At 40.8% G+C, this 72089-nt stretch overlaps 3 protein-coding genes and 1 pseudogene across 3 annotated transcripts; 2 read left to right on the forward strand and 2 right to left on the reverse strand.

Annotated features, from left to right (window-relative positions):
- Positions 1–18216: 18216 nt before the first annotated feature.
- Positions 18217–20210, reverse strand: LOC149288175 (WD repeat-containing protein 53-like). The gene is made up of 2 exons (XM_089492091.1): positions 19734–20210; positions 18217–18819 (listed from the first exon to the last, which is right to left on the reverse strand). Exons 1-2 carry the CDS (start codon positions 20208–20210, stop codon positions 18217–18219), a joined length of 1080 nt encoding a protein of 359 aa, XP_089348217.1.
- A 1543-nt stretch (positions 20211–21753) lies between these two features.
- On the forward strand, positions 21754–24078 carry LOC149288176 (F-box/SPRY domain-containing protein 1-like). The gene is made up of 3 exons (XM_089492103.1): positions 21754–22038; positions 22828–23184; positions 23893–24078. The coding sequence occupies exons 1-3, from the start codon at positions 21754–21756 to the stop codon at positions 24076–24078; spliced, it is 828 nt and encodes a 275-aa protein (XP_089348229.1).
- An 11231-nt stretch (positions 24079–35309) lies between these two features.
- On the forward strand, positions 35310–39248 carry LOC149288177 (transforming growth factor beta activator LRRC33 pseudogene; annotated as a pseudogene).
- Positions 39249–48607: 9359 nt separating this feature from the next.
- On the reverse strand, positions 48608–52084 carry LOC149288178 (centrosomal protein of 19 kDa-like). The gene is made up of 2 exons (XM_089492106.1): positions 51955–52084; positions 48608–48969 (listed from the first exon to the last, which is right to left on the reverse strand). Exons 1-2 carry the CDS (start codon positions 52082–52084, stop codon positions 48608–48610), a joined length of 492 nt encoding a protein of 163 aa, XP_089348232.1.
- Between the last annotated feature and the right edge of the window lie 20005 nt (positions 52085–72089).

Consider the following 72089-nt stretch of genomic DNA (forward strand, 5'->3'; position numbering starts at 1 on the left):
GTACCATTGGATGCTGTTATAAGGGTTACAGGGTCAGAAAACTAGATGTAAGGAACTTTTACTTTACTGAGAGGGTGCTAGATACCCCTTTTCAACTTAAATGAAGAGACAACACAGTAACTCAAAGTTTAACATTTATTATAGTCAGGTATGGATAATTTTGTCCACGGTGCATTCAAACGTGTATCTCCGCACCGTGACACTCAACATGTCACACGACTAAATGTAAACAAAGTGTAAACAGCTGTATGCAAATGATATGCAAATTGGATTAAACATATTAAAATATATCAACACATTGCACTTTTACAAACAATACCACCAATATGAAGATGATCAAGTTAAACGTAATAACACCACAGACTGGCATAAATGTGCCAACTATATTCCTGTCGTGACTACCGGTGTCCCATGCACGGCAGCCTGTATCCACCAACCAGAATCACAAGGACACCAACCCCAAAAGTGTTCTGCTCTGAAGCCAGAGGCTTGTGCACCATGAGTCAAACCACTTTTATGGGTGGTTAACCCTTGCACCATGCCAGCATAACCAAACTGCCACAGGTATAGGAAACATAACCCAAAAATGGGGAGGGAGGGCGGTTTTGTTGTCACATGCAGCCAACAACACAATGGGGAAGTTCCCTGAGACGGTCCCTTCATATACCTCTCTAGTCCCCCTGTACTGTCCCAAAGGGCCACCCACCAACCACAATCTGGCCCCATCCTACCCATCCGCATAATCAACCAACCATTCGCCCCCAACCAAAGTTTATACGTTTCTGAAAGCCCCCCATTAACATCAAATTTTTCTCCCGGTCTGGATATTTATTTAGCCATAGGAGCATCATCCCCAGCAGCGTTGGAATCTCCCCTCTTTGAACCAATGGCCAGGAAATGGGAGCTGTTACAGCCCGAAAACACTCGGCAGATTGCACCCCACCTGCACAACCACTTATTAAAATCTCACAATGGATTACCTGACAGCATGCTGCCACTTTTTTAACTACTGTACATAGATGATAAATGCAGCATGCAGCAATATTTCGGCTGTCTGCAAAAAGTGAGGGATTGAATTTTACTTTTTTCTTGGTGTAGCTGCAAAGTGGTCTCTGACCGATCAGCAGCATTATCTTTTCTGCAGAGGAAGCGTTGGTGGTTAACTGTAAAGACAAGGTTTTCCTTGTGCAATCCTAATGATTTTTTTCTTTACAAAAAAAAAACAATAATAAAAAAACAACACACATGCCACATGATAAGAAGAAGTTTTAAAAATTAAATAAAAAAATGGAATAATGAGTTTTGGACTTCTATGCTACACTGATGTATATAGTTGCAGGCATAGGATAAAATAAAGGGGTGCAAGATTTTATGAGAAATAGTTTTTAATTACTGTTGGGGTAAATACCATGTATATATATATATATATATTTGTAAGTAATATGTGCTTAAGTTTATGTGTGTATGTATGTATGTATGATAGCTGCAAGCCACTTAGGGGGGAAGTCAATAAAGTCACAGAATGGGGCCTTGGGCAGAACATGGATAACAGGAAAGACAGCTGTAAGATAATATCACACCTACATGCTATTTAGGCATCACCTGGAGATAGGCTTGGGAAACACAGCAAGTCAATAACATCACACGGTGGGGTCTGGGGAACACATGAATGTAAGTAGTGTCCAGTTTCGGTACCTCTTACAAATAAGACAAGAGACACTTCTTTATTTCAAAACTTTATTAATCGTCAGATATGGAATTTATTTGTCCGCGGTGCGGACTACAAATGACTGCAGCACCGCGACACTCAACCTTTATTAATGTTTTACAAAGTGTCAACCATTATTAACACAACACATTTTGACACAGTATATCAATATTTATCGTCAAAATGAAAGCAAACTTATAACCAATTGTAACCAATTAATAACCAAATAAGTAACCTGCTGGTACGGGCGTAACCACCTGTATCCCTGCTGGAACTGCCGGCGTCCCCTAGCGCGGCAGTCACATGACCCTACGATTCACAGGGGCGAATGCCCCTGGAGTGTCCTGCACTTACACCTCTGTGCACCACAAATAACCACACCTAGATGGTTAACTCCTGCACCGTACCAGCTTAAAAAACCTGAGTACCCAGAAAATGCCGAAAATTAGGGGAGGGATGGGCAGGAAAATGCACTTACCCCCCTCCCATCTGACCCTGCACGTGCCACTAATACACACTTAGCAGCAGATATTAGATAGATGGGATGTTTGTGATTGGTATGAACGATTGTCATCTGGATATCACTGTAAGGCTAGGTTTCCACTTGGTTTTTTTTAGCTAAAAACGCCCATAAAAACGCCAATAGCGCCACCTGGCGTTTTTTTAGTGAAAAAACGCAGCAGCCAGATGTTAGCTGTTCTTCAATAGGAAATTGCAGAATGCCATATCCAATTGGCGTTTTTTTGTTTGGCGTTTTTTCAGTCCTCTTTGGCGTTTTTCTGCTTTTTTGGGCTCTGTGGCAGTTTTTCAAAATCGCAGCATGTTGACACTCTGGCGTTTTTTGCAAGGAAATCTTGGCGTTTTTCTCCAATAGAAGTCTATGGGAGAGAAAAAACGCCATGAAAAAGCCATGTGGGTTTATTGCCTTGGCGTTTTTTATGGCGTTTTTTCCACAGTTACAATGCAGAGGATGGACCCAGTATCTGTGTGTCCTACGAGAAATAGGCTGGAAACAAACAGTTTCACACAAAACAAAGTTCATATTGAATTCTACACCATTTGGAACAAACATGCCATTACAAACAAACATACGCGACGCATCAACTGGATCCTGCGTGCCAAAAGCAACAGCAAACAATTTGCACCATCATTTGGGGCCAATCTTCCTAGAGGAGCAGACATTCGGAATAAAGCAGGCCTTACAAACCACAGAAAAGTGACAAAAGGGTCCGCCGGGGCGTAGAACTCTACCAAGTAAATGACATCAGGGGGCAGATACTTGCCATTTATCCTAATCCCTTTTAGCTGGGTGAAACCTCTAACTTGTAAAGGCTGGAAAAACTGCCTAAGGTAAAAAAAAGCAATTTCCACAGAAAGGCTAAAACGCCAGAAAAAACTCCAGAAAAAAACGCCAAAAAATGCAGTGGCAGTTTTCTTGGCGTTTTTCATCAAGAAAAAAAACGCAGGACAAAAACCCAAGTGGAAACCTAGCCTAACTCTGGTTTTGTCTTTGCTGTAACATTAATCTGGGCAGATTCTAATTAAAGCTCCCGCTCTGGTAAGAATCTTGGGTTGGCTGTTTTATTGTAATGTCAGGTAGAAAACCTTAGTAGAACTAGACATATATATTATCTGGAAAACGGGATGTTAGTTCTTGGAGGAGGTAACAAGGGTATTACATTTATCACTAATACACAATGCAGAACGAATTATTCTCCACACATATCAATTGGCGGTATTGGTTTGAGAGAGGAGAAGTATATACAATAATTACTTTTACTAGGTTTGGCATATTTAGGGAAATAATTATATCACTTGAAATGAGTAATTATATCACTTGAAACAATGCACATGTTGATATATATATGTATATATATATATATAACTTAATCTGCCTTAAAAAAGTTTTTTTCCTAGATAAAGTGTATGCTGTTGTCACCTAAATATAATTATAGCATAACAATGGAAATTGGACCAACCTCTCACAGCTCACAATGTGTCTTGACCTCTGGATTTAACAAATTAAAGAAGGAACAACTCAAGCTTTAGCTCTTTTGTGCCATTACAGATGACTGTCATTGTGGCAGGATCCGACGGATACGTTGATGGAAATTTTCCTCTGTAATGGCACAAGAGAGCGTAAGAGGCTACTGAGTGGAGATGCACCATGGGACAGGCTATGAAGCAGCTGTCCTCTGTGAGTTTATCTCACGCTTATTTTGTATGGCATTTCCCCCCTTGAGGACCTCTTGAAGCCCACCTCAAGTGAAAAAGATGAGTCCAAACATGGGCCTCATGCTCTCTTGTGCCTAGAGATATACCAACTGGACCCTACTGATGAGGCCCATGAAACCTATGGCTGGGGTTGTTGGTTTTCTCATGTAGAGGAAATGTACCCCTTTTTGGTTCTGGACTACCCTTGCATCGGGCTTGTGATTCAAAATCAGTGTACTGTGAGTGTAATATATTTGGGTCTATGTGTGTTAGAATTTTTAGAACTTTTTGTGGGCCTGGAAATACTGACAGAAAAGTATCAATTTATTGCAAGCTATATTAAAAGCCCAGCAAGCTAAGCCTTTCTAATGTCCCAAATTCATTGATCCAGATGAAAACCTAACTGTACGTAACTGTACTAATCTCAGATGTATGTTATGCTCTTTATATATTTATACAGGTGCAATTGGGAACTACCAGCTAATACATTGCCTTATAATTCATAAAATAACTTGCAAAATCCTCCATCTCATGGACATTCATATCCCTTACAGTTAAAGTACAATGTGCTGTTGTGTTTGTAGTAAAAATTTCATAATAGGACAATCATTAACAGGTATTGATCTCTGCCAGAGAGGTTGAGGGACAGTTAAACACTCATATTCCTGTAAATTTGCAGGACTTGGGCAATATAAAAAAAAATAACTCCCAAATAAACATTTTAAAGCAGAACAATTAGGAAGACTATATATGACAAATGGTTACATGTCTCCAGATTATTTTCTATGCAAAAGGAACACTAAGGGTCATTTATTAACTTTAAATTAAGTACTTACATAATAATGAAATCTATTTATATATTATAAGTCAAACGTAATACACCCAATGAAACTAAAATTAAAGGTACACCCCAACCATTGTATGCACTTTAATGTATATGACAGCTGTGTGGCCCTATTTAATATTCGTGGTGTGCCCCTGGCAAATGGATATGTTATAGGTAAGGGCTGTTTGGGGCAAATATTGCACAGGGAGGCTTTTTGAGGACAAAGATTGCATGGGGAGACTGGGGACAAAAATGGCAAGTCCTCTGCATCAAATCTGGCTGCTGGCCCGGTCCTGTGGATTAAATCTGGGTGCTGGGGCAAGTCTTATGTGTGCAATCTGGGTACCAGGGGTGGCCTTTCGGGTTTGTGGCCTGTGATCTCTGTCTGCAATTTAGGGATTCCATGCATTATTTACTTGATCTATACCTTCAATGCTGAGTTTGCTTTTGATTTTTCAGTTAATCTATACCTGCAAGGTTGGGGTTGTGTTCTATTTATTTGCTTTGTACCTGAAATGCTATGTTTCATGTGTTATTTATTAATTTATTAATACCTGCAAATACAGGGATTGTATGTCTCATTCAGTTGATCTATACCTCAAATTCCGTGTTTCCATGTGTTGTTTATTTGATCCCTACCTGAACTACATGAGGGAGGAAAAGAGAGATGTGGTACAGTGGAGGGGACAAAGGGACTCAGGGGGTGATGACTGGGGAGGGGGCACCACGGAGGCCTGAACACCTAAAGCCGGACCTGATCACGACTCGCACTCCATTTTTAGGCCACTCGTCGGACCCACACCAGTCATCCAGTCAACAGTCAGTTACGCATTTACTTTGTTTTTTTGGTGTTGGAGTGGAGGGGGTGATAGTATGCCAGGGAGTATGGGGTGGGGGGCTCAAGCAAATACTTTCCCAGGGTCCAATAAATATTAAAGGCGGCCCTGGATTCAGTATAACCATACGCCTGTCACATGCATGTTTAAATTCCTCCAAAAATAATTACTCTCAAGTCCCTCTCTTCTGTTGTCACTGACAGAACAGCTTCCCCAATGCTATATTCTGCCTTTGGGATTTTTACAACCCAAGTGTATTATTGTACATTTAGCATCATTAAATTGCAACTAATATACAGTCAACATTCTTCTAATTTACTTAAATCACTTGCCATTTGACTTGTTTCACCAGGAATGTCTACCCTGTTGCAGACCTTTGTAACAAGAAGTTGTTGTTGCAGAACTTTTATAATAAGAATGGTAAAAAGTACCGGTCCCAATACTGATCCTCGAGGTACCCTAATAACAAGACCTTCCTTTGAATATACATCATTAATTACTACCTTATTTCTCTTGTAACTCATCCATTGCCTTATTCATTCAGCCAACCTTATCCATTTTAACCAAAATCAAACAGCATTTTTTAACCAATAAAGAGTGTTGAATTCCTTACTGAAACCCAGATAGGTTATATCAACTGCTCCTCATTGGTCTATTATTTTATTTGCCCAGTGGAAAAAAAATGTTAGTTTGATCTCCCTGCAGTAAACCTGTGTTGCTTCTGATCTTGCAAACTACTTACATCCAGATATTCCCTGCTACCTTTTTTGTGAAGTATACAGTAAAGTCTTTGGGATCCTAATACAGTCTTTGTGGATCATGAGCCCCGATGAAGCTGCGTTTTACCTGGAGACCCAGCACCCCACCTACCATACAGGTGCGTCATTAATGGTATCCAGAAAAGGCTTTAAATTGCATGAGAGTCTCAATGGGTTAAATTGCAGTGGAGTCCCACTGATTCAGCTCCTTGATAAGGAACATAACCATGTAAAATTAGATAGGACTCACCTAAATTGGGGTACTTTGACATAATTGAGGGGTAAGCAATAAATGGCCAAATAGTGTTACGGAATCCCAACTATTATGCCTCAGATTGGTGCTTTGAAATAGTAGTTACTGAGTGTGCACTGATCTCTGGCTCTGTTGTGTTTACATGTTGATCATTTCAGTAGCACCCTGGGATCTGATATTGATATTGCCTGATTTTGAGTTTGGATACCTCTTCAGATCCAGGTCAGAGTTCCCATGTCTGGATTTTGCTTGTATTGTATCTATCAACAAGCAACCAGCATGTTACCAGGGGTAGAAATCCATTTAAATATTATTAAATAAATGAATGGGGCATATTTTTTTCTCCTGCAATTTAAGAGCTTATATCTTATAATTAATTAACAATAAAGTCTTAATATTACCACTAAGAAAAACTCCAATATGAGGTATGTAATGCAGAGGTAAAATTCAGACACTCATATAGGTAAAAAACTCATCACATGTAGTCAAGTACCACGCTTAATAATGAATACTTCCAAAACAAAGCACACTTTGTTGTCATACCTGGGTCACCAACCAAAAAATCTACAAATAATTGGCATTTGCAAAGACCCTCCAAGATAATTCCAATAAAAGAAAAGCATATGTTTTATATATTTTTTTTTTTTTTAAAATACAGTCCTGTATATTAATACTAAAAGTAAACATTATATACCATGTCACAATACAGGAAAGTCCAGCTCTGAATAAACTTTTCAGCTTGATTTTGTCATTATATTTTATCAGCAAAGCACATCACGGATGCAAATGTCTAATAAAGTTTTTAATATGTTTTATTTGTATGCATTATTTCAGGCTTGCCTTGGATTCTTTTAAATATTGCATGATGATTGGAAAAGATAGGAAAGGGTGAACACTTGACGACTGTAACCGGCACAGGGAACATTGCTGCTTCTTGCAATGTTTCATTCTTATTGTGAAAGTTTATCTGATTATCACGGTTATCCTGTGGCCAAGTAGGGGGAAAAAATCCCACCATTTAAAGAAAGAGCTCTTTATCTGAGGTTGTTTTTCCCGTCAGTTCTGAAAAGGGGAAATCCCAAACTAGGTCAGTCGTGTGGTCAATAGGAGGAGCTGGAAAAGACAAACAAACCTTCTGCACAGTAAATGGAATGTAACCCAGTTTTAATGTAACTTCTAAAATTAAGAAGTAAAACAATTCCACTTGTTGACAAAAGTCTAATAACATTTTTATAGAGACAAGGGATGCCACTGACATATTAAGCTGGGACACCTGGCCACAACCTGAGGTCTATCACTGTGAGCCTACTTGAAGAACATGATGGGTTTGTGCAAGGAGATATGTGCATAACCCATGACACTTGCCACCAATGGCCTAATAGAGTAAGTATGCACTGGGCTATGACATCATATTACAATGTGTTGTTTTCCTTAAGGTCTTACATTTTAAGGGCAAACTCTAAAGAAGTGATCAAAAGTTTGCATACCCTTGGAGAATTGGTGATAAATGTACCATTTTTAAAGAAGAGTAAGCAGACAAAGTATATTAATTTGATTAATGTGACTTATGGGATTCATATTCAATTGTAGGCGCGTACCTAGAGTATTTGGCACCCGGGGCGAATCCTGTATGTGGCACCCCCTCCACAAAAAAAATGTTGGCAAGAATATTTATTTCACAAAGTTGTAAACTGTATGTCAACTGGAAAAAAAATCTGGAAAAAGAAATTATTAATTTATAAATAAATTAAATAAGTTTAAATAAGTAACATTTATTGATATAGTACAGCATTACTCCCATTACTATATACTGAGCCAGACATTGACGGCAGTGCAGCATAATCCCTATCACTAGAGGGTAAGCCAGACTTTGTCGTGGTAGGCCGCTGCCCCTAAAACAGCCTCCCCATGCCACCTCTGCCCCTAAAAAAGCCTGCCTATGCCACATCTGCCCCAAAACAGCCTGTCTGTGCCAACTCTGCCCCTGAAGAAGCCTGCCTGTGCCACCTATGCCCCTCTAAATAGCCTGCCTGTCCCATTTCTGCCCCTAAACACTTACTTCATTTATTCATTCACTCTCCCGCACCTGGTCAGGGGGCCGGCCGATTATTACTGGGGCTTACTTATCTTTAACTGCTGACACCGAAGCCATTAGTCTCCCCAGGCCAAGATGCTCCAAGGTGTACCTTGCCCTGGTGCCCTGGCTTGCGTTTCCTCTCTGATATTCATCTGAACTGCTAGATTCTTCCAGTGCAGTCATGTTAGGGCAGATCTGGTATCTAACTGAAAATCGTGGCAGGAGTGCTTGAAATAAATGTATCCCTGCAGGCTGTGAATGGTGTTCAGAAATCCTGATCGGAGAAGGAGACGTAGCAGGCATATATACTGACCTATGGTGTTCGCATGACATCTAAATCACATAATGTTGTATTTCACAAAAACTATTGTGGATGTTGAGCGACACATAGCTGAATATGTTTAATTTAATAGGCATATTAGAGTCTGTAACTCTTTTTACTACTCTCCAGTAGTGCCATGTGCCACTGACCATGCAAAATTTGTGTGGCATAGCACAGTATAATGTGCCACAGTTCCAATATATTCTTGGGGGATTGGGGGGGCAAAATATTAGCTCTGTCCAATGGGTGGGGCATAGGCAGGATAATTCCAGTGGGTTATGGTATCATCAGAATATAATGGAGCATTGGCTCTACCAATGTTGTTGATCATCAGGGTTCATGCTGTAGTAACCTCAACTTACAGTACACAGAGAGACACACTTGTCTATTTTATTTATTATTCCTGCCCAGGCTACCCATGCTTGGAAATCCAGCACTGATCCTTGGTGATCTCCTGGAGAAGGACATGCGCTGCTACGCAGTGCGTCTGCACAATGATGTCACGTCAAGGCACATGCTGTGGCTCCTCTGTGATATTCAGCCGAACTGCTAGATTCTTCCGGTGCAGTCATGTTAGGCCAGACCTGGTATCTAACATAAATTGGAGTGCTTGCAATAAATGTATCCCTGCTGTTGTGCAGGCTGCTGTGATTGAATTATTCTAAATGCTTCTGTCTTTTTCAATCGATGGAGATGCCAATGAATTCATTAGCATCCCTTTGCCATTGTCAACACGGTGAGTCTGTCAGTTAATGGTTAAGGTGTGGAAATTTGGAAAAAAAAAACCTTTTGAATTACTTTGTACATGTACTTGTAAGATAAGAACGGACATGGAATCATAGAAATGGAATTCCATAGAACATGGAATCTGACAGCACATCTAGTCCGCTCCTTTGTTGCTCGCAGTAAAGACTAAACCTTAGTCATTTCTTGCTTATCCCATGAATGTTTCAATTCCCTTATTGTATTAACCTGCTGGGACACAGGCTACATTCATACAAAGAATCTGTACTTTCTAGCCAGAAATATTTGTGATGTCTTACTGGAACTGCACTGATGTAAACAATCTCTGGCACTGGAAGCTCATGCAAGGTCTTCTAAAACACAGCAGGTACAGTCGAGGAAGCTGGGTACACTGATGGCAGTTGTTAGCTGAGGCAGGTACCAGACCCAATGGTGGAGATCAGAGATCACCCTACAGCTGGCTCACAAAGCAGCAGTGTGCAGGGTCTGTGTCAATAAAGCAGCACTTTCTAGGATGATGTCATACCCTAGTGCTCAGCTTAACTACATCTATTATTATATTATTATACTTTATTTATAAAGTGCCTACAGATTCCGTTGCACTGTACAGAGATGAAAATATTACAGATAACGACAAGTACAATACAGCAATTGACATACAGATACAGGAGGAATGGCGGGCCCTGTTCCCGCAGGAACTTACAATCTAGGTGGATAAGGGGTGAGAAACAGGAGGTGAGGACTGCGTGGTAGTGAATGATGTTAATGTAGGGCGAGATAAGGGCTGTAAGTGGGTGAGAGAGAAGTTTTGATGTTTATGTCAGTGGTAGGCTTCTGTGAAGAGAAAAGTGTTTTAGAGAGCGTTTGAAGGAGGGTAGAGTTGGTGAGAGTCGGACAGAACGGGGAAGAGAGTTAATAGATATATTCCAGTGGCATACATACTGAAAATAATGGAAAAAATAAAATGACATCTATACATTCGCTAGGAGTAGTTTAGATGAAGTTCAGCCTTTGTTGAAATGTGTTCCCCTTTATTTCCTTTACAAATGGAAGGTTGGTATTCCTTTGATAGAATAATAGATTTGGTAATTCATGCTTGATACAGCATATTGTATGTGGGTATTTATTTAATAACTTAAGGTATATTGCTTAAGGTATATTGATTTTCTGTATTATAAGCTATACGTTCTTATTTACATGAACAAAATAAATTTACATAAAAAAGGGAAACTACTTGACCATAAGATTTATTTGTTTTACATTTAAAGGTATTACCATCATGCATGGATGGGGTGTGCATTGAAATAGGTTGCCGCACTGATATTATTTTGTATAATCTGGATTGAAAGTACATTTTAATTTTTAATGTAAATGCTGTATTCTTAAAACACTTGACAAACCTTTTAAATATAATTTGTCTCTTCAAATAGAAGTTATTCATTTTAGTCATTCTGTAATGGATTACTATATCTAGACAATGAAGAAAAAGTGAATTATGCTCTATAGAACTTGTCTGGTCATGTCAAAGAGTTCCATCATCGGATTTTGGATTTGCGAGGAGATTGTAGAACACTTATTCCATTGTTCCTTTATCTACACTATTCAATTAAACCAGTTGCACATGGTGTAACAATATCCTTTAAGGCTGTGGTTATACAGTAGCATTCAAACTAGTTAACAAATGAAGGATTATGCCTTTTATCTGGACCTAATAATCCAATATAGGGTTACCTGCTGTGTGGCACCAGTACGTGCTCTTGAATTCTGCTATGGAAGAGCCTGGGGTACAAGCTCTCCAATGGAGCTACCTAGCCGCTCTAGAGTTCTTATCCCAAACAATAATATGCAGGAGACATGTTGTACATGATAAGGTTTAAGAAAGTACGTTTATTTCTCCTACAATAAGAAGTAAAGGGTAAGGAGTGATACGTGGTGGCAGAGGGAGTATCTCATTTTCTGAAATGTAACAAGATCAACCCTTTGGAAATGTATTTTGTAGCTGCAGGTTTTAAGAGTGGAAACTGCATGGCCGTCTGCTTCTAAGGAACAGGCAAGGCTTGTGTATCCCACAGGCTGCAGTCACAGGAGCAGAGACAGTCTGCGCAGGTAGAGCCTTGCATCGGTGTGTATGGAAATTAGTGTGTGTGTTACATTTATTTGGGGATATGTGTGTACATCTACATGTGGGAGTGCATTCGGTGCCTGCTTATCTGTATTTATCTGTGAGCATGTACCTGCGCAACATGAGAACTTTAGCTTACAATAGCTGGGGTGGTAAAGAATAGCCCCAATTGCCCAGTCTACAATTCGTATGGTGTTCTGGCAGTAGTGGCTGACTGTAAATAATGGGAGCTGCAATTAACAAAAAATTAGGTTGGAGTGTAGGCCACCATAACCCAGGTCTACAATCAACTACAATTCCCAAGAAGTTCAGCTAGCAATACGGCCGGCTGAATATTATTGTAGATGCAGTCAACAAAAGTTAGTGTTTGTACTGTAGACTTAGTGTAGACCTCCCCAAAGCCAATGGCTTGCTCAGCATCATTGGGGTTGCAGTAAAAAAAGGTTAATGTTGTGTAGTGTAGCTGTGTGATGGATAGCAAACATTCTGAGGTGTTACAAAAAAGAGGGTAGTAAAAAGGACGTAACGGCTTTATACCTAAATAGGACACTTGGTAGTTTTGCAGCAGTTGTGGCTAATATTTGGTACTCAAAGTGCTGTTATATAGAGAAATGGACGGCTGAGAATCTCGAGATGTGTACTCCACAGCAGCTGAAGTACCACTCCATAATGATATAAAAGCTTCCCTTTGGCACTCCAATTGTTGAGTACTCACTTTGACTGGCTGAGATCCATGGAAAATGTAGCATTGACAGCTGGAGTATTAACTAACTCTACCTTCAATACATGTTTGAAATAAACTACCTTGTGTTTGCAGCTTGCAAACTGTGTCTCTGCAGAGGGGGGTACTCTGTGACTGTGAAGGAGAAGCTGCCAGAGTGAGGGGGGGGGCAGCTAGATGAAGAGGAAGACAATATACTAAACCACTCTCACAGGGGGTGTGCAGAATTAAATAAAAGCTTTTTTGCTGCTCTCCTCTGGCTATGAGGTGTTTTTCTGCTCTCTAAACCTAGGTAACCTACTCTAAACAGCCTACTGTTTCTCCCGCCATTGCTGCTGCTCCACCAGGCTTTGAATTTCCAGGGGGCAAGTTCTTGGCCTCTTGTCCCATGGATACTAGGATCTACTTCCATTTAGCTGTTCTTTCATGTAGTTTTGTCAGAACTAAAACTTTGTGGTCACCTTAAATTTGATTATTGGTGATTAAACTGACTAAGGTTTTCTAGTACTGAGCTAAATTTTGCTGTGTCCATCTCTAGTGTAAATAATAATTTGTAGAAAGGAATCTGAATTTAGTTATCCTACTGAACAGCAAATGGGTAATTATTATCATTTATTGATTTAGCATCATCATACAGCGCTGTATAAAAGGGTAAATAGGACATAACAAGTAGCGCATCACATTACAATTTAAACTTACAGCCACCTCTATAATACATATAGCAGAGATGGTGATGGATCGCTTGGAGATGGATAGCTTTTCATATGGAGCTGAAAGGCAGTAAATTTAGGCGATGTGTCAGAAGGAAACACTTTAAATGCAACAAAATATACATGTATACAGTATATTAATTGCGTGGTTATGGAGGGCATGAGTAAATTCAAGTTATCATTTTCCTTTTCCTTCTATTTCTACATACATTACATTATGTTTGTTTATTTACATAGCAGGTAATTCCCCAGCTGTCACAATAGAGAACAATGAAAATAATGACCAAAAAGAGTTTAAAATCACAACAACATTAACACACGTCAATACTAGAAACAGGAAAAAGTGCGCCCTGCTCTTGCGAGCTCACAATCTGGTGGTTGAGGGGGGAAGTGAGACAGTAGCAGAGGACTACTCGGTAGAGAATGAGCGAGGGCAATATGGAGAACTTTGTGTCGATTTTGCGGGTGGGCACGGCAGACGGCTTCTTTAGGATACTGGTTTAGGGTATTAGGAGAGAAGGTTGTATGCTTGGAATAGGAGGGTTTTCAGTGCCTGTTTAAATTAGGGTAGCTTCATGTCTGTAACATTGTATAGATGCCAATACATTGTTGACTGATGTTACATTTACCGGCACGTAGTTATCTAACCTACTCGTATGCAGAGGCTGCAATAGAACAGCCTTGAGTCCTGTATTTGCTCAGGCTTTGTTTAAACAGCAGGTCGCTGGCTGGGTTCCTGGGAAGGGGTCTGAGTTGGACGTGTATTCTCAGGTGTGTGGGAAAACAGTGATCAACCTGAACTTCAGATTGACCTCAACTCTTTCAACTTGACCTAAAAGTGAAGTTAACAATATTGTAATTTGTAGGGGGGAAAAAGTAATGCTTTACCTACATCCTTGGCTTCTTTTTTGGTTTAGCTCTTGTGAGAAATCAGATATTTTTTAATGAAATTGAAATTTGACCCGCTCTGTAATCATGTATTGCAACAAAAGTAAATAACCTTTGTTCTATATATCAGCGAAAAAAACATTTTGAACTATTCTGAATTATAATCAAATGATTTGTTCTTGTTTGAGAAATGGTCCGGTTTAGGTTATTTTCCAATTGGCTGCCATGGTTTAGCAAATCTGCCAGTTGATTCAATTGTACCGGTAATTGTTTAAGGAAAATCAGAGAAAGCATAATTGTGCTCTTCTTCCTTGGTCTATAAAGAGTTGCCCAGCGATATAGTCATTGTCATAAAACTGGGCTCTTTCTAATCCCTCCATCTAACTCTATTCCCCTTTCTGACCATTTTATCACTGTCGACGGTACCACTGCCTCGGAGTGACCCTAGACTCAAACCTGTCTTTTATCCCTCACATGAAATCACTCTCTAAATCCTGCCACAACCAACTACGCAACATTTCCAAAATTCGGCCATTCCTGACTGCCAGCACCGCAAAACAACTAATCCAATCCTTTGTAATCTCCCATCTAGACTACTGCAACAACCTACTTACCGGCCTCCCTCTCTCCCGACTAATCTATCTCACCCGACGCTCTGTATCTGCCGCACCTCTCTGGCTCCCTATCCATAGCAGAACTAAATTCAAAATACTAACTCTATGCTACAAAGCTCTCACTAACGCCGCTCCCCTCTACCATCAAAACTTCTCTCTCACCCACTCAGACCCTTAAACCACCTTACATTAACATCATCCACTACCACGCAGTCCTCACCTCCTGTTTCTCACCCTTATCAACCTAGATTGTAAGTTCCTAAGGGAACAGGGTCCTTTATACCTCTTGTATCTGTAAAATGTTCATCTTGTACGGCGCTGTGGAATCTGTCGGTGCTTTATAAATAAAGTATAATAATAATAGTAATAAAATTGTTAATGGCTGTTTATCACAAATTATTGTAACGTTTAATGTAGGAACAGGCAGTCTCTATGCTCCCCAGTGGTGTGAGCAGTAAACCCCCTTGACTTTTATAGAGGCATTGAACTGAACATCATAAAGCCTTATATAAATGGGGTCCAACCAAATCTATGTCCCCCCCAATTAATCCCACTGATCCCATGTATGATCCACCAACATCCTTATACAATTCTTAGTTCCAAAACACAAATCGTATGTAAACTGTAGCTTACTTTTATGTTTGTGCTGGTCTCCGTCCTTAAATATTTCCTTATCTTTTCTCTTGTTTGTGTTGTGCAACTTAGGAAACAACCTACATCAGAACTGTATCCAGATCTTCCAGTATATATACTTAAAAATAAGTATTTCTGGTGCAGTCCCAGTTTGTAGTTTTAGAATCATTGAGTAGTGTGAAGAGTACCCTGTTTACCATAAGGAAACTAGTCAGTTTTAAGTAGGTGGAACAGGTGAGTTTAAATTGCATTATAGGTTTTACTGACGTTAATTCTGTATTTTTAAGTCATTATATAGTCTTCATTTAGAATAGTGCCATCTAGCGGGAGTGAATATATTGCACAATCCAGGACCAGGCTTCAGATATTTGGCTTGTCTTGGAGAAATGAAACCAATGTTTAGAGAACCCAGGTGTCTATATCTACTAAGCATCACAGGCTGAAGCCCCAGATTTGAAGGGCCACTGGCCACTAAGTATACTAGATTGCCCTCACCAGAAACAGCTTACTCCTAATACAATGACCCCTTAAAAGAGTAGTGCGCATTCATTGCATACCATTTGTGATTTTGCCTAGGGTTTCACCTACAGGATAGGCGGCACTGCTGGGGGGAAAATCAGATGTATAAATGAATGTGTTTAAGAATAAAATAAGTACACAATGCACTGCCTTCATTCTTCGTGGCCTTCTATCTACAAGGTGCTGGAAGCATTTCTCATAGATTTTGGTCCATGTGGACACGATGGCTTCACACAGTTGCAGCAGATCTGTTGGTTGCACATCCATGATACGAATCTCCGGTTCCACCGCATCCCAAAGGTGCTCTATTAGATTGAGATCTGGTGACTGTGGAGGCCATTGGAGTACAGTGAACAGGAGTGGCACCCGGTGTGGTCTTCTGCTGCTTTAGCCCATCTGCTTCAAGGTTCGACGTGTTGTGCGTTCAGAGATGGTATTCTGCATATCTTGGTTCTAATGAGTGGTTATTTGAGTTACTGTTGCCTTTCTCTCATCTTGAACCAGTCTGCCCATTCTCCTCTGACCTCAGCAAGGCATTTTCGTCACACAGCCGCCGCTCACTGGATATTTTCTCTTTTTCAGACTGTTCTCTGCAAACCCTAAAAGCCTAGATCAGCAGTTTCTGAAATACTCCGACCAGCCCGTGTGGCACTAACAACCATGCCACCATCAAAGTTACTTAAATTCCCTTTCTTCCCCATTCTGATTCTCGGTTTGAACTTCAGCAAGTTGTCTTGACCACGCCCACATGCCTAAATGCATTGAGTTGCTGCCATGTGATTGGCTGATTAGGTATTTGTGTTAACAAGCCAATGAACAGGTGTACCTAATAAAGTGGCCAGTGAGTGTGTGTCTCCACTAATCTTTGTTTTAGTAATAAATCATTACGATCTCTCAGTAGTAACGTTGGATTGATTGTTGAACCACGTGATGTTTTGTATTGTCCACTAATAACAATAAAGAGCCATTTGGACAATTTTAATAAGCAGAAATCCTGGTGCACAGTACTAATGATGTAATATGCTCTACATTTACACTGTGCCAGAAGTGCTTATGGTTCCCAACTCATTTTATTACATCTTACTCTTTAACAATGTACGTAAATGTAAACGCATTCTAAAGAAAACAAGTTTTGAACATTCAGTGCATTCAAATTGTAATCAACCTAAAATAATTGCATTCTTTTACCATATTAAACAAATTATTGATCAAAATGACATAAAAAGATGAGGAAATGTGGTACAACATCACACTTTATTGCACAGCTGTTTCTTATAGGGCCGTGTTGCGCTTTATATAACATACATCTCCTGCCACGAATGGCCAGTGTAGTGATATCCAATCAACCTCTTCCGGTCAATAGTCAATACAAAGGACCTTGCTTATTAAGAGCTCTTCTGGGGCAGATTGCTTTTGGCCAATTAACATAAAAACCAAGCAATTCCTTCTTATTTATTATTTTAACCTTATCTCTTTTACTTAAGGATTAGCATTTGTTAAAGGCTTTTGCAATGGACTGCTTTCCGTGGGCACGTTGAGGATTTTGTATCCATGGTCTTTTCCATAATGATTTAAGTCTTTATTGCAGGGGTGCACCCTATGTGTTTCCATATTAAAATAAATATTTCTGTAATTTACAAAAAAAGACAAGACAAACTAAATGGTCATTAAAACTTTAATTAAACGAATTTTATATGACATGGCACAAGGATAGAAGCTGTATGACGCTTCACCGTTCTGCCCGTGTCAGGACTCATGCTGCATTATAGATAGAGAAAGCATGTTGCGAATGGCCATGAAACATGGTGGAACAAAATGACTCCGGATTAATAACTAGAGAATCAACAGATTTGTCTCTCGTTGATAAGTTCTGGCAGCCTTTATAGTTTTTGGTGAGAAGAATGGTAATAACTGCAGAAAATTGATTATTTATAGCAGTTTTCCCACATATCCTGTCTCCCAAGGGTAAAATAGCTACTTACTTTTAAGCAAAATTATCCCCAAAACAAGCAAATGCAAAAAAAAAAAAAAAGTATTAACTCATTTGGTTATGCAAAAAGCTGTGAGGGCATCTCCACCAAGGACACTGAAATGCCCCTTATGGAAAAAAAGCTCCATAATGCACCATTTCACTACAAAACATGCCTTCTCATACAGTAATGGAATATGCAATCCACAAAGCGGATACACCCCAACCTGTGCACACCCCTCCGTAAGCACTGTATTTAAATGACATTTCACCCAAGAACAAAAGCACAACGCTACATTTTCCTAAAGTTCTCCTAGGGGATACACAGTTATCTCACAACTCAGATCAGCCACTAAAACTTTTCTGGATTTCTCTAGCTCTGCACCTATGATCCAGTTGATCTTTTCCCCGTGTCCAATACACATCTTGGGGCTTAGCTTCTGAACAATGTCTGTAGCTTGGTGAGCAGAATGCCTTGTCTTGGAGTGAGATGCACCAGACTTTCTATGATGACCCTGCTTTGTAGGCGTCTGATTCTGTTGCTTTGTGCTTTCTCTGTCAATATCCCAGAGACAAACTCTGCCATCATTACCACCCGACAGTAAAATACTCTTACTTGATTCCTGATCTAGAAATGAAACTTGAGACACACCCTGAGTGTGGCCTTTAAAGCATAATTCCTCCTCAAACTGAGTCCCAGTTACGCGGAAAACTCGGATGTTTCCATCCTCTGCTCCACAGCAAAAGACGTTCCCGCAGGCAGACACCGACAAAGAATGGGCCAGCGGTGGATTGAAGAGTTGTCCTTGGGCATTCTGGTTTTCCCCACCTTCTTCATCACGAGCCAACTGCTGGAGATCCGTGATCCACAAAGGCCGCGCTTTCTGCACACTCCAGTGCATAACCTACAGGATAAAGCACAAAGATGAATGATCCGCGCAAACCTGGAGTTCAGGAGTGACGATGTCAGAGATCCAAAAGCAGAAATCGAGGGTGCTGGCAAAAAAATGGAAAAACAGCCCCATAGTGCCAACAATAAAGGACAGTCTCTAACAGACACCAAACGGACAATTTGTTATGTTACAAAAACAAAATGATTCCCAATCTACAGATATAAATATAACCATATCTGATTTCCATCGTATCCAAGGCAACAAGGGACTTTATAAAAAGCTCACCCGCTGTCTCAGAGTCAACAAAGGTTACGTTATACAGATCAGCCAGACATTTCTGCCCTTTTCATGCAGTGATTGGGCTTGGTAGTCCGTAGAGCGACTGCACTATGATTTCTGTATATAATCTCTGGAAAAATGTATTTCGTTTTAATGTATTTCTACCGTATACACTAATATTTCTTAACGCTCTACTGTCACCTTAGCAATGAGACCCATCCAATTAGAAGCTTATTGGACAGTCTTAACCAAATTAATTACAACTCTTCACAGGTGGACCCCGTGTAAGTCTTCATTCCACGTCTGTACGATATTTGTGTAATATTATAAACATGCTTTTCCTCTATTTCTATGGCACATAGCAGTATCATAGTAGAGGAGCGTGTTACTGCAGCACAATGTATCCAAAGATTTGGCTGCAGGCTGGATCCCGACCCAGCTTCACGACAGAGACGAACATGCGCTGCCAATGCTCGAAGGCATATAACCAGTGCTGCCGACTTACAGATCTCACAGAATCATGGCGAGCGACACAAGCTCGGTGAGAAAATGATCGTAAAAAATAAAAGCTACACCCCCAACGTATTTTTGAGAATATAAACGAGGCTAAAGGACAAAACAGGAATCAACACAAGATACAAACACACCTGCATGTCTAGTCCGCACGTCAGAAGATTCTGAGGCCTCTGAGGTCGAAAAACAACCGACGAGCAGATATTTGTGTGTCTCTGGAGCGTCCTACTGACTTTCTTAGTCTCCAGATCCAGCACTTTTACCGTCCCAGAATCATCGGCGGCCGCCAGGAGGCTCTCTCTTTCATTGACAGAAATGCAGTTTATTTCTTCTTTGTTAACCCTGAAGTCCTCGACGGGTTCTTTAAACGCCCTTGTGTCCAGCACGCTCAGCGTCTCCCCGTGGGACACGTAGCATCTACTGGAGCACAGCGGGGAGAAAGCAATACCAGTGACATCTTCTTCATTGAGCTGCAGCTTTCCAAGGGGGCGTCCTTCCTCGCTCCACAGAGTTAGCTCTCCACCCTCCGTCCCGGAGGCAACGATTCTGTCTTTGTTTACGGCTAAACTCAACACTGAGTTTGAAAGACCGCAAGCCCACTTCGCTGCCATCGTTACTTGTCACTGGCCTGCAAAAGAAATTTTGTATTAAAAAAATATATAAATATGATTGTTCCAAACATCACATTAATTGGGTCAAGTATAGCACACGTGCACGCCAGATCTTTTCTGGGTTGAAAAACTTCAAAAACAGGTTTTTTTTTTATCCCTGTACAATCGTTATTATTAGCTGTAATAACCCATTCACGGAGAAGCTTTCCATACCATTACAAGACACTGCAGCCACTTTAATGCATATGATAGCTGGGTGCTCCCTTTACATTTTCACGGCGTCCCCCTTGCATATGAGGGGATTCTGCCCCCTGCATTTACACTGATCCCTTGCCAGCCCCCCAGATATTTTCTGTGCACACTGCTGTCAGACTGTTCAGATCACCTGTGCGCAAGCACATAAAATACCCCCATTTATTTCAGTGGGACGCCTTCCAGGCACCGATTGGCTGACAGTCAGTAGTAAGAATTGTCAGATCACGTTTTGTTTTTTTGCTTGTTAAGCATTCATATGAATATAAAACAAATTATTGTCGAGAGAAAATTCTGCTTTCAGGCAGCCAATCAGCAAGAACATGCCCCCCTTGAAATTAATGGGGACACATTCTGCGCATGTGCACCCCAAGTATACCATGTACTCCTGCATTGAAGATGGGGGAGGGGCAGGCAAAGGGGCAAATGCCTATGAGGGGATTCTGCACAGATGTAAAGGGACAGTAAGTGAAGTGTGCCCCTTTAAATAGATCGTTGTGTATTTTCCCGTATAGCAGTAGCCGCAGGTGTACGTTATACCACTTACAGCAGTTAAAGAAGACCGGTATAAGCGACTCTCGCAAAACGTGGTTTTAGTACATGATTACAAACCACGTGGCCCCCTACTCTGTGAATAATCCCAACAGCGCTTTAACTCATTCCTAAAGTCACACAGCCACGGGCTCCATGGCGTCCGCGCGTCCCTTCCGGCAGCTCAGTATCTGTCGTTGATTGGATTGGATAATGTTGTGCCGTAAAACAGCAAACGGAACCGTGAATCATGCCCCTTTGTTAATTGGTCGATTCTTTCATATAGCTCTCTTAAACCGTGATGCTGATTGGCTGATACGAAGCGACGTTTGTTGACGCCCAGTTCTAATCACAAGGTATGCAACACTGCCTTAAATGATCCTTACTAATTAAGAAGGAGACGACACGACCTGCTAACTAGTGTGACAAAACGTGTTCTACGCCATAATCTCTAGAGTTTATGCAATTGGTTCAACCCTGTGTGAGGGTAAGAAGTTATGCCTCCTGTGTTTAGAGGTTCACCTCAATAGCCAATCAGCAGCTATGTTGTGTTTCTTGCGCTTAGAAGTGTGCGGTCATAGAGAAGGAGAGGGTAGATGGGAGTTGAAGTCTTCCTGGGACCTCGGTGCTGATTGGCTAGGCTTTCGTTCGTGTTTTTAAACGTTCTTTTTGATTGGCTGTGGAAGAGATCTAGCCGGCGCAGTGTGATGAGGGTGTGTATACGGGTTTGAAGTAACCGGTATTGGGAAAAGCGGAGGGGATGGCGGCGGCGGCCGGTGCTGCCGCTCCTCCGGTGATCCCTGCTGTTCCTCCACCTCCGCCACCACCGGGCTCAGGGAGGTTGCCGAGCCGTGTGCTAGAGCTGGTGTTCTCCTATCTGGGGCTGGCAGACCTCCGCAACTGCGGCCTGGTGTGTAAGCACTGGCATCGAACCATCCACGGCGACGAGAACAGCGACGTGTGGAGGAGCCTGTGCTGCCGGACGGTCAGTGAGGAAGCCTTGCGTACCGACATCCTGTGCAACCTGCCCAGCTATAAGGCTAAGGTAATGCTGCAGGCGGGCCCCTATTGCATGAATGGAACGCTAATGTCTTATCGTAAGGCTGCAAAATGGATACGTTGTTCGCGTTTATATTTCTTTGAATGTTTTATTTTCTTATTAAATACATATGATAGCAGAGAGGGGCCTTGATTTTTTTCACTTTGTCTCCTAGCTAATGAATGGGTGGTATCCTGTCCCCCATACCCCCCATGTGCATTTATTTGCCCCTTCACCTCCCCCCCAGCTATTTTTTGCACCAATTCCTTGGGCATGAATTACTTACACTCGTCGCCCCCGGCAGCCCTTTAACCGCTAGCCCAGTGATATCATTCATTAGAAGCGTTATAAGGAGGAATACATTTAAAGCAGACGGTTCGGAAATGACAGCGTCTGCTTTGGGTTTTTTAACTAAATGGAGAGTTGTGCTTTCAGCGTTCTCACTCCACTATCTATTATGAAGGGCCGGCACTGGCGGGGTGTGAAAGGCTGAGCTGCCCTGTATAATGTATAATTCAATGAGTGAGAAGACGTGGAAGTAATCTTACTTATTATACACTGTACAGGGCCAGTCAGGTTCTCCCTAGCTTCAACTGAAGCTAAATGTATGGACAAGTCATACGTGTCTTGGAACCGAGGCCATCAAGGGAAATAATTTGTTGGTTTATCTTGTGCTAAAGGCTTTTCTCTGCGTCTGCCGTACATGCCGTACGTGACAATCTGATTGAAACATAAACATTCGATGTATTTACAGCTGAATACGAATAATCCTTTATTGCTTCTTCGCCCACGTAGGTGTGTGCCTTCCAGCACGGGTTCAGCTCCAGTGACTGCTCCCGCAATGTCTACATCAAGAAGAATGGCTTCACTCTTCACCGGAATCCCATAGCTCAAAGCACGGATGGCGCTCGCACCAAAGTCGGCTTTAGCGAAGGGCGGCACGCCTGGGAGGTGTGGTGGGAAGGCCCGCTGGGCACGGTCGCCGTGATTGGCATTGCAACCAAGCGAGCCCCGATGCAGTGCCAGGGTTACGTGGCGCTTTTGGGAAGCGATGACCAGAGCTGGGGATGGAATCTCGTAGATAATAACCTGCTGCATAACGGGGAGGTCAATGGGAGCTTTCCCCAGTGCAACAATGCGCCCAAATACCAGGTGAGTGTACGGGGCGAGGTTTCATTTTTTTTTCCGATTGATGTGTTCATTTTAAATACATCCTGTGTCGCGTGTGGTTCATCATTACGTCAGGAGTAGTGTGATGTAATGATCTTTGCTTGTTGATCCTGTGGCTTTTATGTCTGCTTGCTTGATTATGTGACTGGGGCGCCGGTGCCATCGGAAGAAAGCACTGGTTTCTCTGTAAACTACATGCATAACCTGCAAAGATGGCTGCGGGGGAGGGGGGCTGTCGGTGAGCACGCATGCAGATATTTACAGTGCACTCTGTGCTCATTAAATAATTATATCCGGGGGCTTAGCATATGATCTATGGAGCTGCGGCGTGTAAACAGCACGAAACATATAATCAGCACAAAATTGTCTGTTAAAAACATGCATATGATATAATTGCACATTTAAAACTCATCTAATATTTTTACTAGACCCTTATGCTTTTGTTATTTATATTATTTTGCTCTAACATATGCTACTTGCAGAGAGCATGTTGGTTATTTATAAAACACTTTGCCGCGTTGACAATAACCACGGGTTTGTGTTTTTGAAAAACTTGTGGAAATATATAAACAACTTAACAGTAAATTTCATCAATTTGTTTTTTAATATTAAAGGATGTTCCATGAATCTGTAATAACAGAAGTGTTAAATTATGTGTGTGCTTTCTTTTTCTTCTCCTACCCGTAACAGATTGGTGAAAGGATTAGAGTCATCCTAGATATGGAAGACAAGACATTGGCCTTCGAGCGTGGATATGAGTTCTTGGGGGTGGCTTTCAGGGGATTGCCGAAAACATGTTTATATCCAGCAGTGTCAGCTGTATATGGCAACACAGAAGTGACCTTGGTCTACCTAGGGAAACCGTTGGATGGATGATAGTCTTCAGGAGACAGCTGTGGATGAGCCGGAGACGCTGTGCATGTGATGAAGTGGAAAGCATGACCCATACTGTGGGCATCCACAGGACAGAAGTACCGCGGTTATCAGGGGATAGTTCTTCCTTGCATGGAAGATCCTCCAGCCCTTCCCCTGCAGGATCAATAATGATATCCAAGTGGGTCATTACAGTGTGAATGGAGATTAAGGGTCATTTCTTTTTCCCAGTGTTGTCTGTTTTGTGTAAGATTGGTGGTTGTGGGAAGGGACAAGTATTAAACGGCTGGGGGCCTTGGATAGTGGGGTTGAGAAAAGCAGTTAATTTGCCTTTCTTGGCCACCCATCTCCAGAGATCTGGTCAGACATGTTCTGTTTTAAGCCTCTTTTATTTGAAACGTGTACGGCCATAACGCATTTGGCCTTCGGTTGGTGTTAAGGTCGCAAAGTTTATTTTAAGTAGAGGGATTCCGGATTTTTTTTTTTATATATATTATCCCAGAAGGGTTGTTTTAGGTGTTGATTGGGATTAGTTTTTATTTTTTGCACACGTAGGACAAAAAACAATTTCCTCTTAGTTTGGGGAGAGAGAGAGACACAAACATTTGAAACTGATGCGCAATGATTGTTGATTGACAGCTCTGCCGGTCCTTACGGAGGCCGCGTGTCTGCATCAGCTCTCTCGTGCGCGTCTCTCATAAGACTTCTTTCCCCCACAGAACAAATTTCTCTGCTGGGTGTAAAAGGTATTTTAATGCGATGGTTTTAATCAGGACATTTTTTTGTGTTTGGTATTATTTCTGAGAACTCGGTAGAAAGCAGAGTTTGGAGAGGTGGCTCTTGATATTTTTATTTAAAGACTTTTTAAGTGTATATTTTTTAAAAAGGCATATAGGTTCTGTTTCAAACGTGTTGCTTCAATGTATTTTTATTCTGCTCTAAAACCATGTGTCTGTATACTTCAAAATAATAACTCTGGTCCGGTCTGTGCAATGAACTTCAGATGATGGGTGAAATGATGATATATTTCAATATTAGGAAAACTGTATTGAAAACATTGATTCTTGTAGTTTGGACCCCGACAGGCGCGCCAAACACAACATTGTAGAAAATACCTGGACTTCTGCAATAGCTGCATAACTTGGAAGTAACATTCTCTCAGTAGGCAGCTGCAGCTCATATTATATCTCTCGGCTGCCGGTTGCTTGGACTCTTCCCTCGTGCAACATTCCAAATAACTTGTACTTTCCGCTGTAACCAACACCCAACCACTGCCCCCCATTGGCTTGGTTTGACATCTCCAAGAGGCCCATCGCCAACCTGGTGCTCTTGGCAGTGTTCCTAATTCAGTTGTGAACGCCACTCATACTCCTGTGTGATATGTGATCCTCGAGGTATTATGACCAATGAAGGTGACCTAGTTTTGTGAATCCACAAGCAGGTAACGAAATCATGGAGATGTTGCCGAGAGGGGGAGATGTTTGTACATCATTGTAACCACTTGTGACATCAAAATGCATGTTATGTTTCAGGAAACCCCTGGCTTCAGAACAGTTGTTTTGGAATAATAAAGGAAAGGGGTAAAATTGTGATGTTTCCACAGTAACTCACACTTTTTGCTCAGTTCTGCTTATAGGGTACTAAAAGATACAGCTGTTTTGGATCGCTGAAACCTACAAGAAGCACGGAACTACATTAATGCTGCTTGCGTATCTGAAACGCAGGCTCGTGCTTTTGATATGTTACAGAATCATGTGTTAGGGGATATAAATTGTAATTTTTGTTACTACTTTTTTTTTTTTTTTAACTCATTCCTTAACTATAACTGGCTGGGTACATCTAATAAAAACGAATTATTGGCCAGGTTCTACAGATGACGTAAAACATAATCTTTTAAGTTATAGCTTTTTTTTTTTATTTTTTTAAAAGGGCAAAGCAAATGTACTGTGACTGCAATAAATGTGGGCTTGCTGGAAACACGCTGTGGTCTGCTGAGTAAGGGTGGAAATGAAATGTTGTTTTGAGCCGCTCACAAACCACTTTGCAAGGACAACTCTGTCCTTCTCTAAAAGGAAACCACCATGGAAGCACACAGTTCTGGCCTCCTAGAAAACATTGTCTACCGAAACCCTAAGTGGTATTCCCCAGCCGTGCTTCTTCCCACGGGTCGTGACCAGTGACTGACGAGACAATATACCAGTATATTCTGCTGGTTAAGCGATGGTGCTAAAGATCCAATTAATTAACCTATTTTGAGACTTCTATTTTAAAGAAATATCGATCCACGCATGTTTGTAAAATTAATATTATCTATTTTAAAAGGAACTGGTATTGACACAGGTCTTAGTATCCTCACTAATGTCATCAAAAGCCGTTGTTTAATAAAAACTTGTTTAATAAAGGGGAGGTTTTACACTGGTGATGCAGAGATCATTAGGATCTGGCAGATGTCCCCGTTTATTTTCTGTCCTGCCCCCGTCATTAGCATAGTGTCTGACAGTTTCCATCAATCATAAGAATTGATCTTCATGGGGTATGTGTAATATGTTTGTTTTTGTTTTTTTGTAAACTGATCATTTGGGGAAGATTTTTGTTGAAACCCTGTGTTTTTCTTATTGCAGTACACGCAGGAGCCTGGGGGTGGCATCCAAACTGCAGTTCTGTTTACATCATTTTAAAAGTTCTTTGTTAACCAAGTTCACAAAATTATATCGATTCATCCTTTTACATTTAAATGTGGAGGGCTTTCGTGTTTACATGACTTCAGAGACCTTACCAACAACTAATATTCATTTAAAGGGAATTTATACCATGCAGTGTGGGTTTAATGACAGCCCGTGCCACTATTTTAATTTTGTATGGTAACCTTAGCAAATTTTAATCTAGAGTTGCATTTTTAAGAATACTAGAATTATGCCTTTCTAATATTATTTCTATTGAAGTATCATTTAATAAATATGAATTTTTTTATTTATTTATTTTTTTTTTTACACTTCTGATTGCGGCTTTCTGGTAATTTGGGGCCCATTGGAATACCTTAACTGTTTCTGGCCTAACCCTTCTTTCGCATAGCCTAGCATGTTATGCATGGTCTTTGCTTTGTTGACTAGTATGTACATATCTATGTATCCTATCAATCATGCATGCGAAAACATATTTAGTTTTTACTGTCCAAATAGAGTAAAGAGTTATTCTTATGGTATTTATATCTTGTTGGAAGACATTGTATCTATTGGACATTTAGTGTGTATATACAAACCTAAAACTCCCAATGATGTATCCGTATTTTATTGTAAATTTAAATATTTTGTATATAAGTTCTTGTTTAGTATTTTTTTATTGTCTAATTACAGGCTTCAATAGTATTTTGAACCCATTGTTAAATCTGGTAGGAGGAAGCTAGATTTTATGGCTGATAACAGTACATAAGGTTCTTGCAGACTCTAGCCCCATGTCTGGCTCGGCTAGGAAGAAACGTTGGGTGCTCCCTTCTCCTATAGCGGATCCCGTACCTCCTATTGGTGCCCAATGTTGCTAGTAACATTTGCAGTGTGGTACTATTACATATAGCACAATACCTCTTTAGTCTTGTACAATCACTGTTTTGGGACATATGTCTTGCGTGCTAGAAAACTGCTGACAACAGCATCTATTTGGGAGATACTGCAGTAGCATTCTGACTTTTTGTTTCACCCCACCACCACCACAAGCTGGTATTATTAGGTGTTTAAATGGCTAGTCAATGAGCTACAATTCCTTTGTTTTTGAAGATGTTGGCACCACTGGGGTTAGGATCTACAAAGAGCCATCCAGTGCACAACGCACTAAAGGAAAATAGCCATTCGGCCCACCTAGTCTGTCCACTTTTCCTGATGTGGAGACCCAGTCTTTGCTCTCATCTTAGATTCTGGTATCTTTTATGCCTATCCCAGGCATGTTATAGACCCTCGCTGTATTGGCCTCTTCTACTTCTGGCGATTCCATTTTCCACCCTCTTGGTAAAGCAACTTTTTTATTATTTGTTCATGATAGGCTTATGCTTAATACTGTGCATGCTTTTCTCTCTATAACACTTATGCTGTGAAGTTAAATGAAAATGATTTTTCTCCTGTAACCCTTCCCCTGTCTCTTGCAATGTGTGTATGTATATATAATGTCATGTTGCATATATATTGATAATGTGTTCTCTGCTCTTATTTTCGTACGTTGGATTGGATCTATTATTTAGAAGTTGAGGCCAAACATGGGTAAAATGGGTTCGGTTTTGTTATCACAATAAATATAGGATACAAAAGGGTGGTCTCACATCAAAAATAAGACATTCTTTCAAACTGCTTTTAACAGATTCAGATTTTCAAGAAAATGTAAGGCAAGACATTACATTAGCTGCCCCCCCCCCCTTATTTGGTACTTGACACCAACTGGTGGGTTCATTGTGTGTGTGTTTTGTTTTTTTGTTTTTGTTTTTTCTCCTTTTCTTTCCAAGCAGTTGTTGGCCTGGGTTCCTAACTTAATAAAATGAGAAACGAAGCCATGTTTACAAAATGGGTCTGTTCAGGGGATTTCCATGTCTAGCCAGAAGGTTTTATATTTCTCCAGTTAATCGGTGAACTCGATAGTATTCAAAGAACATGTTCTCTCACAAGAAGTAAAGGGACATGGCTTAAAGGGAAGTACGTTTGCTTGTCATCATGGGTCCATCTATACTGGAAAACACCTCTGTTGGTAGATGGCAACAAACCAGTGTGGTGTGGCATCTGACAGCAGTGCCTAGAATGTTCAAATAAGATCTGCAGCTATTTAAAGCCCTCCTCTAACCTCAGGTTCCTTTACCGGCAGTCCTTGCATTAACTGTAAACGTTTTACAGGACCGAGAACCGGATTAAAGCTTGTAAGTCTCTTCTGTACAGTCAACTTTTAAACTTTGTAAATGTTGGGGTAAGCCACGATCGCTGTTAAATTATAAAAAAATAAATACATTCTGCTCTTAAGACCTGAAACTGACTGATTTTGTTATTACAAATTGACCAATAAGAATGTTGTGATTTAAAGGAGGCAATATGGGGTCATTATATAATTTTGGTCCAAGTGTCACTATATATTTTTTAAATTGTGTTCTTTGAAGATATAGTGGTGCATAGAGATATTTACCATACATGTGTGCTATTTATTTTGTAAACTGGTACATTGGTGCATGTAACTGGTTTCCTTATAGTTATCATATATATTGACACAAAAAGTAGTGAAGGCAGTTCACTGCAACACTAACACTACCCATCCAGATTTTAACCTAAAATGGTTAATAAACATGTTTTATTGTACCTATATGAAGAACTTTACATTTCAATTTCAAAAGTCTAGCAGAAAATATAAGGAATAGTTATAAATTTGTAAATCCAGCAATGAGGTGCTTGCGTTTCACATGCACACTTGTCTGTCCTGCAGACTTCACTGTATATGTAAAGTCTCTCCTGCTGCAAACAGAAGGTCACCACCTTTATACAAAAAATTAACTGCCCTGTTATTTAATATGGATTTTTATAGGGCGTCGGGGACAGTTAACTGTTGTCTCAACATGTTAATGTTCTGCAACACGACAGATCTCAGTAAGATATAAAGGTTCCTCTAGAAAGATTCTTGTGATGGTGCTAGATAAAGCATCAGTGGAAAGCTCAACCCTCCTGTCGCCTTTGCTGAATGTGTTCTGCAATGACATGCTTTCCAAATGAGAGCAAGATACTTCAGCCACCTACTATTAATCATCAGGCAATAGAGGTGCATCCATCGGCTTAGTCTTCCCATCCTTATTGTGACTTGGGGAGCTGTTCAGAAATATTTAAGCCATCCATCATGTTTCTCCAGAAATAGTTGTGATACCTTTTAAATTTATAGTGATTTGGAGGTTGCAGTAGCCTGCCCTGTTAAAAAAAAAAAATAAAAAAAAAAATGTTGAGGCTCAAGTAAGTGTGTGTAAATGTTTGTATACACACTGACAAGAAAAAGTAAGTGAACCCTTTGGAATTACTGGCATTTACATATAAATTTGTCTTAAAATATTTTGTGATCTTCCTAAATTACAATAATGAACAGACATAAATTGTGGTGTTCTTGACCATATTGAATACATAATTCAAACATTAAAAGTATGTGAACCCCTAGGTTGATCCCTATAAAAAAAAATGGCATCCGGGGTTAGTAAACCAGGAGTCCAATCATTGAAACAAGATTGGAGGTCTACTTTAGAGCTACTTTTGACATAAAAAGAAAAAAAAAAAAAAAAAAAGCATCTGCTGATGAGAACGATGCCGTAGCAAAAAATAAATCTCACAAGACCTACAATCAAGAATTGTTGATTACAAAGTAATTGCAAAGAGTTTTTACGTATTCATTAGTCCACAGTTAGACATTGCTTATAAATGTAGTACTGTGGTTACTCTCCCAAGAAGTAGGACCCCAGCCAAGATGACTCCAAAGTGCACAAAGCAGAAAGCTCCGTGAGGAAAAAAACGAGACTAACAGAAGGAATCATTGGAACTGGTTAACCTCTCTGTTCATGTGTCTACCATATGCAAAACATTGAACAGGCATGGCAGGACACCATTGAGGAAGCCACTGCTCTCTGATTTAACATCACTGTTTTCCTGAGGGACACCTTGACGCTCCACAACTAGGTTTGAATTGTTTAAGGAGAACATGCAATGCTACGTATGGCGTAAGAAGTTTGGTGGAGAGAGCATCGGGCCCTGGACGGCTTGTGATCATCGAGGGGACGATGAATTCCCCAGTTTATCAAGGTATACAGGATAATGTTGGGTGGCTGCCCGCCAGCTGAAGCTCAGTATAATTTTATGTAATCCTGCAGGAGAAAGACCCTAAACGTAAAAGTAAACTCACCACAGAATGGCTTCAAAAGAAGAAAATCTATGAATCTTTTGGAGAGGCCCAGTATGAGCCCAGACCTTAACCCATTAGAGATGCTGTTTATGCAGGCTATCCTAGAAATATAACTGAGTTTAAGCAGTTCTGTAAGGAAGAATGGTCCAATGTTGTTCAGGTCGCATCTGCAGCTACCGGAAGCACTTTTTTGAGGTTATTGCTGTCAAAGGAGAATTGACCAGTTATGAAAATCCAAAGGTTCACTTACTTTTATCACCTGTACTGTGAATGTTTAATGAGTGTGTTCAATAGACATGAAAGATTATCATTGTGTGTTATTAGCTTAAGGACACTGTGTTTGTCTTCACTTGTGATCTGATCTACATTTAAATCACATTTTATGAACAATTACAGCAGAAAACCAGGAAATTCCAAAAGGTTTATTTACTTTTTTGCTTTTCTATTCCTTCATCACATACTTTATAACACATAATACCTTTTATATTGGTATATTATTCTGAACCAGTTTCGTTATTGTTTTGGTTTTTTTTGTTAGAAAAGAGGCTGTAGTGGTCTAGAAGTAAATCACTGGCCTCTTTCCACAGTAATAATTGAAGAGTAAACCTTATTTTAAAAGTACTGGATTAAGTCATCTGTCAACCATTGCTTAATTTTAATTGGGAATTCGGAGTTGTATAAACTTCTAATTAAAAAGGCACTGATCTTCAACTTGGACGAAGATGAAGCGGAAGTGATCGTCAGAGAAGGTATAGAAACATTTAGAGAGTGTGAGAGTGAACAAGAATGAGAGAGTAAGTGAATGTGGGCACTGGGCAACGAACTTCGTTCCTGAATTAAAAATGCCCCCGAAATTTGTATTGAGCTTGAATATAATTGTAAAAGTTATCATATCTCCATGAAGACGTCTTTTCTCCAGAGAAAAAAATCCCACTTTGGACAGCCTTTATTCATAGCATTCATACCATTCCGTTGGTCATTTTTGTAGCAGTTCTCTGAACGCTTCCTATTTCCAGCATGTCCTTTTTTTGTACTGTGCCTAAAACAGCACTGTATGTTCTAGATGCGGTCTTACCAATGACAAAAAGAGGCAAAATTATGCCCCGATCTCTTAAGCATTTTCCCTTTTTAATTGATGCCAGCATCTTGCTTGCCTTAGCAACGGCTGCCTGAGATTGTGCACCTCTGCACAGTAGATTGTTAGTAAAAACAATTACCCGACACACAACCATTTAGAATATAATTAGCAGTTTTGTGTTTCTTACTCATGCATAATTTCACATTTATCTATGTTAAAAATGCATCTGCCAATTAACTGCTCATTCTCCCATTTTGTCTAAATCTTTGCAGACAAAGGACATTCTGCTCAGACCTTATCAGTTTACATCATTTTCTGTCTGCAAAAATTGCTTCCAGTACCTTATTTCAAGTAATTGATAAATAAATTACAAAGAATTGGCCCCACAAGGCTGTATACAGTATGTATATACTGAGGTAAATGTTAAAAAGCAAAAAAAAAGTGAATCAGTGGACAGAGCCCCAAGGTACTCAATTTAAAACTTTATCTAGCTGGAAACGTACCATTTAAAACCGCTTTCAACCAGCTCCCTATCCAAGTACAAAAAATTTTTCCAATCCAATGTCTTTGTTTCCTCAGTAACCTATTGTATGGTACGGTATCAAAATCTAGGTATAATACACCCACTGCATTCCCTTGGTCTACATCAAAACTTACCATTTTTTTTTATAGAAAGTCAGTAAGTTAAACTTAAAAAGTCTACACACCCCTGTTAAAATGCCAGGTTCTTGTGATGTTAAAGAATGAGACAAAGATAAATCATGTCAGAATTTTTCCACCTTTATTGTGACCTAAAAAGTGAACAATTCAACTGCAAAACAAGCTGAACTCTTTGAGGAGGAAAAAACTCACAATAACCTGGTTGCATAAGTGTGCACACCCTCTTGTAACTGGGGCTGTGTTCAGAATTAACCAATCACATTCAAACTTGTGTTAAATAGAAGTCATTACACACCTGCAGTCGTTTAAAGTGACTCTGATTAAGTTCAGCTGTTCTAGTAGGATTTACCTGACATTTGCTTAGTTGCATCTCAGAGCAAAAGCCGTGGTCCGCAGAGAGCTTCCAAAGCATCAGGGGGATCTCATTGTTGAAAGATATCAGTCAGCAGAAGGGTCCAAAAGAATTTCCACAACAGAGACATTACCAAGAACTGGACGTCCCTCCAAAATTGATGAAAAGACGAGAAGAAAACTGGTTAGGAAAGATTTCAAGAGAAGTACTGGCTGTGTGCTACATGTGACAACAATCTCCGTATTCTTCATATGAATGGGCTATGGGGTAGGGTGGCAAGACGGAAGCCTTTTCTTACAAAGAAAAACATCCAAGCCCAGCTGAAGTTTGCAAAAACAAACATCAAGTCCCCCAAAAGCACGTGGGAAATGTGTTATGGTATAATGAAACCAGGGTTAAACTTTTTGGCCGTAATTCCAAAAAGTATGTTTGGCACAAAAACAACACTCCACATCACCCAAAGAACACCATACCCACAGTGAAGCATGGTGGTGGCAGCGTCATGCTTTGGGGCTGTATTTCTTCAGCTGGAACAGGGGCCTTAGTCAGTGTGGAGGGAATTATGAGCAGTTCCAAATACCAGGCAATTTTGGCACAATGTTTCTTTTGTGGCTTATGAAAAAGTATTTTTTTAATGCTATGTCATTTGTTAATATAGGTATTTGGCAGGACATGCCAATTTTTAAGGGGGAAATCTGCGGGGAGTGGAACACAACGTGGGTCTGACAATGGCAAGTCCTCTGGTTTCAATGGCAAGTCCTGTTTATGCAGGGGCAAGTCTGGGTGCTAAGTGAAGCTAAATTATTCCAATCAGAAGAGAGGATGTCACTGCAAGCGCCGAGATTCGGATGAAGATGAAGTGGTCGACAGAAGTTAGGGAAACATTTAGAGAGTGTGAGAGAGTAAACAAGAATAAGGGTGTGAATAAGAGAGTGAGCGTGAATGTGGGCACCAAAAAAAAAATCCCCCTAATTTTCAGCCAAACCGAAAGGGCAGAGAACGAAATTGATTACTCAATGAATGGGCCAAAAACGAAAGAGTATTTGGAGGGCGTCATCGCAGGGCTGCCTTTTTGGTGGAAGTTGCCGGCTTATGTCTGTGGAGGTGCGGACAAAGAGGGAAGATACCAGATTAAGGATTGAATATAGACCAGAGAAGGGAGAAGACGGAAGAAGAAGATGCGAAAGTGGAAGTAGTCGGTAGAGAAGGTAGGGAAACATTTGGAGACTGTGAGAGAGAGAGTGAACAATAATGAGTGACAGTGTGAGTGAATGTGAATTCCATACCTGAATTAAAAATGCCCTAAAATCTTTTGGCCGGACTGAATCGGCAGTAAACAAAACGCATTGACCAAAAATGAATGGGCCAAAAACAGACCGAAAAATTTGTCCAAATAACTTTTGGCCTGTTTGCACAAGTCTACATAATATCATGTTATCATATTTTTCTCAGTATAGTTGCCAACATAATCCTACAAGGCCTGATTCGGGAACAACATCCTAAATGTAATCCTCTTGTGCTCTCTGGAACATTGGAAAAAAAAATCTAAAATTATGAATGCTCTGCAAGTTGTAGTGGGATAAATGCACATTACATTTTATATATATAGACTGCCAGCTGATAGCTGTACTATATAGTGTGGGTATTTAGCTAGATAGTAAAACTTTGCCACTGACTCCCCAATTTCACTCCAGAATGTTAAATTTAAAGTGACATTTTAACAAAAATTATATTAGCTTTTTCGTACAAAGAAAACGTGCCATGGATAGGGATGGGAGAATGCAAATTAAACAGAAAAGGAGAACTAACTTTAGATGACTTAGACCCTGGTAACTGCTTTGAAGGGTTCTTCATTTTCAGCGTGCTGTCCCAGCAATTCATGTGACTTCAGCTTCCGTTATTTCCTTCCGCAAGACCTAAAATAACCCTAGAAGGAAGAACAAAAAAATAAGAGAGAAGAATCTTCAGAATTGTTCAGTATGTAAATTTAACAACCTGACCACATTAACACCTTGCGAAACGCATCAGCCCAAAATGATCCCTGACGGAATTTCAACTGGGCTTCTCGGCTAACGCTCTGCCACCTTTAACCAGAATCTGCTCTTTAGTAACCTTGCTGCAGGTTCTCTACATTCAAGAACAGTAGGATCTACCTTGGCTCTGTGCATAAAAAGCTCCGGCCAACATTTCAAGTTTCTGTGACTTCAATCAATGATCATTTTTTCCCTCGAGGTATCAGTGGACTCCACAATGCTGCGTGCTCAGCTAAGTGTGGTAAGTGACTGTTTCTTGTTGTGGGTTCATTTATGTGTGGGCTAGAAACCCCAAAAAGACGGCACGACACACTTCTCCCACTACGTGCATAGCCACAGTCGGACATTAGAAAGGCCAATAAGCTGGATAATATGCAGGTTCCAAATATTCACAAATATTGCTTAGTATCAGTACTGAATATCATTGTCTGGAATTTAGAAAGGCAAAGCATTAAAAAAAAAAGTTAAACATCATAATTTCACAGCACTTCATGGCCTGGCTGCCCCATTTAAAACATAATAGTAAAAACACATCAATGAAATTTGCCTTGTTAATTTATGGTCAAAATTACAGGTTTTGAATTTACATATTATATAGAATACACACGTGGTTGGATACTATTACTACTACTACTACTACTACTACTACTACCACTACTACTACTTACTGATACTATTTCAGGTTCTTTTACTACCCTTTCAGACTCTCTCGTGATTTATAACAAATTATAATGAGATTTTTTTTTAAATGTCAATAGACCCACTCTCACGTGCTAGAAGAATGGCACATGTGGTTTTAATACTTTAAAATGATTCAACGTTAATAAATTTGCTTGGAAATATTTAACTTTAAAATGACTATGAATGTAAAACATATTATTAAAATTGAGAAACGGAAAAGAATTTGTGCTGGTGTAGGAACCTTTTTGCGCTAGATAGCTGAAAGTACAGAGGTGAATCTGTAGTTTTTTCACCGCATCCTTATTGTGACGCAGTGACCACGGCAAGTCAACTTCTGGCACTCGTTCCCTTAACCCATCGCCAAAATACATCGGAAACAATGAGAAGAAAATAATTTATGCTAACTCACCAAAGCAGGGCTTCACAGATTAACTGTAATAGCGCCTGACGTTGCCCATTTAATAGCGAAATGCGGCAACATTCCCACTTGTGAGAGTTGCTGAAAGGGCTCATCCAGTAAAAATGTTGAAATGCTTTTTAGGACTCGGGGATCTGAGGTCTAATACCCTGAAAAGAAAACGATCATCTTGGGTTGTTACTGGACCTTGGAACTGACCAGTCTCTGTTTTTGTAGGAAAGCTTCTGATGATATGGCCATTGTGTCCGTCTGGTTTTCACTGGGTTGTATGTATCTGGCATTATCATGGTGGGACAATGCAGTTGAAGGGAGGCGTTTTTCTGGATGTAGACTGGTAAGTAGGCCTCTAAACTGTATGTTTGTTACCATAAATCACAAGAGCACTAATTCCCTTCAAGTATGTACGGTTTAACAGTCAAGATTATAAATAAGTAGATAATTATGAGATGTAAGTGATACTGATAAGTCTTTAAGAAATAGTAGAAGTATTATTAAACACTCATCTACAGACACCAGACAAGCCAGAAGGCTTGCTTTTCCCTCAGAAATCTCATGGTGCTTTCACAACCACAAGGGATTGTGGTTGTGAAAGCACCATGAGATTTCTGAGGGAAAAGCAAGCCTTCTGGCTTGTCTGGTGTCTGTAGATGAGTGTTTAATAATACTTCTACTACCCCTTAAATTTTAGTGGAAGGGTTTCCATCACCTTTTACCCACCATAACTTATGTAATGATATGTCTTTAAGAAATAAAGACAGGTTTCTAAAAAGATCTCTGTAGATGTAATTATCTGGTCTATACATTTCCACTCTGTGCTGTATGTATAGAGTAGCAGTATTATACAAACAAATAAGAGTGTATTAGAAATGAGAAAGTGTGAATTTATCTGCATTTTGTCCTTTTTTTGCAAGCTTCTACCTAGAATCCATAAAATGCACTGGAAACTTAGCATGTTTGGTTCAATGCGGGATTTTTATTTATTTTTTTGCTCGTGTTTACACACACGTTCAAAATGCCGTATGGAAGATAATAATCTAGTGTTACATGTCAAAGCTGTTCATCCATTCGAATGTCCTGTTCCGTTTACTAAAAAATTCACATTTTATATATTGTTTTTTGCTTTAGGTTTCCAAAGTTGCAGATTGCAACCGTTTGCAGCTCAGCTCAGTTCCTCAGGATCTTCCTACTGATATTGAGGAACTATTTCTGGATTTCAACATTATTAAGAGTCTCGACAAAAACTCTCTGTCAATATACCCTGGCTTGAAGAACCTTAGTTTGAGATCGAATTGTTTGGAACTGATACATATCGAAGCATTTAAAGGAATAATAAACCTTGATTCACTATCACTAAAGGACAATAATATTGCTACTGGTTACAGTCTGGTTTCCAAAGCCTTCATGTTTACGCCTTCCCTTAAGAATCTGGATCTGTCTAAAAATGGGCTTAATGAAGCTATGGTGACCATCCTGCTTAAGAACCTGAACTCCCTGGAATACCTTGCTGTAGACAACAACATTATTATGCGTTTAGATGACACTGTGTTTACAGGTGTCAGCAACTTAAAAGAGTTAAGCCTGCAAAGGAACTATATTTATGAGATTGATAGTGGCACATTTGAGCGTCTGGTAAATCTGAAAACTTTAAATCTTGCCTTTAACCGTTTGCCCTGCATTATAGACTTTGGCTTGACTCAGCTCCGCGTGCTCAATCTTAGCTTCAACCACCTTGAATGGTTCCAGTCCCAAGAAATAGATGTAGAATTCCAACTGGAATTGCTGGACATATCTCATAACCAGCTGCTATTTTTCCCACTGTTGCCAAAGTGGCACCACCTACATACCCTGCTGCTCTCTGATAATCGGATGAGGTTCTATGCTGACATTTTTGATTTGGAATCATCCTATGAAGATTTTCTGATAATGGAAAATAACAGTACGAACATCACAACTGTTAACCTGTGGGAGGAAGAAATTGTCAGTGATCTTTCAACTTTAAAGTTTCTTGACATTAGCATGAACCAGTTCAAGTACCTTCCGGATGGATTCATTGGCAAAATGACTTCTTTGACATCCCTAAAACTTGACTGGAACTGTTTAGAAACATTTTCCCTCTGGCCAATGGAAATTGCTAGTTCTCTCGCTGAACTGGATCTCAGCAACAACGAGATTTTGGAGCTACGGGTAGATAATGTTTCCCAAAATGTATTGGGCCTCAGGTACTTTAACCTGAGCAGAAACAATCTCCAGAAGCTCCCTAGGCATATCTTCAGCAGTATGAGTGACATTGCAACTATAGATCTGAGCCATAATAGGCTTAGTTTATGTTCTGGTTCAGATAGTGACATGGATTGTGTAGATATCAGACACATAACGTCTCTCAGGCATCTCCACCTTTCCGGATGTGAAATGGAGTTGGATATGCAAGGTCATTTTTGTGGTATTGCATTAACTTATCTGGACCTTTCAGATAACCGGGTCAAAAGCCTTCACTCTTTAATGGACACATCTAGAACGCTACGCTTTCTTTCACTCCGGAACAGCCTGGAATGTAATTTCAGTGCTGAATTCTCTGCATATCAAAGCTTGAAATTCCTAGACCTATCTGGAAACAACCTCACTACTTTCCCTAATTCCCTTACCGGATTGTCTCTTCAGTCCCTAGATCTCAGAAAGAACAATTTAAGTTCACTTCCATTCATTAGCAGTTACCACCAAATCTTGAGAAGCCTAAATATTCTTTACATCAGCGATAACCCATTTGACTGCTGTGAATTGAGCTGGTTGAATATATTGAGAAGACTGAGTAGCATTAACATTTCTGACCTTTCACGGGTTACCTGTAAATTCTCCCATAGTCAGATGTTAGTACGGGACATATCTGAGTCTGTTCATCACAGCTGCCAGTGGAAGACTGGTGGCACCCTTCTCTATTTGCTGCTTACCATGCCCATTTCTCTGACATTATTGATGGCTCTTCTCCTGTTGTATCTGACGTTCAAAGAGACCCTTTTACAAGTTCTGAAAAGAAGATGCAGGAGATCTAATAGCTACTGACATCCAAAGGCAGCTCTAGTTGAAAGATATGGTGTCCAAGCAATGCAAAATATTACACACACTAAGAAAAACAAATACAGACCCATTATATTGATGTAAAATTAAAAAAATGTGTTGAATTTGTATAGCAAAACAAAAGGAAAGACAACTCCTGGGGATCCAGAAGCACTTCCCAAATTCTTCACTAAATTATCCTATGACTAGGCACTAAGGTGCGAGGCGCATCAAGAGATTTCACTTGTTCTGAGAGTGCATGTATTTCTGTCGATTTGAAATGAAGCCGTCACGAGAAGTTTCTGGATTCCTTTGGTTTTGTTTTCCATTTGGTTTTGCTGAAATGTAACGTATACCACCGAAACATTTATTTTTGGTATTGTTGCTTTTCAATTAGTATAGCCCTGTATCCTCCTGCCTATGATATGGCCCTTAGGGCAATGTCTGAATCTTCTTCTTCTTAAAGGGCCATTTAGATTGTTGATAGAACTATAATCTAGAATACCGTTTCAGGTGGATCAAGGTCAGGTTGGGCCCTGGGGCAAAACTGTTACAAGAGGCCCCCTCCAAATAATGTAACCCTGGTGTCTAATATAACTCCAGTTACCCTAGGTACAGGCTTCCAGGGCAGAGAGTGAACACTGGTGCACTGGACATGAATTTCAGCCAATAGGAGGGTTTTTTTTGTTTTTTCCCAAGCTCCTCAGTAGTGTGGCTGTAAGTAGAAGACAAAGAGATTATTTGTCTCTTTAGGAAGACAGCAAGAGATTCACTTTTCCTGCTGTTGCTGCTGCTGATGACCTCACTAGTGTCTACTACCAAGAGCTGACACTGATTAGAGCCATGTATTCCTGTGCCTGAGGGATATATGTAGTCCCTATTGGGTTGGGTTTGAGTCTGAGGGGTAATAAAGCCAGCCTGTGAGATCAAAAGCTACCAGACAATGCCAGAGGAAGCAATCAATGGAAGGTACTGAAGATCATTTACAGGCCAGACCCTCTGTATAGGAGCGTGTACAGCATAGGTACCCCCAACTAAGCACCAACACTGTTATCCATTAGAGAGTTAGTACTACCTCCATCAAGGGTCCTAACATCTATGTGCACAACCATTGCCCCAGACAACTGGAAAACAGCACAATGGTGGATTCCTAATAATTTGGAGAGGGTGCAATTTGGGTTCAGGTTGATTTACATATAGTTGTTGATTTGCTGTATACTTTTGGTGTTATTGAAATGCCCATGTTCTTACTGATCTAAACTAATACATACTGGTCTATAGTTTAAGACAGATTTATGTTATAGTGTCTGTGATCCTTGTGTTCTGTTGTGATATATGTGGGTTAGTACACTAAACTCTAATGCCCTGAAGTATTACTAGGTGGAGGCACAGCTAAACTGCTATATTAACCCCTAACTCTCAACTATGCGATGACCATGATCTCCTTTAGGTACCGGCCGGAATGAACACACCCTCCGGGATGTTAGACCCAAGGTAAAAAGTGTTACGTATACCTCCCAATGAACAGTTCTGGTAATACTGTCAACATCACACTTTTGTCAGTCCTAAGAACCTTAACACAAATACACATGGTACACAGTGGTTTTCCATTTATGTTTATTGCTTATACAACTGATCAATGCTACACCTTGCAAAGTGGGCAGCAGATGTCTTATAATATAAACATATAGGTATCTATCTGCTTTTTGAAAAATAATACTTAGCAAACATTGAAAAATAGATTAAGCATACATACGAGCAGTCGGCGCGGCTAAAAGTTCACATAAGTTCACCAAGAAAGGTATAACTGTAAAAGTAAATGCAATATCCCCGCAAGGGAAATATTTGGATCTAGATGCAGAGCATTAGGGCTCTTTGGGTATCTTAGTCAGGAGCTATTCCTTCATAATTATCAGCTATCTGGGACTAACCTCGCCTCTATGTGCAGCTAGCCATGTCCTTTGCATGGACAGCCCGACCTCAATGGTTGGCTAGCCCTGTCTATTGCGTGGCTAGCCTTGCCTTTACTTTAGGCCACCCCCCAATAGAGTAAAAGCTCTGGGCTGCCTACCCCAGGAAGTTCCCAGGTATGCCAACATGGAATTGCTGAAATCTGCTCCGTAAAAATTGAGAAAACAACTAAATTCTAAGCCCCACATTAAGCCAGACTACCGCACCTCTGTTGTCTAGCAGTGCTCCTCACCAGTTTCCTTACCAGGGACCTTATCAATAAGCCAATCACTGAAATGTGTAATGCATACCTCCCAGCAGTCATTCTTTGAAACCCAAATCCCTCTGTCCTTCCTTCCCTGATACCCTTTTTTTTTCTAAGAACTCAGAATGTTTGGTTGGTATACATGTAACATGTGTTCTAGCCCTGAAAACAACATCAATATCTACATAAAGAGAAAAAAATAGCTGATAAATTAATTGGTTTAAATGTAATGAAATTCTGCTACTAAATGCCTTATTCTGTTGCACAAACAGCCACCAAAAGGTTAAAAAGACATAAAAAAGTAAAGCTGTTTGGAAGCGCTCTCCCCACCCAATCAGGCTAATTAGCCATTTAACGTTTTGGGAGATATGACGGTGACTGCCAAATGTTTCTAATAATGGTCATTATGAAAACCTTTACTTGTAAGTAAATTAAGTCACCTGGATTCAATGAGACATTTCAGTTATGTTATGCTGGTGAAAAATGCAGAAATTGGGATGCCCAATTTTCATTAGTTTTATATAGCACCATCAAATTCTACAGCCCTATACAAAGCGCAGACAGAACATAAAAATGAGTATACAACATAACAAGATGACATACAGAAACAACAGGTGAGGGTGAGATGACTCAAGTCTATGTGACTCTTTGGATCTGCCAATTCACATATATGCCTTGAGAAGACTTCCAAATATCCTTCTTTAGGAGAGCCGATCCTTCAGACCCAACATTTTCTATTTTTTTTTAATAGTATCTACCTTGAACCTTTTACAAGAGTGTGGACTGGCAGATCATCCATTGGGCCAATGTTTCCTGTTGGTCACTTTCAGTACCTAGCCTAGACTGTTAAGGTCCCTGGGATTTGATCTTGTGCTGTCACAATTAATTTCCTTACAAAAGGCTTGTAGCCTAGACTTAGCTTCAACAAGAATAGGCTTTTGGTAGCCGTGTAACTGAACTGCAATCACTGTCCATGGAGGAAGCGTTGCCTGTTGTTGATTTTGTCAGGATATTACCTTCCTGGATGTTCAGTTGAATTGTCTGAATGCTTGGCTAGTAGAAAAAGCTAAGGTAATATACCGTTGTGCTCAAAAATGTGCATACCCTGGCAGAAATTGTGAAATGTCGGCATTGATTTTGAAAATATGACTGATCATGCAAAAAAACCCCTGTCTTATATTTAAGGCTAGTAAACATATGAAGCCATTTATTGTCACATAGTTGTATGACTCCTTCTTAAATCATAATAACAGATATCACACAAATGGCCCCAAGTTTACATACCCTTGAATGTTAAATGTTAATTTCCAATACCTGTAGCTTTTTACATTGCAATTAATGTCCCTGAGTAAATAGTCAATGAGTTTGTTGGTCTCACGTGGATGCACTAAGCAGACTAGATACTGAGCCATGAGGAGCAGAAAAGAACTGTCAAAAGACCTGCATGCCCAATTACCATTAAACTCATATACGTTAGCTCAATGGTAAAGGAGGTAAAATGCGTGAAGATGTAGAATTTGTAGGTGCTTGGTTCCAAAAGCCCAATATTAAGCAGTAAAAAAAAACGTTATACCTCCAATCAAACTCCATTGGTGAGGTTAACATATACCCAGAATATTTGAAAGGAACAAAATCTTTACAGTCACATATACTGTGAAATTCTATGTCCAGTAATTATTTTACATTCTTGGTTCTTACTGAAACTAAAGATTGCAAAGTAAGGTACGGGAAAAGCGAAGTTTCAATTTGTATAACTACGTGAGGCTGTTCTTGCATATAACTAACTTTTAAGCAGGAAACCACACATAACCTGGCCTCTCAGAATCGTTCTCACCCTTTTCTGTTCATTCTTATCGCTATATGATAATATTTCTGTCTATGTGATATGTTCATTAGCTACAGGATCTTCATGCATCAAATTTACACTAACACAACGTTTACCAGAAAGTAGCATGTACATTGTTATAGGCGAATTACCACAAATTTCCCATTTCTTAAGGAGGAAGTAACACACCCACTGGATTTTGGATCTGAGGAGCAGATGAGTGAATCTTTGATGTGTCGGGGCTTAATGTAAGTGACCACAACAGATGAGCTTTACACCCTGTGGTTCATCAATAAATGACATTCTTCAAAATAGTACAATCATGCACCTTCCTATAAACTGTGAAGCATTTTGGCTGATGTTGGAGGGTACTTGGAACCCACTTAGTTCCTCTTTTTAGTACAGTTTTCTGAAGAGTACACATTTCTTCTGCAGGAAACAGTTTGCATAGGCTTCTAAAAAAGCTACTTCTCTTTTCTTAATTCTTGTGATGTGATCAAATCTGGTTGGCAAATTGCTGAAGGCTATGATGTGAGAATCTTACAAGATTAAGTGCTCGATAGCAGTTCTATAGCTACCAGTGACCAAGGATCAGGGCTGGATTAACGTAGGGGCTGAAGGAGCTGCAGCTCCAGGCCCCTACCTTAAAATAGGCCCAGTCAGGACCGGACTGATTTGGCCTATGCGGCTTCTACGGCCGTCCTTAATGCAGGGTAAAAGGGGCACCTACCCCTTAAGCCTGTAGCGACTGTGGTCACCGCAACTGCGATCGGGCCCGTCACTCTAGGGGGCCTGGGCAACCCCCACTATTAATTCCGCAGGGGCCTGCTACTTACTTGGTAGACGCGTGCGAGGGGGACGCAGGAATCCAACGGAGTCACGTTACATATGTCACATTACCCTGCTGCGTGTCTGCAGTAAAAGAGGTTGTTCACACAGAGTGCGAGCAACCCAGAATGAAGCAGTGGGCCTCAGTGGAAGTCTGTGAGTGGCACAGACATCTTCAGTTCAGGTAAGGGGGTGGGAGAGGAATGGTGAAGGAGTGAATGAATGTTTGTGTATATGTAAATGAGTATCTGAATGAGGGAATTAATGAGTATCAATGTATGAATGAATATCTGTGAATGAATATCTGAATGAGTGAATGAGTATCTGTGAATTAATGAATGAATATTTGTGAACGAGTGAATGAATATGTGTGTGTGATAGCATGGATGTGTAAGTGGGGGGCAAAGATGACACAGGAAGGCTGTTTTTGTGGCAAAGATACCACAGGCAAGCTGTTTTGGGGGCAAAGATACCACAGGCAAGCTGTTTTGGGGGCAAAGATGCCACAGGCAGGCTGTTTTGGGGCAAAGATGGCAAGTCATATTCTTCCAATCTGGGTCCTAGGCAGGTCTGGGTGGCAGATCTGATTTTATACTAAAGGGGGGTGGCTGGCATAAATACACAATGTGGGGCTGGCTGGGGGCAATACGTAAGGGTGTGGGGGCATTAATTCACAAGCAGGTGCTGGCTGGGGCATCACATAAATCAATACTAAAGTGGGGCTGTCTGGTGGGATAAATATACAATGTGGGGCTGGCTGGGGGCATAAATACACAATGGGGGATTTCTGGAGTGCACAAATACACGTGGGGGCTGGCGGCATCAATACACAAGAGGGCCAGCTGCGGCCATCACATAAATCAATACCAAAGGAAAACCGTCGGTGGAAACCGTCCGGAAGCGGGTGTCAGTGTGGCAGAGCCTGTCCTGGTGTTTGGGTGTCAGTGTGGCAGAGCCTGTCCTGTTGTGTGTGTGTTTGGGTGTCGGTGTGGCAGGGCCTGTCCTGGTGTGTTTGTGTGTGTCTGTTTGGGTGTTGGTGTGGCAGAGACTGCCCTGTTGTGTGTGTGTTTGGGTGTCGGTGTGGCAGGGCCTGTCCTGGTGCATGTGTTTGGTTGTCTGTGTGGCAGAGCCTGTCCTGGTGTGTGTGTCTGGGTGTCAGTATGGCAGAGCCTGTCCTGGTGTATGTGTTTGGGTGTCAATGTGGCAGAGCCTGTCCTGGTGTGTGTGTTCGGGTGTCGATGTGGCAGAGTCTGTGCTTGTTTGTGTGTCTGTGTGGCAGAGCCTTGGACAGATGAGATCAAACTGGAGATATTTGGCTATAATGCACAGCACCACATTTGGCAAAAAACAAACACAGCCTATCAGCACAAACACCTCACACCAACTGTCAAGCATAGTGGTGGAGGGCTGATGATTTGGTCTTGTTCTGCAACCACAGAATCTGGGAACCTTGCAGTCGACTATAAACCCCTCTGTTCAAAAGTATTCTAGAGTGAAATGAGAGGCCATCTGTTTGACAGCTAAAGCTTGGCAGAAATTGGGTCATGCAACAAGACAACGATCCCAAGCACACCAGCAAATCTACAATAGAAAGTCTGAAAAATAAAATAATTAAGGTGTAACAGTGGGTCAGTCATTGGTTATTGCAGTCTAGACCTCAAGCTAATTGAAATGCTGTGACCGGACCTTAAGAGAGCTGTGTATAAACAAATGCCTGCTAATCTAAATTAGCATGTTTTATTTTATGAGAAATGCATTAATATGTTTTTAAAGTAAGTGGCACACGTGGGTGCCGAATAAAGCATTAGTCTTACTCATCTTCAAATAAGACTATCTTTGCCACAATATCAAAAAATATTTCTGTGTAACTGTGCAAAGCATTCACCCATACCATCCCCCAAAGTACAGGAGGGAAGTTTATTCCAAAAGAGAAGAAATGTTAGAACAAAATGTCCTAATCTAAAACGAGAGGGCAAGAGGTTTAGATATAACTTTAAAATATTAAGATAAGATAAGATAAGTGTAGTGGCCTCCCATCAGAAGTGGTAGGGTCTAATACAGTGAGGAAATTTAAACATGCATGAGATAGGTTTCATGAACCTAAGACAAGACCTGAATTGAATAAGGTTGGCTGAATAGATGGACCGAAAGGTTCTTCACTGTCAAAATACATGTTTTTACACCAATCAATAAATCCTGATAATGCTTCATGATACACTGTGGCTACCTTCATAAACCATCTTCACATAGTATTGAGTCAGTTTTGGTGTATGTTACTCATTCTTTATGTTTATGTGATATATGAAGCAGTGTGACCTCTGCTGACTATAAAAAATTACGACATTACAACTAGTCCTGGTCTCATAATTTAACACCTATACATTAAGCATGACAGTAGCATGTCATATCCCTTCCACCGAGACCTTTGATGCTGCAATTAACGCAACTATACCGTATTATTATATTAACACAACGGACAAAGTCTTAACAAGGCAGGGGTGTGTGCTTTGGGCAAAATATGGTACTAAAGCCTCGTGTTTATTTAATTGTACATAGTTTTAAAGTTTGTTAATTTGTTCTACTGCATTTTATTATAAATACAAGGTTTTGAGATTGTTTCCCTTTTAAGAATTATAACACTGGACAAGAACAAACATACTTAATTGCAACGTGGTTTGTCACAGGTTCAATCCTGTCAAGAAAATGAAACAAAATAAATTGTAATAGTGATCCGGATCTTCCAACCTGTTTCCTTCACATCTACACGGCCTTGAATTTGTGGCAGAGTAATAAAATGTTACTGTTGCTGAAAGAACAAAATTCTACTCTGTGGATCAGTAGAATGGCACATAAAATATACACATAAAGGGACAGTGTAGTGCAGGGGTGGGCAATTAATTTTCCCATGGGGCCACATGAGAAATTGGAATGGTTTTAGAGGGCCAGACCTCTACAAACTACAAACTCCGAAGCCTTGTCCATTTTGTTAACTTATGTGCTGTTTAATAAAGTTATTCAAGCCTACGTCATTGGTAGAGGTGCTTGAATAAGTAAGGCCTGAATAACTATTAGCACAGCACAGAAGTGAACAAAATGAACAAGGCTTCGGAGTGCATACCGTATTTTTCGCTCTATAAGACGCACCTGCTGATAAGACGCACCTAGATTTTAGAGGAGAAAAAAAAGGAAAAAATATTTTGAGCTAAAAAATGGGCTAAAATATTTATTACAATAACTGAATAAGCTATGAACACAGTAAGACACACGCAGTAAGACACACACAGACACAGTAAGACACACACAGACACAGTGAGACACACACAGACACAGTGAGACACACACAGACACAGTAAGACACACACAGACACAGTAAGACACACACAGACACAGTAAGACACACACAGACACAGTGAGACACACACAGACACAGTGAGACACACACAGACACAGTGAGACACACACAGACACAGTAAGACACACACAGACACAGTGAGACACACACAGACACAGTAAGACACACACACACAGACACAGTGAGACACACACAGACACAGTAAGACACAGTGAGACACACACAGACACAGTAAGACACACACAGACACAGTAAGACACACACAGACACAGTGAGACACACACAGACACAGTAAGACACACACAGACACAGTAAGACACACACAGACACAGTGAGACACACACAGACACAGTAAGACACACACAGACACAGTAAGACACACACAGACACAGTGAGACACACACAGACACAGTAAGACACACACAGACACAGTAAGATACACACACACACAGTAAGACACACACACACAAACACAGTAAGACACACACACACAGTAAGACCTCCCTCCCTAACCCCCCTTCTCAGTATCTCCCCTCTAACTCCCTAACCCCCCCTTCTCAGTATCTCCCCTCTAACTCCCTAACCCCCCCTTCTCAGGATCTCCCCCCCCGCCCCGGTCACTTACCTTAAACTCCTGTGTTGGAAGCGTGAGGCGTTTGTCTCGGGTGCCGGCGCTTCACTGCTGATCGCCGGCGTCTGACGTCATATGCCGGCGCCCAGCGTAAAGCGCCGGCACCCGAGACAAACGCTTCCAACACAGGAGTTTAAGGTAAGTGACCGGGGCGGGGGGGGACACCGGACTCATTGGTGAGTCACCAGGACACTCTTTGCGGGCCGGTCCGAGCTATTCAGCGGGCCGGATGTGGCCCGCGGGCCGTGCTTTGCCCAGGTCTGGTGTAGTGTCTCATACAGGTAAACTATACTGTGCAGGTACTTTAATATGCATTATTTAACCTGCATGAAGGGTGAGGGTGAAACACTAACATTAACAAGAAGCTGCAGCTCCAGAACTGACCATATCTCTGTGGACTGGTTTTCATGCCACTTTTGAAGGGCTTGGTCTTGGTCTATTCAAATCCCTCTATAATAGAGTCAGCATTTTTCCAGACTTCATATTTCTGAGACTTAAGCCATCAAGGCTTTGGTCAGAAACCTTCATCAGATTCGTCATCCCAACCACAACTCTCAACTGGTCCATCATGGGTAAAGTCCACCTCTACATCGTACTGAAAATCTGGGTCATCCTTCTTCTTTCTGTTTTGCTCAAATAGGTCATCCATTATCTGCTTTTTTTTAGCCAGCTCCCTGTCATCTAGTTTATTCAGATCTTCCTCGGGGTCTACAGTTTCACCCCTTCGAATTCCCTCCAGGGTTGCCTCCAGGCTCTGCCCATTTAGGTGCCCTTTTAACAGTTTGTAAATTTTTTCCAGCTGCCTCAGAGAGACCATTTCTAAATACTGCCTGTGGCGAGGGTTGTTTTTCAGCTGTTCTGCTGCTCGGCTACAGTCTACAAAGAAAGCACAAGCGATATACATACATATTAGTATAGTTTTGTCCATGGTGTTAATGTGCCATTTCTTGACCATTAAGTGGTGTGAAAAGGGGACTACAGAGAGGATGCCCTGCTGCAGCTTCTGAAGGTAAGTCGCTTTTATTGTTTTCCCACAAAAACATTAGAGAATGTTTATTAAAGTACATTTGTTTAGGTGAAATTGCATATGGCATTAAACGTAACACTTCAATATGTCATTACACGTTTGCATAGCCCTCATGGTAAATATCCCTTTCTTTTTCACAAAACTGAAGCATTATCTGCTTTTATCCCAAGGAAAGCACTTGTGTTATGAATTTAATTCAGCAATCTGGACACATTTAGTTACTGTATATAACCAATATGTTAGTATTTAGCCTGTCTATGTGGATAACCACTGATTTGCTAATTCAACTATTAGCAAAAGAACCTATTTTAAAGAGAAATTACTACAATTTAATATGGAATAGCTGTAAATGACCTCCTTATGTAAGCTTTACTTTCTGAAACATCTGCTGTCTTCTACCCTTTTCCAATCTCTTAGCCAGCGGTGGGTTTATGATCCATACTCCCTACAATGGCTCTTCAATTCTAAACAAACTGACCCATACTAACATAGCCGGATAAGGCAATTTAAGGCTCTGGAAATCAGCAAACTAGATAAAAAAGACAAAGATATGAAAATAAGGCCTAGAATCAGTATCTATGCTTTTCTACCTCCCTAAAATATAAACCCCAAATAGGGCCCATGACTGCAGCTTATGGAAAAGTCAGGTTTGCAGGTGACAAAGCCTAGCATGTAAGTACAATAAGTCAATCAGTAGTGGCTGTTTTCACTATAATAAATAGTGTTAACCCCCCACTCCCCATATCTTCACATCTATGATGAATACGCAGATTTCACCATCACCATTTCCTGTTCTTTTCATTATCATATTAGCCACAGTGCAAGTTTTAGTTGCTGACATTTGCTATTTTTATCAGTTTCACTCAACTTATCACATTTTATTGTAGTACAATGAATACATGCCGCTTTAAAATGTAAGCTTCAGCCATCATGTGCACTTTAATGCACATCATAGTTCAGCATCGCCTTATGTTTTACTTTTTTTCTTGCACGCAACTGCATGCGGGGATTCATTGAAAACATCGCTATACATTTTGCTCTGTTTCCCTGTCCACCAAGCAATTTGTCCAGCAGTGCACATGCACAGGTACTCACTGCCGGACAGCTCCACGAGTACATGTGCAGAAAATGCCTCGTATAATTTAAATGGGGGAGCTCATCAGCCAAAATGGGTATTAATCACATAGCCCCTAGCTATAGGGTTCAGTAATTATATCACTGATGCTCAGTCTAGGGAATTTGCAAATCTATCAAACAGGTTATTGTGCTGGCATCAGCAGTGTGGGTGTATTTAACACCGTTAACATGATACATAACAGTGTACAATTGTAAACAGAGTCAACACAGGGAAGAGGAGTGCCCTTAAAAAGCGTGGATCCAGGTAAATATAACACATTCATAATAAACCATAAAAATCTTAATACAAATAAATCAGCTTGACACAAAAGGCATTGGGTCCTTTCAAACAAAACTGACAGCCGTGTGAAAAAGAAAGTACACCCTCTTTGAATTCTATGGTTTTACATATCAGGGCATAATAACAATCGCCTGTTCCTCAGCAGGTCTAAAAATTAGGTAAATACAACAACACATGACATATTACAACGTGTCATGATTTAACTAAAATAAAGCCAAAAATGGAGAAGCCATGTGTGATAAAGTAAGTACACCCTTACTGCTTCCATATGAATTAAGATGCTAAATAGCAAGGTGCTGCTAATCAAATCCCTAGATTAATTTATCATCAGCAAGTGTGACCACCTCTATAAAAGCAACAACCATCAGCCCTCCACCACTGTGCTTGACGGTTGGTATGAGGTGTTTAGTTTTAGGCAAACGTGGCCCTGTGCAAGTGGAGAACATTTAAGACCGTTGCCTATCTTCCCAGGAGTGGACATCCCAGCAAATTCACCCCAAGGTGCAATGCTCAGACAAATTGCAAAAAAACCCTAGAGTTACATCTCAGACTCTACAGGCTTCAATTAGCATGTTAAATGTAAACGTTCACAACAGTACAATTAAAAAAAGACTGAACCAGTATGGTTTGTTTGTGGGGGTTGCCAGGAGACAGCTTCTTCTCTCTAAGAAGAACATGGCAGCACAGCTTAGGTTTGCAAAGTTGCATCTGAACAAACCACAAGACTTCTGGAACAATGTCCTTTGGACAGACAAGACCAAAGTGGAGGTTTTTTGTCCTCTGCCCAGCACCACATTTGACAAAAACCAAACACAACATATCCACACAAACGCCTCACACCAACTGTCAAGCACGGTGGTGGAGGGGTGATGATCTGGGCTGGTTTTGCAGCCACAGGACCTGGGATCCTTGCAGTCATTGAGTTGACCATGAACTCCTCTGTATACACAAGTATTCTAGAGTCAAATGTGAGGCCATCTGTCCATCAGCTAAAGCTTAGCTGAAACTGGGTCATGCAACAGGACAATGAGCCCAAGCACACCAGCAAATCTACAAAAAGAAAGGCTGAAAAAGAAAAAGTATCAAGGTGTTACAACGGGCCAGTCATTGAAGTCCAGACCTCAAGCCGATTGAAATGCTGTGGCAGGACCTTAAGAGAGCTGTGCAAACAAACACTAGCAAATCTAATTGAACTGTAATATGCCATGCGTTGTTGTTCATCTCGGGTAGTATTTACCTAATTGTCAGACCTCCTAAAGAACAGGTGATTCTTATTATGTCCCAATATGTAAAACCACAGAATGCAAAGAGGGTGTACTTTCTTTTTCACACGGCTACATACAACCATTCCAGTGTGATATCCCAATCGTAAATAACTATGCTGTATCATGTATCATTCTGAAAACACAGATCCCACCTGAAAACTTGGAGAAGTTTCTGATGGGCATGACACGCTGGCGAGATTTTCCGGTCATCTCATCTTCATACACCAGGATGATGGCAGGGGACTGAAAGCGTACCCCGCACTTTCTTGCCTTGTAGCTCATGTTGTCCCACACAGTGAGCTTTGGATTCTGCCAACAGAAAAATGTCAACACTTACAGGGCTTTCTTAAAAGAAACATTTGCTGAATGTAATTCAGAGACGTAATGAACAAATGCTGGCTTAATATTTGATATATCAAAGTTTATTTTTGTTTTTCAACAAGTATACAAAACAGGAGGAAGACATGGAGGAAGAGGAGGGGGAGGGGGAGGAGGAGGGGGAGGGGGAGGGGGAGGGGGAGGGCACATCGCTGATATGAACAGTGATACATCTCAAAGTCCTGACACCGCAGGAGAGGCCACAGAACAAGAACGGTAAGTACGAAAGCAGCCTAGTCAAGGTGAGTATAGCCAGCCAAACAATAATGAGAAATCAGCACAATAGAAGCTGAGAGGAGGGGTCCGCCAGGAACTGGGACCAGTAAAACCAGGTACGACGATGCCTTTCACCAAGACTATCGGACCTGGCCACCAGCTCCTCCGGTTCCCTAACATTCTCAACCCGCAGCACCCATTCCCGTATAGAAGGCGGAGACGTCTCTCCCCAGTGTAGGGGGATCAGGGCTTTAGCTTCAGTGAGCAGATGCCTGACCACGGAGCGCCTGTACACGGAGACCGGAAGGGAGGTGAGATGCAGCAGATAATTAGCAGGGGCAAAAGGAGGTGGGGAATCGGTAAAACGATGAAGGATACCATGAATAGTTTTCCAAAAAGGGACAATCAGAGGACAGTCCCACCAAATATGAAGCACCGTCCCCACCGACTGCCCACACCTCCAACACGCGCTCGAACGATCAGGAAACATAGCATGCAATCTGGTCGGCGTACGATACCAACGCGACAAAAATTTGAATGACAGCTCCTGGGATCTAGAGTTAAAGGAACAACCGTGTGTCAAAGTAAAAATCTTGCCCCACTGCGCCGCAGTAAGCGAGATAGCAAGCTCCGTCTCCCATTTACCCACATAAGCTGGCAGAGGGAGACCATCGACGCGCAACAGCAACTGGTACAGTAAAGAAATGCCATGGGGAGGTAGTGCATCCCTGGAGTGCAACGCCTCAAAGGGGGTGAGTTCCCTAAGAAGGTGATGTTTCTGTGGAATGGAAGCAACATAATCGCGCAACTGCAGGTATTGGAGAACCTGAAGAGCGGGGGGGGGGGGCAGCCATAGGGAAAAGGACAGAAAGGGGCCGGAGCCTATGACCTTGAAATGCTGGCTTAATATTTTTAAAGTAAGGAACTAAGCATCACAAGGTCGGCGACAGTTGATAAACTAAACAAACTACTGGTATATTCACTAAGCCATGAGATTGCTGGAAAGCTGAGCAGCCGGAGCTTGATAACATCTTCTGGCAGAGTTTGCAGTGACGGCCTCTAGAACCATGATTTTCACTGAATAACATTAATCAGTTAACATTCACCAAATGTACAAAGATAGAATCTGCCAGCAAGTAAGAAACGTTCGGCCCGTCTAGTGTGCCCGTTTCTCCTGGTTTAAAGACGCAGACCTTAATCAGTCCTTGGCCTCGTCTTAGATTCAGGATAGATATATGTCAATCACATGCATGTTTATATTGCCTTACTGTGTTTACCTCTACCATCTCTACTAGGGGGCTGTTCTACTTATCCACAACCCTCTCCTCATACATATTGTGATCTTTTAGTGTTGGTCAAACTTCGCTGAAAAACCATCTAATTACCCCAAACCTGTAAAAAAGAAAATAAAGCTTGTTTTGGGATTAGGGGTGGCACCCTCACGGCCAAGAAAGGTTCTACTAGGGGCAAAAAATTACCCTCTGGAATCCCATTGAAGTTTCTTAAGGAACATTCACTATTTGAGCATTAAAAGCCATCTCTCAGTACCTGATTAGGAGTCTTTGCTGAGAATCCCCCCCAGAAGTATAATGCTGTTATACAAACACATTTAGCTCGCAGTTACCAATCCCAAACGAATCTACCACTGGCGAGAGGGTTGATATTTCGACGGTAACTACATTCTCCCATAATTTACAGTAAAAAATTAAAAACAATACCGTTCTACTCACCTGAAGAGAAGAAAAAAAGCTGCTGCCATGGTAACAGCAAAGAGGACCCTGAAGGGGATTGTCTTAAAAACTGCCTGAAGCTTAACAAAAATTATGGTTACCGTTTCAGTAAAGTTATGTCAGTGTTTTCTTTTTTTTTTTTCCTTTATAAGCAACAGCTTCTCTATGTGTATATATATGTATATTAAAAGTCGTGGTTTAGACACTAACTATATTTTATTTTATCAGGAAGTTCTAAGGACGACTAAACCATGAGGCCCTTCTTACAACGGCAAGGTGGAACGCGGAAGTACCGGAAATACATTGGTTCCAGTGTAAATTGACAGATGGGGTGCAATAATACGCTACCGTAAAACAGATTTTTAAGCCCCAAATAAGAATAATTCTGCTGGGAATTGAAGGAAATAAAACCAGAGTAATGCACGGTTCTGTCCGTTTCCGGGTTGGATGACAGTGAAGTCTTTAGTGAAGTAAATGAGGTACATTGCAGAGACGGGATCGCTTTTTATGTCTACAGTACTTTAGAGCCAGCAACAAAAATAACGATTGCGTAGATTCTGCTACCAGGTTTATTAACGAAAGCAGACAGCAGATATGCTTGATACCACAAAATATATACCCTAAAAGTTAGGTACTTTTTTAAAGAAGAATTTAGCTAAAATACACATTAGTGGAATAGTGAAACAGTATTCTAACTAAAACACTGTATTTTAACATTATGCAGTTAGTCAACATATGTTACATTCAAACAGAAAACCAATAGCCATTTTAATGCACCTTACTTCTAGATATGCCCCTTTGCCCCCAGATATGCCCCTTTGCTCAAACAGATATGCTGCCACTCTGCTCCCAGGATATGCTTGGTTTGAGATGGTGGTTAGCAGATGGGTTGTTATAATGCAAGAAGGCTTTTATACCTTATCCCTTGCATGTTTATATTCCTTCACTGTATTAGCCTCTACCACTTCCACTGGGAGGCTGTTCCACTTATCTACCACGCTCTCAGTAGAGTAAAACTTCCATACATTACATCTAAGACTCTGATCCTCTAGTTTTAGATTAGGATATCTTGTTCTGTCATAGACAATCCATGCAGCAATGGATTGCACACCTGGATCCCAGTATGTATTCCCAGCCACCAGCTTCCATGCTGTCAACACACTTAATTACCTACAATTATTTTAATGACTGGCGCATCAGCTAGTTTGGAAATAATATTGAAGTCTTACATTGAAGCTGATATAACTGTTGTTGGGTCAACACAGAAAGGCATGTAAAGTGACATGAAAGTTTGGGACCTCAGAGGTCCCTTCCTCAGATCCTGTTTTAGGGACAGGGTAGCGGCAGGGGTATTACAGGTTACAACTGTATGCGGTGAGAATTATAATTGCCTGTGAGCAGCATGGTGCAGTTAATTGGCCTCCTATATACAATTTCTTACAAGGATTATACGCACATAAATGTACATGAAGCTCCCCGGGAAAATATTACCGCTTGGTGGTACAGGTGTCTAGTTACGTCCAGTCTGCAATATTCCCTATAATGGTTGTAGTGTCTGAGTAGTCTGAATAACGCATGTATATAGATTGGTGGATTTAAGAACCTTTTCTTTTACTGGGTCAGTAGTAGATAAGTGGGACAGGCTTCCAGCAGATGTGGTAGAGGTTAAAACATATATGGTGTAGGAATAAGACTATCCTGCATATAGGAAAATACCAATGATCAAATAAGGCTTTTTATAGCAGGAAAAAAAATAGCACATTTATAGGGACGGAATGCCTCTTATCTGCCTATAAACAATTTATATGACTTATAGGGTCATAGTGATGGTGTGGATGGTATATGGGACAACATAAAAAAAATATCCCACTCCACACTATGCAAATTGTGTATTTATTATTCTTTTTTATTTTTATTTTATTTTTTACAGTGACAGAGGATAAATGATAATGCAGGAGCGGCAAGATATTTTCACCTTCATATGGATTTCCTTGTTCTTTGTAGCAAGCGATTCAGGTAGCATCTGCACAGGGTCCTCATATATTTACCTTTTTTGCCATAGCTGTAATTTTGTTGTTCATTTATATGTTTTGTATATTTACAGTTGCAAAAAGTTCCTGTCCTGTCCAGATTGTTAGGAGGGAAATTCTAAACAGAGGGTTTCACAGGTAAGCTGATTCGGACAGGTAGACAGCACTAGATGTGTAGATTCCTGATGCTGCTTCTCTGGGTCATGCATGCGCAGACACGTCTCGTGCAACCAGCCTTCACCAGGGGTTTGTGTTGACACATACAAGACCTAATGAAGGATTTTGCAGATCCATGTTCCATTGACTGGCATATTATCCGGAAACGTGATGGTATGTTTAAAACAAATAATAATTATAGTTCAAGTCTATATGGGCAGATACAGTTATCAAGAAGAATACATCTTTCTGATGTGGTCGAGGACACTTTCCTCCTTATTAATATGGGTGTTTATGCCTTTGTCACGAATGTTTTATTTGAATAAAATCATTTAATTAAATCAGCTTTTATGTGGCTTTTACGCCACATGTCCCTCTAGCTGTGAACCAGAATAATTGCTATGTGGGTCTCAGTTTGTGTTGTGAACACAAGAAACCTTTGTTTATCCACAATTAGTATGATTTAAAAGTGATGCTTTACGAGGTGATACATCCATGGATCTCATTATGTCCGGTCCAAAAATATGCTTTGAATAGAAATAATATTCAGGCAAGTTAAACCAAGCACGCATTGATGAGTAACCAAATGTGTTGTCTAAATACAAACAAATAATTATCTCTTAGTTTTATAACACCAACAATTTATGCAGTGCTTAAAATAGGCAAAATGATACTCTAGGACTAGGTGAAGTCTGCATGTTACTGTATAACTTGGCATTTTCTGTTTCAACTTTATAAATGAAAGAAGACGAGACCAAGATAGTCTTGAAAACTTGCAATCCAAGGCTAGCTAAAAAGTGTGTTCTCTGTGCCGTGTATTTAATTTTGTTAAGAAAATCCTTTGTCCCCTTCACAAGTTATGGTTGTAATCTCTTATGTATAAATATCGCTAGAGGCTACAGTCCCCGTCGCTTCGGTCTCCCTGGTGTTTTGTTTTTTTATTCGTCTGCACCTTCGGGATGAAGAAGACCTTATTTACAGAATGGATATTACATTCTGATAAATGCTATTGTATGTGTTTGTGTCACTACCCTAATTGCCATAGTAAAGATGTGTGATGTGGGATTCTTTCGGTTTGTACCTTTGTTGTGTCCAATAGTAACTAATGTGCTTTGACAGCGAACTTTAGTAGGGATATCCCTCATTAAAGTCATCACAGTGTGTATGGATCAGGGGGTATCTCTTCCCCACTCAGTTGGATATTCGTGGGGTCCCTATGAAACTTTATAAATGTTTCTGAGGAGCTATCATCTTGCACTTTTTGCATCTTCTGTAGATTAATTTTGTAAATCTTTTCCAACATCAGTAGATGTGTATTTTAATTTTAGATCCCTTTTAATGAGGATATGTCACTTATTTTTAATGCGCATTGGGGTTGCATTTTTTACTTTTACTTACCTGCCTCGTTTCCTCTTCCTTTGCCTGGCTCTACTAAAAGTGAAACGTGTAATTAAAGGGTGACTCTGCTCATATGGTTAAGGGTGTTGGTCCACCTAGGAGGCCTCTTAAGATAAACCTAACAGAAACCTATCTGACAATTAGTTTTTTCTCCTTAGTGCTCCCTGTCACTTAAAAACAGTTTTAAGGATTCATTGAAATGCTACAGTTACCTAAAATGAGTACTGACATTCCTCCAAAGCCCTATGTATCACAATCTGGCTGCCTACTGTCAGTCCCAGGCGTCATGTCATGTTCATGGATGTGAAATGCCAAAGCTTTACAGACCATAATACACATCGACGGCGAGTGAGTTATGATGTGTAATAGGTGTGATGGGAGTGAGGTGTGATGGGAGTGAGGTCCTTTTAAACTTTAAGCCCTCAACGGTAAAGCCCCAGTGATGTCAAGAGATTACTGCATAACTCTATGCTATTTAAAAAATAAAAAAAACATAAATTTTAGATATATATATTTAACTAGAATGCATGTTGAATTTTGCATCCATTTGGCATGCACCCCCATTGATGGGAATTAGAGCAGCCAATCGAATGTGTGCCTGCTTAATGCTGAAATCAAAATAATCTTAATTTCTCAAGCCAAATAGCAAAATACATGCACTCATTTTATGCAGTAAATGCATTTGAGTCTATTAAAAATGGACTCTGAAATAGGCTTAACCCACCCCAAACACAATCAATAGTAATAAAACATTAGCACTCACATATACTTTTATAAATATATTTATTTTCGCCCAGGGGAAAATGTGTGCAGTCCCCAGTACTCAAATGTAGGGCCTAATGATTTTTATTGTATGTTATTAGGGATTTGGTAACAAGACTGGATCTTGGTGGTTTTGCAGAACAGGTGAACCGCTGCCGTGTCCTGTTCCGACAGAATATCCCATCTGCTCTATTTTTGGATCCATACCAGCTTTCCTCTCTACGGCAGCACAATCAATCTGAGGTAGATATGTGTTTCTGGTTATATATTGGGAAGGTTCAGTAATACGTATACGTGTATATATATATCTATTACTCTGAAAAGCCATAAGAATTATTCTAAATTTAGGGAGATTAAATCAACAGTTTGAAAAGTGAAGACTGCCCTTAAGGCTAGCAGAGAATCCCAAACCACCTAAAGAATGAAATAGCATATGGTTTTAAGATGTCTCTATATAAATATATTAATGACGTGGAAATTGCCTTCTGCAGGTTATTTTGCTGGCAGCAGTAGACTTGGAAGCACCTGAGTATCTGGCTACAGGGCAAACTGCACTCATTTATGCTAAACCTGACCCAGCATGCATACATTGCTTTATATCCATCATTCCAATCCACGCTCGATATCACCGTCCGTCTGCTGTCTCACATGACGAATCTTTCACTTTGCAGAACCCTCAACTACTGATATTCTGCAGCAAAGGTAAATTTACACTAAAAAGAAAACCCTTATTTATAACTAGTGTTATACACATTACCGTTTCTCGATTATTGGCCTTTATATGAAATCATTTTACCAAATCAATGTTGATTCATCCACATCTCGCCAAAGTATCGTACATAGGCAGGAAGATGCTCTCATTATTGAGTTACACTAAACGAGCTCAGAGGCTTAGTTCTATTAAGTCTTAAAAGAGATTGTAATCTCACTAGTTTTACCTTTTAGGTACTAGTCCAGAAACATTTTATTATTGCAAAACTCTACCGGGTGCTGTTTTGTGCCTTTTGCTACAAACGATGCAGCAAAATATTGTATATCTATCTCTTGTGTGCTCCAATGAAGTATTTTTGGGATCTCACAAGATTAATGATGCAAATTAAAACAACTTAAAATTGCTTTACTAAGGTCCTCTGAAGACGAACCCTAGGTAATCATGCCAAACAGCGGCACTTGCAGCACCATACTATGACATTATTCAGGAATACAGGAATTTCATGGTGTAAGAAAACATATTTGGTGACTCAGACCTTTGTGCCTTCTCCACTTGGGCTCTCCCAGAGATGCGTGTGGCATTACATAGACGTAGGAAATATAAGCGTAATTATAGTAGATAATGTAAGTTACCCAGCCCGGTGTGTTTCTGATTTGTCATTAATACCTACTTTGTTTTTTTATCAACATTTTTGTTTTACTGTGTCTGTAAGTATAGCATATGTTACAGATTCCTCTCGCAGTGGCTGCTCTGATTACCCTGTGGTTGAAGCTCCTTGCGGAGTAGATAGCGGCAATACTTGTGGGTGGCTGGATGTACCTTACATTCCAGTAAGTATCAATTACCAAGCATTCCGGGAACTGCGTATTGTTTTGTTTATAGGACACCGATATCTGTCATTTGTAAACTATAAATGTAACATAGATGAAAACACACTTTGAGTGCATTTTATGATCACTGCGTGAACCTGTAAATGTATATGTCTTTATATATTTAATTACCTTACAGTGGATAAATAATCCTTTACACCTACTGTTGTTGTGTATGCAACCTTTAGCGACCAGGGCAGATCTACTGCTTTAGTATTTATACCCTCTAAGCACCCAACCCAATACTTCTGCCGACACCTGCTTGTTTACTGCTTACAACCCTTTTTCAACTGTTACATGGAAAGTAATATTTGTATTTTTTTTGCACACAGGTCCCAAAGAAATTATTATTGGAAGTGCCAGTAGGGATGACACAACATCAGCCAGTAGTGTGTACTGTTACAATAGCAGTGACTCTGGTGTGCACCTGGATGATACTTATAGCGGTGTACAAGCACAGCCATGTATTAGTAAAGCCATCTGTCTGAAGTCCATTCACTAAAACTGTTTTGTGGAGCACCCGCTTCCAAAATTGTACTGGATAGCTTTTTTTCCTTATATTTAAACAATGATTTTAAAAACGCATTTTGTGTTTACTCTGGTTATCTTTGTCTAATATTAGTTTGATAATCTGAAACATGCTATGACAAATATGCAAAAATAGGAGAAATCAGAATTAAAGTACTGTACAGAAAACCTTGCACCAAAATAATGGAATAACCCCACCTTTACATCTTTGGCAGGAGGCAAGCCATCAGTTCCCTCCAAAAGCCCCAGTGACGGAAGGTTCCATCACATTTCTCCCCTGTGCTGCCTTGGGGAGATGAGCCAGCTACGCCATCTTCCGGGCCCTCACTCAGCTGCTGGGGAGTGATGCGGCCTACATACATCCCCTCCCAGGTGCTGCCGCTGGGGAGATAGGCAGGCTGGATCTTCCTGGATCTCTGCAGCCTTGACAGGTGCTGAGCCAGAGGCCAATGGTGTTCTGCCCTGTTGCCAGCACTTCAGCTGGGGCTAAGGGATCTTCTAGTTTGGCCTGCTGCTGGGGAGGTAGGATGGCTTCCCCCACTCCCATCTGGTGCTGGGGAGGACAAGTTCCTCTGCTCCTGGAATTGTTAGCTGCCGCATCTCCCTGGATCCCTGTAGCTGTTGCAGGTGCGGGGCAGAGGCCAGCGGTGCTCTGCCCTGTTGCTAGCGCTTCAGCTGGGGCTAAGGGATCTTCTAGTTTGGCCTGCTGCTGGGGAGGTAGGATGGCTTCCCCCACTCCCATCTGGTGCAGGGGAGGACAAGTTCCTCTGCTCCTGGAATTGTTAGCTGCCGCATCTCCCTGGATCCCTGTAGCTGTTGCAGGTGCGGGGCAGAGGCCAGCGGTGCTCTGCCCTGTTGCTAGCGCTTCAGCTGGGACTAGTGAATCCGCCGGCTCCGGTGTCATGGAGAGACCGCCTTCCAGCAGATGCAAGTACTCCATCTGCAGGTACCATTCCAAGTCAGCTGCCAGGGTCAGATCCTGGGAAAGCGGCAGCATTTCCTCGCGGTTTCCGTACAGGTCCCAGACTAAGAACTACCAAAGCCGTCCTCTTCTACAAAGCCTCCCATTCCATTACTTATACTGTATAGAAGCTGACGCCATTTTGTCAGTAGCAGTTACAGACTGATGAGAGTGTGAGACAGCAACATCTTAGCAGAGGCTGAGATTAATGCTCATTGCTTCCCTACCAGGTGCAGAAAATGTACCGTTGTGGGGTGGATTGGAGAAGCTGTAGTGACTACTGCAGTGTAATACAGGGACTGCAGCATTTCTTTTTCATTTGTTGCCCATTTATGCTACTAGCCAAACCTCTAATTTGTGGACGTTTTTTTTTTATTATAATTTTCTATTATTATTCTTCATTGATAAATATTGGTGACAAAACCAGACATTATAAAATGTATAATATGTAATATTGTATAAATTCAGTCCTGCTCCATTGGGCTGCATGTGCCTAGCATCTGCAAGTGTGTGCCTGCCCAGGCCCCTACTCATTCTGCACCACCTGTTTAACCGTCCTTACTCTGGGGGAACATTTTTTGTGAACTCCTATAATATTGTGGAAATTCAGTCCTGCTTTACAGGGCTGTATATCATCTGCCAATGTCTGCCTGCCCAGGCCCAGTGCTCTACTACCACTGCTACAGATGCACCTCTTTGACCGTCCTTACTCTGGCGGCCATTTTTTTAAATTTCTATAATGAAAGGCGAGTCCAGAAGGTGTCAGGGACCTTCCCCTCTGGTAACACCCCCCCCCCCAATGTTGTGACACGTTAAAAAACACAGCCTAATTTTGTCGAAGAGGAGCAACCCAGGAAATGAAATTTGTTGCCCAATATAAATGAATGTGGCAGAAACAAAAGAAAATTTTGTCTGAAGCGATTTTGCTCATCGTGCACAAATCTTTAATATATTATAGGCTAGACCAGTGGTTCCACCCTAAATCCCAGAGGAAAACTTTGGTAAAGGTATAGCTAATGGGCTTTATATAGACTTTTCAAAGAATAAGGCATTTGTAAGAGTAACGTATATGACTTATACATTTTAAGGTAAACACAATGAGATGCCCCTGCACATAGACCAGAGGGGGGCCGCTAACCTTACATTCTTGACAGTCAGACAGTTAGTCACCTTTTCCATACTTGATTTACGTACAGAAATAAATGTTTTCTTCGGGGCAAGGGTCTTTTAAAATCAGGGAAACGCATAAAACATAATTACTAGTGATACGTAAAAAATGAAAACATTTTTAGCAATTTCACTTCCCTTACAAAAGGGACGCCACTGAATGTTAAGGCGCGCACAGGTGTATGCATTAACGCGAAGGCTGAAGCGTTACGCAGGGTCGCTCATCCTATTGAGCAGTGCAAACTCATTGGTATTTGTTGAGACTCTCCGACAACCTCGGAGATTAGATGTTTTAAACAGGAGACATTTAGTAAAACAGATGGTAATGAAGCAAAACGTGCCGCATGCAGCGTACTGCCTGCTCTGCGGCCTCCATTGGTTATATGTATAAAATAAGAACAACTCAATTAAACATAACCCAACATCGCACTGTATTACAAAAAAGTGACGCGCTTCCCTTTCCCGCCACCCCTCACATCTAGCCCCGCCCACCAGCAAAGCTCGCGCAAGCCAAGCGACTTCCTGTGAGGTACACACCCTCTGTCGCGCGCATTACGTCCACGCGCCTTCTCTCTAGTCCATGCCCTCTAGTTGGATGAGCGGTGGCGGGTGAGGCTCTGTATGTCACGCAGCTGGAGGCTAAGAGGGGGAGGAGGTGTGGCAACCCGGAACCGGAAAGGGTGAGGAGGAGGAGTAGGTGGAGCTGAAGCAACCGAGAAAGGGTGCCTGGAAAAAGAGTAACAGGGAGCCGGCACTGGTGGGGGCAGGAGTGCAGGCCGTAACACGTCATTACAGCACCGGGTAATTATACTCCGCTCTTCGGTCAGTTTCTATACGTATGTAGCGTAAACCTCTCTGTGCTGGTGACACGTTTGTGCTTTGGGAGGGTAAGCGGCTTAATAGGGGAACTCATAACTTGTCCATCCAGACCCCCACCGGGGGTAAACGTGTTAGCGGGGTATTGTACCGAGTAGCACAGAATGCTTAGGTTCTGGTACTATGAAGAGACACGCCGCTGATTGGCCTGTTTCCTGGTAGGGCTGGTGAAATCATCTGCAGGCTTCTAAAACTTAAAAGGCTTCCATTATTTGTCATCTCTATTTGCCTTGTGTATATATAAAAAAAATCAATTAGGCAACTAAATTGTGCCTACATTTGTACTTCCCAGTACAGGTACAAGTAATGCTAGGTGCAGTTTCCCCCACATGGGCATTTTGTCAGAGGAAGAAAACTTATAGGGAAGTTGCTGTGTGTACAGTAGGCCTTCCTTTGTATTGTGTCTTGTGTTGGGGAACAAAGTATAGAACATACAGATTTTCTTGTTTTTTATTTTTTTGTAATTTACATTTTTGGTCCTATATCATTCTTTGCATTCGCTGCCACTACCTGCAAATAATTGAGTGGATGCTGACGAGAGCTGCGATGTCTTGATGGATCAGAAAATATAAAGCAAGTACTTGCCAATAATTTTGCGTAATGTATGATGTAAGCGGCGTGGAACATCTGAATGAAAGCGTGTTCTTCTTGCTAGTAAGCGATCATTTCCGTGTCAGGCGTCCTGGGTTCTATGTTAATATTGGTTGTGTGTATAGCTGCTTATTCCAAACTACTTGGCACTATCTCCCGTCACTCTAAAACATAGTGACACAACATACCACCTACGTTGTTTTAGCTGACTTATTCCGTTCTGTTTTTATCCATTTTAGACAAAAAAAAAAGTCGTGATCTGTCAAAATAAACCATATAATGTTTAACTCTTAAAAGATTACAATCCTCATGCCCTCAACCTCCTCCCCTTATTGGCAAGTCAGGTTGTTTTCTACTGACTTGGCTTTGTTTGGGCAGTGCGCCTTGTGCGTTATCGTTTCCATGACCAAATTGGTCTTTAATACCTTACACAGCCTTTATTAAAAATGTTTGTCTCAGAAGTGGTGTTTGCGTAGGTTAATACTTTAGTATGCTTGTTGTGGATGGTATGGAAGGAACAAACTAAAGGAAATTAACTTAAACAGTAATCAAGCTTTTAGTACATCCGATAAATATCTTGATAGGTGGGTGAGGGGCTACATAGATACCCCTGTAGTCTGTGTGAAGAGACAGCAGCTATGTATATGTTGATTTTAAACTGAACTCTGCAATTTGAGGCTTGTTTGTGCTCGTCGTTCACATTCTGCTGTGAACTCCACCTGCCTCTACGATCTGAAGTTGCCTGCAGGCACAGATTTTTTTTTTCTTCATCTGCTTTGTGATTTTTGAATGTGGAGCGGTGTGGAAGTTGATACGACATTCCACGCTAGGTTGTTGCTGTATTTACACAGTGCGACTTTCATGCTAGGATCTGTGTAAGTTCCTATACACACGTTGATTATTTTTCCCAATTATAATATGTTACCTGGAAAGCATATTGAAATACATTACACACACACTTTGCTTCCCGTTTTGGTTTAATTGTGTGAACAAGTATCTTTGTATGTTCCCCCCCCCCCCCCCCCCCTAGTTTTTAAACCTACCAAAACTTTGGCCTGAGCCGTACATCCTGTTGTCATGGTGTGAATTATGACTTCTGATACCTTGACTTAAGACTTGTGTTGAATTCTAGGGTGGAACATATTCGTGAAGATAAAGCTTCAAAGTTATCAGTTATGTCAATAGTAAAATGTTAGGAGGCAATGACTACCACAAATTTTTTTTTTCTGCCTCCAGAATCCCTGATTCTAATATTATGTCCATGATATGTTTATATATCCTGCAGAATTTAATACAACTTGCTGCTTCTAAGCTAGTCGTGGGAGGTGGTTTTTTTATTTTTATTTTTTTTTTTTTTTTTTTTTACTTTATCGCTTGCTGAATTAAGACTTTTAAAAAAAAAACCAAACAAAAAACATGAATTTTGCTTGTCCTGTAATTATGCTAAACATTAAATGGGATGTTCACTGTTCCTTAATGTTTTCTGCCTGATTGCATGCACAATCCCCTGGACCTTCATCTATGTGTACATGTGTTAGTGGAGGGTTGCCAGGTAATGATCTAAAAAAATAGACTTTGGAGTCTCTTTGAGAGACCATGCATGCGTTTATTTTAAAAAGGGTTTTAGAGAACAATACTTTAAGCTCATGTTTTTCCTCCCCTGTCTGTGCTGACTGCAAAATTGAAGAGAACTTGAAGCAAACAACTGATGGGTTTTAGTGGACACAATGCTTATACTTCATGTTCATTGCAAAGGAAAGACCTTGCCAGATTAATTTTAGTGGGACTTTGCAGTTAAAGGAGTACTACAGTCATACACTTTTTTTTTTTCTCTTCCCAGTACGATGTTTCATTTATTTTAAATGTTGATGTACTGCATGAAGCATCTACAGTGCCCTCTACTAATAGTACACTTGGTAAATAGGAGCAGAGACTGCTGTGAAAAATGGTCTTTAACCCGCCGCAAGTTGTTTGGAAGGGCTTAATTTTCCCAGACACCACTGGAACTTCAAATGGGATCTGGTTCTATGGTCAGAAGAAACCAAAAAAGAGCTTTTTTGGCAATAAATACCAGAGGTGGGTTTAGCATACAGAGATGTATAAAAATAAAAAAGTACCTTATGCCCATGGTTAAATGTAGGGTCGCTCTTTAATATTTTGGGGGTCTCCTCGGCCAGAAGACCTGAACCCTATAGAAAACCTGTGGGTGAACTGAAGAGGAACATTCAGCGTCGACCTCAAACTTTGAAGAATCTGGAGAGATTCTGTATGGAGGGATGGACTCGGATCCCTTGTCATGCATTCTCCAACCTCATCGGGCATAGTAGCAGACTCAGAGCTGTTATTTTGGCAAAGAAAGATGTACATGTGTATATTTAAAAAATAAGGGTTAAGCAATGAAGACAAGTTTCTTTCTGTGCTCATATTTACCAAGGGTGTTAATATTAGTGGAGGGCACTATAGCTGCATTCAACAGCATTTGCAGAAATCTGGGATCTGTTAACTAGCTCGGACCTCATTGATTTTCATGTTCCATTATTACTCTGCTTCTAGCTCTAGTGTTTTTATTGCTAGCTTCCGATTGAAAATAGGATTCCGAATTTATTGTTAAAAAAAAAACAAAAACCCAGAACTATACATTGTTGACCTTATTTGCCTACCCAGAATTTTTTGTGGTTGTGGCAGCACAATGGGATTTCTGGGGGAAAAAACAGGCCTTCTGGCTTGTCTGGTGTCTGTAGATGAGTGATAATAATGCTTCAACTTTCCCTTAATTTTAGGTGGAAGGGTTTTCTATCACCTTTACCCACCATAGCTTTACCCACCATAGCTTTACCCACCATAGCTTTACCCACCATAGCTTTACCCACCATAGCTTTACCCACCATAGCTTTACCCACCATAGCTTTACCCACCATAGCTTTACCCACCATAGCTTTACCCACCATAGCTTTACCCACCATAGCTTTACCCACCATAACTTTACCCACCATAACTTTACCCACCATAACTTTACCCACCATAACTTTACCCACCATAACTTTACCCACCATAACTTTACCCACCATAACTTTACCCACCATAACTTTACCCACCATAACTTTACCCACCATAACTTTACCCACCATAACTTTACCCACCATAACTTTACCCACCATAACTTTACCCACCATAACTTTACCCACCATAACTTTACCCACCATAACTTTACCCACCATAACTTTACCCACCATAACTTTACCCACCATAACTTTACCCACCATAACTTTACCCACCATAACTTTACCCACCATAACTTTACCCACCATAACTTTACCCACCATAACTTTACCCACCATAACTTTACCCACCATAACTTTACCCACCATAACTTTACCCACCATAACTTTACCCACCATAACTTTACCCACCATAACTTTACCCACCATAACTTTACCCACCATAACTTTACCCACCATAACTTTACCCACCATAACTTTACCCACCATAACTTTACCCACCGTGTTTCTTGTGCTTCCCCAAGCCTCGAATAGTAAGCCAGTATCACAACCTCATGCTGACGAGTCCCATTGAGGGCGAAACAGCTGTCCATGAGTGGTGATCTGGCTACTGCACCTCTTACCCAAGTTTTGTCTGAAGGCTGTCTTGTACAGCGGGCAATTACTTTCAAGGGATCTATGTATAAAGTGGATATAGAGGCAAAAGGTGATCGTTTGACCTTATTTCCATGCGCCTACCCAGAATCCATTGTGGTTGTGGCAGCACCATGAGATTTCTGAGGAAAAAACAAGCCTTCTGGCTTGTCTGGTAGATGCGGAGTGTTTAATAATGCTGCTATAAATAGTATAAATATATAATTATCTTTGTCCAATCTACCAAACACCCCAATGCCTTATCATACTACCTGTAATAAGTAAAAACAGCTCATTGCTCATCAGCCTGCCATGCTGTGAAGACCCAAACTTTAAATGGGTACTCCAGCCGTCATATTCACTTTACTGTATATAATGACTACATGGTCATAATCTCCCCCCCCCCCCCCCCATATACGTTTTCTCCATTGCACACCCCAGCCAGTTGCTGTGCAGGAGATGTGACACTCCTCCATGAATGAGATATACTCGCCTCTGGTTAGCTCCAGTGCAGGATCTGTGAACGCCACAGGCAGGGATCTGTTAAGGCCACCATACCCGCTGTTATTGACTTCAATTGGATAGCTTTCCTGACACTGATCGCCTCCTTCAAGCATCTACTGTGTGACCAGAATTGTCAGACCACAGAGCAGGGTGGCAGCTAATATCTCCTGGTAACTGTTATATCCCCCCCCACACACACACACACACACACACCTGTTTTTGTAGCATGTATATTAAGGTACTGGTTTGACAGTAGCCATATTATTTACATAGGGAACACTGGATGGGCTGACTGCTTCCTCCCCGCTATCACAACCTTTTTTAAATCGCTTTATGCACCCCTCAGAGCTTCCATTAATTTTGTTTGCCTCTTATGTTCTATTCCAGGTATCAATACACAGGGCCCAAAAAAAGGGAGAGAACTCTCCGGCTTATTCCTCCTGTTGATATTCCTTATGAAACAACATCTCACCCCCCCACTCTCTGCTTCAACTGCCTCCCCCCATTCCTTTACACTTGTTGAGGTCATAAATCTTTTTACCTGCGTTTTAGTCTAAATCAATTAAAACCTCCTAGCAAGCCTAAGATACGGTAACTTCGACATGACAGGAAAAAGGATACAATGTTCCACAGGAGTAAGAATGTGTATATAAAGGGAAGTTCCGTCCAGGATTTCCTATTGTAGAACCATTCATGCTGCGGGTAAATCTCTATGCACTTGTAATTTAAGACCTTAAATAAAGCCTTGCTCTTTTTACCCCCCCAATGCTATCACAACCCACATCTGGCAATATATCTTCTAAATGGCGAGCTGTAGCTAAACGCTTAGAAGTTAAAAAGGAATTGTCAATGTGCTCATCAGAAAAGAAATTGCTTGGCGCAGAAACCATGCAGTATAATGAACAGCATGGCTGTTCCATCAGAGATCACCTTCACAAGGGGTCTACAATGCTATAGTTTCATTGGCAACCAAGAAGGCAGAGGCGCTCAAGACCGGGAAGAGACCTTAAAGGTCCGTCATGCCGCTTTATTACTGTTATTCAGCAATATGTAAGCCATGTTCCCTTGGTTGATCCCAGTTTAAGAGGAAATGGAGTTATGTTTTGTGAGAAAAGTCATTTTGGCTGCTCTACATTTGCTAGTTTTGCTTTTAAAAGTGCCGGGTTAAGAAAGCGAAGCCTAAAAGTGAGAGTTTGATTTATGTTAAAGCTGAGACGTACTCCCGACGCTGGGAATTAAGTAACACCCAGCAATAGCAAACAATGTAAAAGCTTTTTGTACGGCTGCGTTTGTCAGACGTCCGCTCCTGCCCGAGACATTGTCAGTCGGAGCATTTTATCAGAAGCTGTGCTTGTGTGCAGCCACCAGAACAAGGAACATAGTAACATAGTAACATAGTTCATAAGGTTGAAAAAAGACCAAAGTCCATCAAGTTCAACCTATATACATATTGTGTCCCTACTGTGTTGATCCAGAGGAAGGCAAAAAACCCTTATGAAGCAGATGCCAATTGCCCCATACCAGGGGGAAAATTCCTTCCCGACTCCAAATATGGCAATCAGAATAAATCCCTGGATCAACGTTCTGTCCCTATTAATCTAATATCCATAACTTGTAATATTATTGCTTTCAAGAAACACGTCCAGGCTCCTTTTGAACTCTTTTATTGAGTTTACCATCACCACTTCCTCTGGCAGAGATTTCCATAATCTCACCGCTCTTACTGTAAAGAACCCCCGTCTGTGCTGATGTAGAAACCTTCTTTCCTCCAGCCGTAGAGGATGTCCCCTTGTTATAGATACAGTCCTGGGTATAAATAGGTCCTGGGAGTGATCTCTGTACTGTCCCCTTATATATTTATACAAAGTTATTAAGTCCCCCCTAAGCCGTCTTTTTTCCAAACTAAATAACCCCAATTCTGATAATCTTTCTGGGTACTGTAGTCCTCCCATTCCCCTTATTACTCTGGTTGCCCGTCTTTGAACCCTCTCCAGCTCCACTATATCTTTCTTGTACACTGGTGCCCAGTACTGTACACAGTATTCCATGTGTGGTCTGACTAGTGACTTGTACAGGGGTAGAATTATTTCCTTGTCGTGGGCATCTATGCCCCTTTTGATGCACCCCATGATTTTATTTGCCTTAGCAGCAGCTGCCTGACACTGGTCGCTACAGGTAAATTTACTGTTAACTAAAACTCCTAAGTCCTTTTCCATGTCAGTCGTCCCCAGTGTTTTCCCATTTAATACATATTCCCAGCCTGGATTTTTCTTCCCCATGTGCATAACCTTACATTTATCTGTGTTGAACCTCATCTGCCACATCCCAGCCCAAGCCTCCAACCTATGCAGATCCATTTGTAATCGTGCGCTGTCCTCTATTGTGTTAACCACGTTACAGAGCTTAGTATCGTCTGCAAAGATTGATACTTTACTATACAATCCCTCTACAAGGTCATTAATAAATATATTAAAAAGAATAGGACCCAAAACTGACCCCTGTGGTACCCCACTAGCAACAGTCACCCACTCAGAGTATGTACGATTAATAACCACCCTCTGTTTCCTATCACTGAGCCAGTTACTTACCCACATACACACATTCTCCCCCAGCCCAAGCATTCTCATTTTATGTACCAGCCTTTTATGTGGCACCGTATCAAATGCTTTGGAAAAATCAAGATATACGACATCCAGCGATTCACCCCGATCCAGTCTTGAGCTCACCTCCTCATAAAAGCTGATCAGGTTAGTTTGACAGGACCGATCCCTTGTAAACCCATGCTGATATGGAGTCATACACTTATTTTCATTGAGATACTCCAAAATAGCATCTCTTAGGAAACCCTCAAACAGTTTACACACAACAGAAGTTAAACTAACAGGCCTATAATTCCCCGGGTCACTTTTTGTCCCCTTTTTGAATATTGGCACAACATTTGCTATGCGCCAGTCCTGGGGAACAGACCCTGTCACTATAGAGTCCTTGAATATTAGAAATAGGGGTCTGTCTATTACATTACTTAACTCCCTTAGAACGCGGGGGTGAATGCCATCTGGACCTGGTGATTTGTCTATTTTGATTTTTTTTAGGCGGCACTGCACTTCTTCCTGGGTTAGACAGGCGACATGTACTGGGGCATTTATCTCATCCTGCTGTATATTACCTGGCATTTCATTTTCCTCTGTGAATACAGCAGAGAAGAATATATTTAATAGATTAGCTTTTTCCTGATCCCCGTCTATAACTTCTCCCTCATTACTTTTTAAGGGGCCAACGCTTTCATTGTTAACCTTTTTACTATTTATATAGTTAAAGAACATTTTGGGGTTTGTTTTACTCTCTTTGGCAATGAGTCTTTCTGTCTCCAATTTTGCTGCTTTTATCTGATTTTTACATATTTTATTTTTTTCCCGATAGCTTTTTAGTGCTTCCTCACTGCCTTCCTGTTTTAGTAGCTTAAATGCCTTTTTTTTGCCATTTATTGCCCCCTTTACGTTTTTATTTATCCACATTGGTTTTCTCTTGTTCCTGACTCTTTTATTCCCATACGGTATGTACCTTTCACAGTGAGAATTTAAGATATTCTTAAAAATCTCCCATTGAGCGTCTGTACTCTTGTTTTTGAGGACATTTTCCCAATTTACAGTGTTAAGGGCTTCTCTTAGTTGATCAAACTTTGCCCTCCTAAAGTGCATAGTTCTTGTGGCTCCTCTAAGAGTTCCCTTATTGAAGGACAAGTTATAATGCATCATATTGTGATCACTATTTCCTAGA

Source organism: Sceloporus occidentalis, unplaced genomic scaffold, assembly GCF_023333645.1.
Source record: "Sceloporus occidentalis isolate IW3139 unplaced genomic scaffold, rSceOcc1.0.p SCAF_53, whole genome shotgun sequence".
NCBI classification, from domain to species: domain Eukaryota; kingdom Metazoa; phylum Chordata; class Lepidosauria; order Squamata; family Phrynosomatidae; genus Sceloporus; species Sceloporus occidentalis.

Coding starts and splice junctions, on each gene's coding strand:
- LOC149288175 (XM_089492091.1), bottom strand. CDS start 20,210: ATGGCAGCGAAGTGGGCTTGCGGTCTTTCAAACTCAGTGTTGAGTTTA. Junction 18,820..19,733: donor CGTGCGGACTAGACATGCAG/GTGTGTTTGTAT, acceptor TTTATCCTGTAG/GTTATGCACTGGAGTGTGCA.
- LOC149288176 (XM_089492103.1), top strand. CDS start 21,754: ATGGCGGCGGCGGCCGGTGCTGCCGCTCCTCCGGTGATCCCTGCTGTT. Junction 22,039..22,827: donor TGCCCAGCTATAAGGCTAAG/GTAATGCTGCAG, acceptor TCGCCCACGTAG/GTGTGTGCCTTCCAGCACGG. Junction 23,185..23,892: donor ACAATGCGCCCAAATACCAG/GTGAGTGTACGG, acceptor TACCCGTAACAG/ATTGGTGAAAGGATTAGAGT.
- LOC149288178 (XM_089492106.1), bottom strand. CDS start 52,084: ATGAGCTACAAGGCAAGAAAGTGCGGGGTACGCTTTCAGTCCCCTGCC. Junction 48,970..51,954: donor AAACTTCTCCAAGTTTTCAG/GTGGGATCTGTG, acceptor CTTTCTTTGTAG/ACTGTAGCCGAGCAGCAGAA.